The 72089-nt window shown below is 40.5% G+C and overlaps 2 protein-coding genes across 4 annotated transcripts in view; one reads left to right on the top strand and one right to left on the bottom strand.

Annotated features, from left to right (window-relative positions):
• zc3h4 (zinc finger CCCH-type containing 4) overlaps positions 1 to 25151 on the top strand; it is a 45061-nt gene extending 19910 nt beyond the window's left edge. For 2 of the 3 annotated variants that reach the window (XM_073029381.1, XM_073029379.1), the window contains exons 6-12: positions 3337 to 3450; positions 7382 to 7495; positions 9188 to 9295; positions 10337 to 10686; positions 12895 to 13241; positions 17436 to 17678; positions 18956 to 25151. In XM_073029381.1, the coding sequence (XP_072885482.1) occupies positions 3337 to 3450; positions 7382 to 7495; positions 9188 to 9295; positions 10337 to 10686; positions 12895 to 13241; positions 17436 to 17678; positions 18956 to 20448 (2769 nt within the window). In that variant the 3' untranslated portion in view covers positions 20449 to 25151. The remainder of the gene's footprint in view (positions 1 to 3336; positions 3451 to 7381; positions 7496 to 9187; positions 9296 to 10336; positions 10687 to 12894; positions 13242 to 17435; positions 17679 to 18955) is intronic. The other variant, XM_073029380.1, reaches the window with a different exon arrangement.
• A 6830-nt stretch (positions 25152 to 31981) lies between these two features.
• Positions 31982 to 67671, bottom strand: LOC140716223 (regulator of microtubule dynamics protein 3-like). The gene is made up of 13 exons (XM_073028843.1): positions 67172 to 67671; positions 64895 to 65017; positions 63606 to 63849; positions 59378 to 59480; positions 57054 to 57114; positions 52897 to 52969; positions 50354 to 50397; positions 47689 to 47773; positions 44427 to 44476; positions 43037 to 43124; positions 39047 to 39096; positions 35757 to 35841; positions 31982 to 32097 (listed from the first exon to the last, which is right to left on the bottom strand). The coding sequence occupies exons 1-13, from the start codon at positions 67645 to 67647 to the stop codon at positions 32068 to 32070; spliced, it is 1512 nt and encodes a 503-aa protein (XP_072884944.1). The 5' UTR covers positions 67648 to 67671; the 3' UTR covers positions 31982 to 32067.
• Positions 67672 to 72089: the final 4418 nt, after the last annotated feature.

Raw genomic sequence — 72089 nt, 5'->3', positions numbered from 1 at the left:
TAGCTCTTAGTAAAATATTTAGCAAGGTCCATCATGCCAAGCTACTGCATAAGATTAAGGCAGAGTGAATACTTAATGTGGAGGATGTGGAGACTTGGTAGATGGGATTCAGTGTTGGCTTGGCCACACAGACAGTGCAGTGACGCAGGGTGTTATTCTGACTGAGGGTCTGTAACCAGTGGTGTTCTGCTGGGATCAATGCTGACAAACTTTTGTTTGTGATTTATATAAATGATTTGAATGGAAATGTAGGTGAACGAACAACTCAACATTTGGCAGAGTTGTGTGTAGTGAGAAAGGTTTGTCAAAGGATCCAGTAGCATATAGATCAGTTGAAAATACAGACAGAGAATCCACAGAGAGAAGTTAATGTGGACAAGTATGAAGTGTTGCATATTGGAAAGTGAAATATAAGATGAAACTGCAATAAATGGCAGGACCCTTTGGAATATGGATGTACAGAGGGACCTCAGGGTGCAAATACTTAGGTTTGTGTAAGTGGCAGTACTAGAGGAAAGGGTGTTAATGAAGGCGTACAACATATTTGCCTTCATCAGTCAGGGCACTGAGTATAAAATTTGGTAGGTCATGTTACAGCTGTACAGTATAAGACTTTGGATAGGTCACATTTGGAGTATTATGTGCCATTATGGTCACTGGATGTGGAGATTATCAGGATATTGCCTGAATTTCAAAGTATTAGTTATAAGAAGAGGATGGACAAACTTGGATTGTTTTCTCTGGCTTGGTAATCTTGTAAGTATATAAAATGGTAAAAGGTGGAGATAGTTAGTTAGAATCTTTCTCCTGCATGGAAATGTGAAATACTATAGGACAAAGATTTAAGGTGAAAGAGAGGAAAGTTTAATGAAGATCAGTGAGTTTTATTTTTCCACGGAGAGCGGTAGGTGCTGGGGAATGTGCTGTCAGGCGAGGTGTCAGAAGCAGAGATGACAGCAACACTTAAAGAGGCATTTAGACAGCCACATGAATAGGGATATAGATGATGTGCAGGCTAATGGGATTAGTTTAAATTGTCATCTTAGTTGACACACAGATACCAGTGATATTAAACCTGACTCAGAGACATCATGGTTCCTGTGGTCCATATTGTACAAAACATTGAACAAGAAAGTAAGTATTGTGCAACTTGATTCATGCCTTTTAAATGTTTTAATGTATTATGTACAGTGACACCAGTACCAGTACATTTTGGTCCAATTAAGCGGCTGCTCCAATTAGCCCAAGTTTCATGGAAATACTTAGAAAAGCACAAAATAGACAAACTGAGTAACAAATTATGTTTTTTAGATAAAAAAGAACAAATTAGAGCACTATCTCTAATTTATACTATAGAACTGTATAATTTCCTAATGGTTATTCTTGGAGGAATTTATCCAGTGTATACTGCCATGTTCTTTTGATTGACTGTAAATGAACAAAATCAGTACAGTATGTAGTGCAGATAATGAATTACCTTCATACAATTCTTTCAACAATAGCATTCCTCAAATCTTCATTTTCATTGTAACACTCAAGACAATTTGTCATTACCTTTCAGATCTTCGTAGTTCCTAACTTGTTGAAATAGTGAAATCATTTCATTTCACTCCTGGCTGTTTCTGGCATCTCCAAGCCTAAGTGGCTTGAAACTGCAGTGAGCAGAACAATTCAGAATTGTCTTACTGATTATTTCTCGTCAACTATCAGTGACAAAAAATCACGGGTTTTTGAGCATAAGCACATGCAGCTGATGCTATTTAAAAACTGTTCACTCTAAGCATAGTGTAGTGTCTAACAGCTACGCAAATGCGTATGACTGAGGTTAGGTAGAAACTGTTCGGCATGTCTCCTGTCCCAGTTAAGCAGCATAATGTCCCAAATAAACAAAGGAAACCCCAGCTATTTTCGTGACTTAAGAGTGGCCCAAATAAGTGGCTTCTCTAAGTGGATTAATGGCCCAATTGGCTGGAATTCACTGACTTTTCCTTTGCATTATCCACGGAAGTATTTCATTCCCTCCCATTGATACCCCTATTTGATCGAGTAGACTGTTTTACTCTGTGTGTCTCTTTACAGTAGCCAGTTTGTGCCAGAAGACAGTTGGTAATGAGATTGTCATCTGTTTTAATTTTGCTCATTAAATATTAGTTAGGACATCATGGAAAACTTCCCTGCTTTTCTTAAAAATTTTCCTATAGAATTTCAGAAAAATGTGGCCAAGACAATTAAAATTTCCTCAGAAATGTGAACACTTAACAGTGCAGAACTTCCATATTATTACAGCGAAGGGACAGCTTGGATTTTTATGTTCAGGCCTGCAGGATAGAATTTGGATTCATTGTTACCATCTGAGCTGAGGCTGACATATGTAATGGTGGATTTATATCTAGGCATTCTTGCCAAACATTTCCTATAGACTGAGCATAAGATATTAACTCGTCTAAAGAACTTGTTTCTCTCTTCCAAACATTCTGTAATTAGAGTCATAGAAAACTACAGCACAGTAACAGGCCCTTTGCCTATCTAGTCCATGCTGAACCATTTACACTGTCTAGTCCTTTTGACCTGCACCTAAACCATCCATTTACTTATCTAAACTTCTCTTAAACATTGAATTCAAAATCACATTCAGCACTTGTGCTGGGAGCTCATTCCACACTCACCACTCTCTGAGTGAAGAAAGTTTCCCTCATGATACCCTTACACATTTCATCTTTCAGCCTTTACCCATGGCCTCTAGTTGTAGTCTCACCCAAACTCTGTTGCAAAAACCTGCTTTAATTTACCCTATCTATACCCCTCATAATATTGTATACCTCTATCAAATCTCCTCTCAGTATTCTACACTCTAGGAACAGAAGTCTAACCTCTTCAGTCTTTTGTTATAACACAGGTCCTCCAGTCTTGGCAACATCCTTGTAAATTTCCTCTTTACTTTTTCAACCTTACTTACATCTTTCCTGTAGGTAGATGACCAGAACTCCACACAATATTCCAGATTCGGCCTCATCAATGTTTTTATACAGCTTCAACATAACATTCCTACTCCTGTACTTAATAGTTAGTTTGATTTATTAAGACCAATGTGCCAAATGCTTTCTTTACAACCCTGCCTACCTGTTATGCTGCTTTCAATAAATGATGGATCAGTATTCTTCATTTCAATTCTTCATCTAATCATAAAAACTGCAGTTTTTAAATTAAGTTTTGTAGTTCATTCAATTTGCATACTGCATGTGCTTGCTTAATTTTGATTTAAACATGCTGTTTTAGGCTATTGAACATGTTTATCTCATTTACTCCATGACAGACAGTTTTTGTTATGTCTTCTAGAACCTTGATGATGGAATGCGTATGAGGAGCATGCATGATCATGGTCATCAGCCATGTGCAGAGAAGAAAGGAAAAGTACTTTGCAAGTTCTTTGTGGAGGGTAGATGTTCAAAGGTGAGAAATGTCTTGCTAAGCTGAGTAACTGGTACTTTTGAATTGCTATGTCAATGTATTGTACAGTCAGCCCTCCTTATCCGCAGATTCAACCAACTGCGAATCGCGAAAACCCGGAAGTGCTCTTCCAGCACTTGTTGTTCGAGCATGTACAGACTTTTTTTCTTGTCATTATTCCCTAAACAATGCAGTATAACAACCATTTTACATAGCATTTACATTGTATTAGGTATTCTAAGTAATCTAGGGATGATTTAAAGTATACGGGAGGATGTGCGTGGGTTATCTTGCATTGGAATCGAAAAACATCGGAAGTTCTTTTATTAAGTAAGTCAGAACAGGTACATCCAGTATTATTTAGTGTCAGTTAGTCAAACGTTTGTCTTAGTATATAGTATATATTTTACCTTTCTATGTATATAAAACACTTAATGTATGTTTCAGCGCCGGGCTTGTGAACAGAAGTTCTCGGGACTCAGGACAGATCACTCCCTAGTGCGCTTTCCACCGTGCCGGGTTGATGTGGAGGATCAAAAACTCAAAACCTAATAATTAAACCACTGCGTTGCTTAGTAATAATTGTAGCTTTCATCGGGGCAGAGCCTTTCTCACTTTATCCTTTAAAATTGTTCCGATCGTTGACCGACCTAGCCTAACGCTTTTCCAATGACCAATTGCGTTTCACCTCTTTCCGATCACTTTATTATTTCCACTTTATTTTCAATTGTGATCGTGATTATTTTTGTGAACAGAAACACTGCGCATTCAGAGCTCTGGCGCTGGGTCTTAATGTCCACCGCTCTGAGACAGGTTAAATAAGGTCTGGGGTTCCGCTGGGTCCTAAGGTCCACCTGATTGAGAAAGGTTGAATAAGGGACTTGAGCATCCGCGAATTTTGGTATCCACGAGGGGTCCCGGAACCAGTTCCCTGCGGATAAGGAGGGCCGACTGTAGTTACTGATATTCAGTTAATTCTGTATTAGAAATTAGACTGAGTAAATGTTTTCTAAGGAAGTAGTTTGACTTATTTTATTAATTTGCATTCATTTTCTTGGAAACAGTTCATTATTTTAACTAATTCACCTGGACAACATATTTTGTTTTTTTTTGCATAAAATATTTTTGTTTTATACTATTTCTCTGTTGGCTAAGGCTACAGGTTATTAAGTTCATGATTCTGTTTTGCCAATATGACTAATTAGGATATGCAATTGACTTGATCTTCAGTATTTCTTCCTTTTATTAAACACTAACATCCATATGTCTTCCTCAAGTAATGAGTATTGAATGCAAATCCAATTCTTAACATTTGACTAATTTTTATTGCAACACCAACAAATTACATTCAATACAACCGGTTGCCGATTACATTTTGACTGTTCAACCCAGCCACCCCCAACCCTCATCCCTACCCCCTCTCCACCCTCTCTCTCACCCCCACCCCTCTCCCCTCCACCAACCAACTAAATAGTACTGCATATACAGACAGAGCATTCCTATTTTAACAGAAGATCTTTTAAGTTAGATATCAAATTTGTCCACATTAAGATTGTGTTTGGTCATGCATCATTTACTCTTGCTGATGATAATCCCAGGTAAGAAATGTCCAAAAAGCTCCAAAGCCAGTGAGTACTTGAAATATCATGTTTCCAACGCTGGACTACAATCTTCTTAGCTGCAGTCAGGCCTGCCAGCCAGATTTTGCATGTTTTTTCCAAAAGGGAAAGGTGGGAGTCATCATTTAGTCATCATGTACAGTGGGGGTCCATTGATAATTGTACCCCCGTTAGTTCTGTAAGAGTACAGATAACCTTCCCCCACAAACCAAAAACCCCTGGACATTCCCATACAACATGTATAAAAGAGCCAACAGTTCCATGGGGGCAAAATGAGCAATAGTCCCATTTGATGTCTAATTCTCGGTGTTAGATATGCATTATGACAAAATTTTAAGTGTATATACCGATGATTTGGGTTTTTCTAAGCACTGGTAACATTATCCCAAATCACATCCCAGTTTAAGTCTTGTCCCAATTCAGATATGTCCCTATCCCAGGCTTTCATTCCTGTTGTGGGCATATATTTCTGGGAGTTTAAATTATCATAGATATATGACACTATTTGTCTTGGAGCACTCTGTATCCAACTTAAAATGGGATGGTCCTTTACATCTGACCGCCAGGGAACCCCATAGGCTTTACAAGCTGATCTTACTCTAAAGTAGAAGAAAAGAGAGTGTTTATCAATGTTATATCGAGATACCAGTTCTTGAAAGCTAAGGATAGTACTTGTGCCCCCAGTGTCACTTTTTGACCATATTTGATAAAACACTGTTTATATTCTTTTTGTCTGGTATGCTTTCTTAGTGATATTCTGTTCCAGTTTCAACCACATCTTTACCAAAGGCACCGGTTCATAAGAAATTAGGAGCAGGATCACTAAGCCTGCCCTGCCATTCAATACAATCATCACTGATATACCCAAATCCTCATCTCCCCTTCTGTGTCAGCTCTTTTGGCTCTTAGTTCCTTGATCTTTGAATGATGCATTGAAGATGCAAGGTGATGATTAATGCCATGGGCAGTGGTGCCAGGATTGATCCCATCAAAGCAATTATTCATATTTTTAAAACTAGGCAACGAGGTTCATGGCAAAGTCACTTCTGTGGTTTTGCACAGAAGTTATGGTTGTACAGTAACTAGAAGGGCAAATATTCTCCAGCAATGCATGTCCAGATTATAGTATTTTTACTTTGTCCATACAAGATGGAGAAGAAATGGAAATATGAATCAACTTTTATTTTGAAACAAGTTGGTAATGCAGTTAAGGTTTTAAAAAAATCTAACTGTGGAGATATTGACAAGAAGATTCAAGCAAAAACATTAGTTGTAATTATATTTGCTCCCAGCTTGAGTTCCATTATAGTCCACTTACAGTTTAATTGGCTGTTTTAATTTCAAACGGTAGCTCTTGTACTCTTTGGATGCTTGTTCAAGTGTATGAAATTTATGTTCAATTAGTTCAATTATAAAGGTTTGGCTTTCACATGTCCTTGAGCATGAATAGCAACTGATGCTGCTCTGTATGTGCATGTAGCTTGTAACACTCAGGAAGTTTTAAATTAGATAAAATGACTGTCTCAGTTTCCTCTGAATTATTCAACAACCATTCCAAAATCTAAAATTCTCAATTCACATCTTGAGTGCAAGACCACTATGGTTTCAACTTTTAATTTTAGCCACAATAGAACCCAAAAAACTTACTTAGATGTTCCAAATTTTATATTTGCCCGACAAATATAACATTAGCCTTGCATATGCTTCAAAAATATGTTTTTCCAGACTATGAGAATATGATGGACAGAGTGTTGGACCAATGACAGTTGATTGTGAATACAGATTAGAACTCGGTTTAGAAATAAAACATGAAATTGTGAAATACAGGTGGCTTCAGATGACTCCGAATGTACATTGTTACTCTGTTATCATGTAAACTAAGTCGATTAATTAGCCTAAAGTGTTTTGTAATAGCAGAAACATAGCTTGTATTGCCAAATAATGATGATAAATGGGAAGAAAAACTTTTCCAAACTGGAACAAAAAAAAATTAATTCAAACTATTGATACTGGATACAAACTTGTTCTAAAATTTCAAGTATAATTTCAAGTAGTTTTGCCCGTCTTTGTTGTGCAGTGAAGATTGAAATGCATCTGTCTAAATCTTAATTTTTTACTGCAAATTCTGTAATTTCACAGTTTACTTTATCTTTTGAGTTTCTTAAAAAATATGTTCAATTCCGTCTTTACTTGCACTCAGTTGACATACTTCTTCATTGTAAACATTTGCCACATTGAGAATTTTTCGAATGTTTAGGTACATTTGAAAGTGGCAATATATTCAGTGTATTCAATGTATTCCCCTCTTTCTACAGGGGGATCAGTGCAATTTCAGTCATGATTTGGGACCACCAAGAAAGCGAGAGCTCTGCAGATTTTACTACAATGGATTTTGCGCTAAAGCAGAAAATTGTTTGTACATGCACAATATCCTTTACTGGTGCTGAACTGACAGTATGATTCTTTCCTGTTTTTATTCAGGCTGCTGAGGAAGGCAAAACTGATTTTATGAACTTGACGGCATAAACACTAGGGTGCAGTGCACGTCAAAGTTAAATCAAACTTAAAACCAAGAGAAACTTAAGAAGTACTTTGATAGTAATTCTTGCACATCAGATAAATTGATGTGATAATGATTGATGAAGCAATCAAAGGATTCAAAATTTACCTTCCATTGACAGAGTAATGCACTTTTTAATGTCAAAAATCCTACATTTTGCCTCTATTTTCTTGAAGTTGTGACAGGAAAACTTATCCTTCAAGTGTTCATTGTACGGAAATGTCATTAAAAATGAAGCAATCATTAAAATGAAGCTCATTACTTCATTAAAATGAAGCTTATTACTGAATTTAAACCCTCAATGGTATGCTAAACATCACAAAAGTATAGTGGGAGGCTACATACTATACTCTAAATCCAAAGCTTTGGTTTTTCAGTAATCTTAATCATCTTTTGGCCTGTACAATTTTATCCTTGATCAGGTTAATGATATTATTTACAGTCATGCCAATATTTGGCTTTATACTATTTTAATCAAAGCAGAACTTATTGGAATTTTGTTTACTACTTGCAAGTGAATCATTTGATTCTGAATACTGGCTTTATTAATCATGGCCCTGAGTGCAGATGTTATGTTGCAGTTATACAGAATGTGTGAGTCCATATTCAATATTGTGTTCAGTTTTGATCATGCTGCTATAGGAAAGATATCATTAAGCTGCAAAGAGTACAAAGAAGATTTATGAGGATGCTGCCAGGTCACAAAGGACTGAGTTTTGGAGAGAGGTTGGGCAGGTTGGGACTGTTTTCATTGGCGTGTAGGAGAACAGAAATATATCACATCATGAGGAATGCAAGTTGGGCCAGTATTTACTGTCTTGGGAATCATGAACTAGAGGGCGTAGGCTTAAGGTGAGAGGCGAAAGATTTCACAGGAACCTGAGGAGCAATTTTGGTTTTAAGTCACTTTAAGGAATGAGCTGCCAAGGGAATTGGCTTAGGCAGATATTGCACATTAACAAAATGTAAAAGTACTTGGACGGGTACATGATTAAAAAGGTTTAGACCAGGGGTTCCCAACCTGGGGTCCACAAACCCCTTCCTTAATGGGGCATGGTATAAAAACAGTTGGAACCCCTGGTTTAGACAGACATGTGCCAACCAATGGCAACTGGGACTAGCTTAGAAGGGCAACTTGGTTGGCAGGGGCCCATTTCTATGGTATATGATTCTTTGACTCTGGAATTATTTTTGTCTCAATTTTCAGTCCAGCATCTCAACATACGCTAATTAAGCCACGTTTACTCTTTTTTGTGTAACCTCACTCTTACAGGCGTATTTACACTCCCGTGATTCTCCACCAGCCAGCTACACAATCGGTAAATTACAGTTGCTAATTAATCTAATGACCAACATGCCCTTGGGATTTGAGAGGAAACCCACTCAGTCACGAGAACTTGTAGCCTCCACATAGATAGCACCAGAGGTCAGAATGTAATCCCAGTTGCTGTGGCTGTGAAGCAGCCCTGTGGAGTATTTGGTAGCATTTTGGTTAAACTACTTGTGGTGGAAAATGTTATTGTCTTTTCATTATTATTATTATCTTTAACATTTTTTACATGAATTTCCTTGCAAGTTCTTTCATACGACAGGTAATTGTTACCAGGGAGATGATTGCAAGTTTTCCCATAGGCCTCTAACCGATGAAACCAGGGAGCTACTGGATAAGGTAATGGAAACTCAAGATTTTGTATCCCAGTTTTCTCTTGTCATCTGGGATACTGTGATGGAGAGCACTCAGTAAATGCACTCCTTACACACAAACATTGCCTTGTCATTCTGCTGTCCGTTGCACTGAGCGTATGTACTTCAGTGTCATCCCTGGTATATTCTCATAACGGTCCCAAACCGAGCTGCTGAGTTCAGGTTGGCTCGGCAGAAAATTCCATTTTGTTAGTAATGGGGATGTGTAAGTATGGGTATATATGTTTTGAATACTGTATTTAAGTTAGATACTTCTGCTTATTTTATAATAGGATTGTAACTACACTGTGTGGTGCATAATAGTCTAATTCATGTGTAGTCTTAAGTTAATGTTGTTTGCTAATTAAAGATTGTATGTCCTAGTGCCAAATAAAATGGAGCTCTTCGCCCTCAGTAAGGAAGAGAGATAGGGGCTGCCAGGAGAGCACACTGGACAAAAATAGTACGGAGCTAGTATAGTTTTCTTTTTGTAAATATTGGCAGTTTTCTTTTCACTATTTTCACTAATTTTGTAAGTTTGATTTTTGAAGCAAATAATAAACACCCTTGCACTAAAGTGCTCAGCAACTCCAGCCATTTTTCCTTTGGTCATAATCCATGTACCTAACAGATATAGGATGGCAGCCTCTAGTATCTTGCTTGAGTGATCATTTGCTGGTTAACCTTGTCAGCAGATTATTTTGTTGGATGATGGATGGTGAGGCCAGGGTGTGGAAACACTTCTAAGCTTTGTTTTATCTGTCTCCAAGGTCCACCTAGAAGCACATTAACCAGGTGATCACTGAATAAAGCAATTTATTCAGTTGTAGTTCAAAAGCAAGAAAGCATTGGCTGAAATGGTAGATTCATATGAGCTTGCAAAAGTGAATTAAATAATTACATGGAGTTAAAAGTTAAAAGGCTAGGGAAGGGAGCTGTTTAGATAGGTTCTTTAAAACTTCTGTGCTCTTTCATCCATAATTCTTTGAATTGGTGATTATACTGTGGGCTTCACCTTTCCAAACAGATGTTAGCCAGTGAGGCAGAAGCTGGTGCAGAAGATGAAAAGGAAGTAGAAGAATTAAAGAAGCAAGGAATCACGCCTTTACCGAAACCCCCACCTGGAGTTGGGTTGTTACCCACGCCGCCTCGACCTCCAATGGGACCTCCTTCAAATATGCCCAATGCTCCACGGCCACCGATGATGGGACCACTGCCTCCAGGCCCTCCACCGCCTGGTCCTCCACCACCAGGTCCTCCACCTCCAGGACCCCCACCACCTGGACCTCCATGTTTACCAGGTCAAAAGAAGATCCCCTCTCTCTTTGAGATTGTTGTTCAGCCTACTCCACACCTTGCCCATAAAATGGGAATGAAGTAAGAGCACTGATGAAGTTTTGTTTTTAATTGTTTTTATAGTTAAACAGTTTTTATGAGAAAGTAATTTTTATAAAAAACAATTTATGTGATAATATTAATAATTGTTCATACGTAAAAAGTAAAAGTATTTATTAATAATTGTGTGAATTATACATTATGTTTCTATTTATGTAATTAAGTGGCTGGGAAAATCCTGGAGTTGTTATTTTAGTCAGAGCATGAAGGGATACGGGGAGAAGGCAAGAGATTGGGTCTGAGAGGAAAACTGGATCAGCCTGATGAAATGGCAGAGCAGACTCGATGGACCAAATGGTCTTATGAAGGATGTGATACAAGGACACTTAAAGAAATACACCAATGGGAATAAACATGAAAAGACCACAAGACAGAGGAGCAGTATTTGGCTTTTCGGTCCGTTGTGTCTGCTCCGTTATTTCATCATGGCTAATCTACTTCCCTCTTAGCCCCATTCTCCCCATAACCGTTCAAGCCCTGATTAATGAAGAGCCTATCAACCTCCACCTTAAATGCACCCAGTAACCTGGCCTCCACAGCCGCCTGTGGAAACAAATTCCACAGCTCACCAACCTCTGGCTAAAGAAATTCCTCCTCATCTCTGTTCTAAATGGACGTCCTTCTATTCTGAGACTGTTCCCTCTGCTCCTAGACTCCCCCACAAAAGGATATATCTTCTTCACATCCACTCTATCTTGACAAATTGTGCTTGACAAATTTACTGGGTATTTTGAGAATGTGATTGGCAGAATAGCAAAGAGGAATAAGGGATGCAGTTATAATTGGATTTTCAAAAGATCTTTGATAAAGTCTGACATGAGAGGTTAGTGTACGAGTTTACAGCACATGATATATCTCATAAGATTAACAGGCTGCAGGCTTGTTGGATACCTCATTGCCTTTCACCTGTATTTTTATGGATGGTGCAATTTATAAGTTGTTTGTAGACAGCATTTTGTGAAGTAGTATAAATTTTAAAGAATATGACATTTATGTCAAATGTTATCATTTAAACTTAACAAAAAACTGATGTAGCTCTGTCAGAATTGCATTCTACTTCAGTAAATGTTAAAAGTTTGGGATTTATGAAAAATATTTTTAGCAAACCATTTTTTGAAATAGATTTTCCCAATGCAGTAGATTCTGGTTAATAGGGACAGCACTTATTTGGCCAACTCTTAAAGAACATAAATGAAACAAGAAAATAGCCAGGGTTCCCTTTGTTTATTTGGGACACTATGCTGCTTAATTGGGGCACGAGACTGTTGCCAAGCGGTTTCTAACCTGTGTGAGGTGCATGCACTTGTGAGGCTGTTAAACACTACACTGTGCTTAAACCAAATTGTTTCTAAGTAGCTTTAGTTAAGTGTGCTTGTGTTCAAGTAGCAGTGATTTTTGTCACTGATAGTTGGTGAGAAATAAGCAGTAAGACAATTCAGAACTGTTTTGCTCATTGTGGTTTCAAACATTCAGGCTTAGAGATACCAGAAATGGCTGAGAGTTAAAATTAAACAATTTCACCACTTCAATAAGTTAGGGACTACGAAAAATATGAAGGTACCTTGGTCATCTTAAATGTTAACATGAAAGTGAAGATTTGGAGGATCCAATTGCCGATAGCATTGTATGAAGGCAGTCATTTATCTAGGTGTCTGCTGATTTTGTTCATTTACAGTCAATCAAAAGAACACGACAACATACTCTAGATGAATTCCTCTGTTAATAACGATTAGGAACGAATGCACAGTATTATAGTACTGTAGTAGTATTAATAGTTTTCTAATTTATATTTCATTTAAATACATAATTATTACTCAGTTTGTCTTTTTTACACCTTTTTAGCTATTTCTATGAAACCTCAGCTGATTGGAGCAAGTACTTAATTGGGCCAAAATGTACTGGTCCTGATGTATCCCAATTAACCAGAATGCACTGTATCACAAGAATGAGAATATGGAAGCTTTTGTTTTATTGAATTATGGCTTCCCTCTCTTCATGGAGTTTGCTCCACTCTGGTATCAATGTAATAAAATCAATACAAGTCCAATTGAGGTGAATTTGCTGAATCTTGTGTAATTATGATTTGCTTTGAATCACTTCTGATTTTATCCCAAAAGGATAACACTTTGTGAGAATACTTTGAAAACTCAACATGTTTTTGAGAATAAAATCAATTGTTCTTTTTCCAAGTAGGCCACGGTTTCCACCACCCCCACCTCCTAGGTTCCCAGGACCTCCGGGACCTCCTGGGCCACCGGGGCCTCCCATTGGTCCAGGACCTGGGCCTGGCATGGGACCAGGACCAGGTCCCATGTCAGGGCCAATGTCTGGACCCATGCCAGGCCCTGGCCCAGAAGAGATCCCAGGAGGGCCTGGAATGAATCCAGGAGCACAAGTAGGACCAGGCCCTCCAGTACCACCATTCATGCAAGGTGATCCTGGGATGATGCCACCTGTTCCTTCTGCACCAAATTTCTATGACAACTACTATCAACAGCAGGGAATGCCGATGGATGCTGGTCCAGATGGGGAACAAGGTAAACACAAGCAATATTTTTACCTTGCTCATTAACCAGTATACACTGCAGTGAATTTTAGCAACTGTCCTTTCCATAAAAAGTAAAAATAGAAGTTTTCAAATAGAATTTTTTCTAAAATTAAATAATAATTGTAAAATTAAAAAAATCAACCAGCATAGAGAAATCATTCTGATTTCAGCAGAAATAATATCTGTCCATTCAAGAAGCTAACATGCAGTGCCTTGAAAAGTATTCAGTTCCCCCCATCAACCTTTTGATCACATTACAATCAGGGATATTTTGACCAATTTAACTGAGAAATTTTATTTATGAATCACAAGTTCCTTTTTTCACAGTACAGCCCCCAAAAACAGGAAAAATTGTAAAGCATGAAAAACTAAAAATTCAAAAACTAAAATGTCATGCACTGTAGATTTTTAAAAAATATTTTATTTATAATTTTCTTCAAACTACAATGAAGAAAAGAAAATCATTAATATATATAGAAAGATCATTGCCATATAGACAAAAATAACAGTAATACATGTCTTAACAAATGAGCAAGTCACCCATAGTAAAAAAGGGAAAAAAAAGAGGAAAAGAAAGAAAAGCACCCAATCCATCACCTATCCAACTCCAAGCCAACCATTATATGAGATACACTTTTATTACCCCAGAACTACATATTGTAATAAAAAAAAGGGGCAGCCTGCTACCTGATCAGAAAAAAACAAAAGTAAAAAAAAAAGCTGGAAATGTAGGGTCTGATTATCAAGGGAAAAAAGAACAAACACCTGTCAATCTAGGTGAGAGTTATGAAAATATTTGAGAAAAGATCCCCACACCCTATGGAAGTTTATGTCCAAATTAGAAAGTGAGTAGTGAATCTTTTTGAGATCTAAACAAGACATAATATCCCTAAGCCATTGAGCATGGGTAGGGAGAACTACATCTCCCCATTTAAGGAGTACTGCTCATCTGGCTAGAAGAGAGGCAAAATGTTCGTTGTTTAGCCGGGGTCAAATGCTTGTCAGGGTCTCGAAGAATACCAAAAAGAGCGATCAAAAGATCAGGTTCCAAATGACAATTTAATATAGAAGATAAAGTTAAAAAAACATCTTTCCAAAATTTTTCCAAAGTAGGACAGGCCCAATACAAATGGAAAAGGGAGACCTCACCTCCTTTGCAATTGTCACACCAGGGACTAATATCAGGATAGAACTTCACCAATTTTGTTTTGGACATATGAGCCCTGTGGACAACTTTAAACTGCAGGAGACAATGACGAGCACATAAAGAGATTGAATTGACGGATTTAAGAATTGAATCCCAAACCTTGTTGGACAAAGAAAAACCTAAGTCATGCTCCCAAACAGTTTTAATTTTATCACAAGGGGCTCGTCTGAGAATCATATATTTAACACGAATAGTAGAAATTACGCCTTTACCCAAGGGGTTCATTTGAAGAAACAAGTCTACAACATTTTTATCAGGTTGTTCAGGAAAATGTGGTATTAAAGGGCTAATAAAATGTCTAATTTGAAGGTATCTAAAAAAATGAGTATTCGGTAAATTAAACTTTATAGACAACTGTTCAAAAGACGCAAACCGATTGTCTATAAAAAGATCTTCAAAACGCCTGATACCTCTCCTACACCAGTCTTGGAATGTGGAATCCTGCATAGACGGTTGAAATAAATGATTGTATAGAATAGGACTAGAGAGGGAAAAACTATAAAGACCATATTTTCTAAATTGAGCCCATATTCTCAGAGTATGCCTGATTACAGGATTAATAATAGATTTTGGCAATTGGCAAGGAAGAACAAATCCAAGTAAAGCTGGAATAGATAATTTCTTATAAGCGTTTAATTCCATTGCCACCCATGTTGGACAAATAGACTGATTATAAAAGTAGGACCAAAAGATAATATTACAAATATTGGCTACCCAATAATATGAACGAAAATTAGGCAATGCCAAGCCACCTTCTCTTTTAAACTTTTGGAGATGAGCTTTATTGAGTCTGGGCTGTTTACCCTTCCATAGGTATGACGAGATAATAGAATCTAAAGAATCAAAAAAAACTTTAGGAATAAATATAGGTAAAGATTGAAATAAGTATAAAAATTTGGGGAGAATATACATTTTAATTACATTAATTCGCCCAATTAAAGACATGGACAAAGGTGACCACTGTGCTAATCTCTGTTTTGTAAAATTTAAAAGATTATTGAAATTCTCATCAAACAGTCGATTATAGTTCCTTGTTATGATAATACCAAGATAAGTAAAACAATTGTTTACTACTTTAAAAGGGAGATTATGAAATTCTAATTTTTGTGCTTCCTTATTTATTGGAAAAAGTTCACTCTTATGTAGATTAAGTTTGTATCCGGATAGCTGACTAAATTTTTTGAGAAATTTGTAGATTTAAATCTGTAGATTTAACAAAATAAAATGAATGTGATGAAAACTCCTTCAAATATGTTCAAAGTTCAAAGTAAATTTTATTATCAAAGTACATATATGTCACCACATCCAATCCTGAGATTCATTTTCTTGTGGGCATACTGAACAAATCTACAGAATAGTATCTATTACAGGAACAATGAAAAATCAACAACGGTGCAGAAGATAACTAACTGAGCAAATGTTAGTTTGCTCTATTTATTGTTATAAATAGATAACGATAAATAACAAGAATATGAGATAATGGGATAAAGAGTCCTTAAAGTGAGATCATAGGTTGTGGGAACATTTCAATGATGGTGCGTTGTCCTCTTTTGTTCAAGAGCCTGATGGTTGAGGGGTAGTAACTGGTGGTGCAAGTCCTGAGGCTCTTGTACCTTCTATCTGATCTAACTGAGGTTACTAAGTAAATTTCACATAGCCTTTAAGAAGGTAGAATTGATTGGTATGTTGAAGAGGGCGAGGACTCCTACTTGTTGATATTAGCATTCAAATATGGGCTTACCACAGCATAATTGTTAGCCATTCTCAGCTGAAAACTTGTTGTACTTAAGCTTTTAGAGAAGCTTCTTCCATCCTTCATGGGTCAGTAATGTCTTCTATTGTACAATGAGCTCGTCTTATATCATCCTTGAATGAGATAATTTGCCAGTTTGTATAAAATCAGTATTAGAATCCTGATCCATTCCACCAGCTTCAGGAACAGTTATTACCCCTCAACCATCGGGTTCCTGAACCAGAGGGGATAACTTCTCTTGCCTCATCACTGAACTGTTTTCACAACCTATTTTCTCATCACCTGATATTCTCCATTTTTATTGTTTATTTATCGATTATTTTTTAAATTTCTTCTTGTATTTGCACAGTTTGTTGTTTTTTGCACACTGGTTGTTTTTCTGTCCTGTTGTGTGCAGTCTTTTATTGATTCTATTGTATTTCTTTCTATTTAATGTGAATACCTGCAAGAAAATTAATCTCAGGGTTATATATGGTCCCATATTTGTACTTTGATAATAAATTGGCATCTCTGGAATATGGTGATAGTTTCTTTAAAACAATGTTTATTAAACAGTGTTTAATAGTTATAATGTATTTACCTTTATTTTTGGGTAAATACCTGCAATAAAAAGGAATCTTAGAATTTTAAATGGTGGCATATATGTACTTTAATAATAAATTTACTTTGAACTGTGAACATAGATGGATATTCCCATAAACACGGACATATATCCCATTTGCTTTCTGACTATCACACCTGATATATTGAACACAACATTAAATGGGGAATTGTAGTTCATGTTTGAGCCTGTAGAATAGGGGAAAAAATGTGCTAAATTCCTTAAGGCAGTTTTTCAGGTAAAAAGAATGATTTTTAGAAAGTACTTCCAAGGCAGTGGCCTCAGGATTCCTTTCAGTTCCTTTTGATACTAAAAATAGAAACAGAAAGAGAGCTACATAATACATTGCTGAGGATGTGGTGCGTTAGAGAGGATTTGGGACTTTTAGAGTTTTGGTTCCTGTTATGTGAAACAGGATAACCAATCCAACTGTGATTTTAGAGAAAGATATTGTCTGTGCTTCCTTATACTCTCATACATCTCAACAAATTCATCCGAAAGGTTTCTTCAAAATAAAACAAATTTTTTAGTCTTGCAGAAAATTATTTGTTAATTTTGGTGAATGTGTGAGAACAATCATAGGAGTAAACTTCTTGCTTCACTGCCTTTTCTTGCCTGCCAGGGAATAACGAGGCGATGGAGGAAGGAGGTGACCAGCAGGTTCTGCTGCAACAAATGGATGAACTGGAGGCTGAGGAGAATGAAGGTGCCTCTTCTGGTCAGAAGCCAACTGCAAACATCCCTGACTTCCTTCCGGCAGCCCAACGGGCTCTATTTCTACGCATTCAACAAAAGCAACAGGAGGAGGAGGAAAAGGCAAAGAGGAGAGCAGACAGCAGTCAGCGAGAAAAGGAAAATGAAGAGGGCAAGTATTTTTATTGTGAGGTTTTGTGAAATAAGTATCTTTATTCAATATGCCATTGTAAGAAAGGAAGCAAATTTTAACTCATTCGTTCTTTAATTTGGTGCAGATAGATGTCTGCAATATTTGAAAGTTTATTCTAAATACCCCGATTATGCTTTGCAAATTGGATCTACTACTTTCAAGTGCATGTTCATTTATTTATGTAGTGATACAGCATGGAACAGGCCCTTCTGGTCCTTTGAGTTTGTTGCCAGCAATCCTACCATACCATTTCCTAATCACTGGACAGTTTACAGTGACCAGTTAACCTACTAACCGGTACATCTCTGGACTGTGGGAGGAAACCAGATCACCTGGAGGAAACCTACATGGTCACAGGAAGGACATACAGTGACTCCTTACAGAGGATGCCCGAGTTGAACTCTGAACTCTGATGCCCTGAGCTGTAATTGTGATGCACTAACTGCTACATTTTGTTAGTCATATGATTCTAATTAATTAATTGAAAGATTTATAGCCAGCCTAAAGTCAGCAGACAGTGAGAGTTCTGATTACTTATGCTGGACTAGAAGACATAAGCACAAGGAAATCTGCAAATGCTGGAAATCCAGAACAACACACACACAAAATGTGCTGGAGGAACTCAGCAGGTCAGGCAGCATCTATGAAAAAGAGTAAACAGTCAATGCTTTGGGCTGAGACCCTTCATCAAGACCTTTTTCATAGATGCTGCCTGACCTGCTGAGTTCCTCCGGCATTTTATTTTGTGTGTGTTGCTGTAGTACATAGACTGGTTACAGTATGTATTGCACTACTTTGCCCAGTTCATGGTACCAGTGCCACTATTAAGTTCATGTTTTCCAAGGTATTAATGGAAAAAATAATTGCTTCATTAAACTTTATTTCTCTTCCTTCTCTTGTAAATAAACCATTGTTTGATTAAAAGTCAGACCTCTGCGGTCGGTACCGTATGAATAAAGATCTTATTGTTGTTAGTCTCCAGCTTTAACATCTGACCTCTTGAAATAATTTACTCTGAGTTACCCTGAGTACGTCTACTTTTTCTTTAACATCTGTTTGCTCATATACTTCTCACAAAACACTCTTGTTCACTTTCTAGCTGTTTCACACTGCATGATAGTTATGCTGGGAGCAGAAGTGTAGGGAAAATGGATGTTAGGAATGTGTAAAGAACAGTAAATGAGTAGTCTGCATATAGTTAACACATCTGAAACAGAATAAAGCTTGCAATGTAATGGCTGCTGTCTGTTTTGTAGGTGATGGTGATAATTGGTACTCGAGCGATGAAGAGGATGGTGGAAGCAGTATGAGCTGCATATTAAAGACGCTCCGTCAGCAGTCTACTAGGAAGCCTCAAGCACAAGGCTCATGGGCATCACATAACAAGAATGGTAGTAGCCAGAATGTTGCTGATCCACGCCTGCAAAAGGAGAGGCTGTCAAATGCAAATCGACCCGTAGACCCACGAATTTCAAGGGACCCCAGGCTTTCTCGAAGTGCAGAGATCACACTGGGGAACTCTGGGTCTGATACTGCAGCTGCAGAAAGCAGGACAGTACCTGCACCTAAAACGGACCCTGCTCTTTCAACTCCTCCCAGCAGCACAAAATCTCAGGTGGTTGTTAGTGAAGAGGAAGGAGAGAGGGTTCTAAGGGAAAAGACAGTGGTCATTCCTCTTGACCCGTTGCCAGGTTCCTCGCTCCGAGATCCTAGGTCTCAACTTAAACAGTTCAGCCACATTAAAGTGGACACCTCTCTCGGAAAGCCTCATTTTGCTAAAAGTATCTTGTGGAGCCCAGAAGATTTGATCCCACTGCCCATCCCAAAGCCGGATCCGGTTGCCATCTCTGTGCCCTTCCCAGCACTTGACCCCCGGTTGAACCGTTCTCCACAAGCCGGGCCTTCGGATCCTCGGCAGCGCAATACTGACCAGGCGTCAGTGGAGCCCTCACAGCCGGCACCAACTCCTGCCCTTCCAGATTTGGGTTTGCTCTCTAGAATACTGAAGAGTGTTGATGTTTCAGCAACTAAGGTGACTCCACAGAACGAGAAGCCTTCCGACCCCAGGATGCGAAAGGTCCCTGCTGATCCTCGGCTGCAGAGGTCCAGTGGTGGACTCCAGCCCTCCAACACCCAATCAGGAAAGCTTACGGAGCATACTGAATCCCCAGCTGGATCTTCTTCGAAGGACTCGGGTGGTGCTCTTGCTCCATATGATCCCAGGTTAGTTACTGCTGGTGGGCAGAACCGAGGAGGAGGTAGTGGCCAGAGTGCCATGCTGAGTGGCATCAGTTTATATGATCCAAGAACTCCCAGCAACCAGAGTGGGAATGTTAAAAATACAGAGTCCTCCAGTGAGCTTAAAGGGTCGGATGTCCCGAAAGGTGTAACCAGACAGAAAGAACCATTGTTTGTCAGAAAATCTGCATTGGATCAACTGGAAAACGAGAAATCAACTTCAGAAACTCCCACAGATCGATATAACAGTTACAACAGACCCAGGCCAAAGCCAGCCACTTCTGCTGCCCCCACACCAGAGACGGGTCAAACAGGAGTACACAGCCTCCCGGTGTCATCTCTGTTTGGACTTATTCACCCACAGTTCTCTGAGGTGAAACAGGCCAGTAAATCTGGCTCAGGCAGCCCTTTTGGTGGCAATAGTCCCCTTGAGGAGAGTGGGCAAGATACAACCTCACTGAAGGATGTTTTTAAAGGGTTTGATCCCACTGCTTCACCCTTTTGTCAGTAACAGACATTGACTGCTGCATTAACCTTGTACATTTAATCTCACAGCAAGGGCTGGACGCAGTGCTGGGCAATGTTTTATCATACTCTTTAACTTTGTAATTTAATACATTAATAAATGTGAATATGCTTAGAAACCAGGTGATCAAAATCGCCAAACTGAACTGTAGTCAGCTTAGACCATTATCGAACCGAATGTGATTCCAAAACTTGTTGGCTCTTATGCATTCTTTCTAAACAACAAAGGTGTTTTGTTTAATGAACTTGGCACGAACAGAGAGCTTGTCTGTGACAAGATACCGAATTTCTTCTGACCCTGGAAAAATTCAAAAGGAAAGCTTTTTTTTGTCAGGAAGAAGCCTTTAGGAAATGTGCATATTAGTTACATGTAGAAATGTGTTATTGATCTTGAAAGTGGGTGTAATATGATCTAAATTGAATGGTATGTTTGTGTAGTGACCCTATAATATACATTAGCTATGTGTCTTGTTTTGTGGATTCCTGAATTTACTCTTTCCCATGCCATATTCATATGGAGAAGGCTGAGGCTGAATTAGGGCCATCTGTAACCTCTACCAGACACCCCTTATATGATGCAAAAGCCCATTAAACATGTCACGTGCAAGGCTCTAAAACTTCCTAGATTTAACCTGAAAAACACGCTACAAATGTTGAATATTGTGAACATGTCTTAAAAATGCACACTTTGTACATATGTCATACTCCTGACAGGTTGAGGGACCGAGAATCTATTGTTAATTTAAAAAGTTTTTTTTAAAAGCATCTCCTGGTACTTGCTCCCTGGAAATTACTACGAGTAAGCCATTGTTTCCTTTTGCATTCCTAACATGTCCAATGTGGACATGAATGTGTCTTCCAATTTACCATCTTTTTCTTAGCTCAAGAATTCTGCTATCCATGGTGTAGTCCCAAATGCCTTTATGTTGAAACATTTCTTCTGTAGAGAAATTGTACACAAATTATTGTCTTTTTTTAATGTCCCTTTGTGTACAAAAAACAAAGAAAAAGTCAAGCTTTTATAGTTTTAGGTCTGTTTGTACCTGCAGCTTGGGCACGAAAGAATCAGAGACTGATGGATTAGAATAATCTCCTTGATGGAAATAAAGTGATTTTCTTTTCTGTTGCAAGGCTGTCACATTTCCTGAAAGTCAGGTTGGATGTACAGTGACAAGTTCATCTTTTTTATAGTCTTTGTATATTTGTAGGGATTGCTGCTTCAGTTAAAATGCTAACATGATTTCTCCACTAACTCAGAACTAACTTCAGTGAAAGAGATCAAATATTTTTGTACTTATTATCTTTAAGGTGCTTATATGCATGGGTAGAAAGGGTGCTGATGGGTGGTGCAGTTAAATAATGTGATTATTGGTTATACGCTTGTAAACTTCAAAAAGGCACCAGTCAAATCTAAGTGTAAACAGGGCTATCCAGGTAAATCCTCAAATTCCACATTGTTAAAAGTAGTTCAGTATTAAATTGTTACCAGCAAATGCTGCTAAGTTGTCGACAGCTCAGAAATGTAATGATGGCAAAGTCAGAGATCTTGTAAATGACCTGCAGTTGTCATAAAAGAAGTAAAGTATTTCTGTTTTCATGTAGATACAACAGAGAAGCCAATGTGTTTTGTGCTGGCATTAGGTGTTGATTATGTGACAGTGAGGCACTGTAGTAGTATTATGTGTGGCGGAGACCAGTGTGTAGTGGCAAAGGGATCAAACACTGTTAGTCTACAGTCAGTGTAGGGAGCGAATGGTGGTTTTGTGTGGAATGCTGATACCATGATCTCAAACAGCATAAAACAGTGAGTTTCTGAAGATTATTTAACAATAATGTTGTTTAGAAAAGACGGAGCCCTACATTTTATAGGGTACCAAAGATCCTGCATAGTTCAGGCAAGTATATACAGTAATTCATATACAGCAAATTACCCTGGGCTGTCCTCCTTTTGTGGAATTAATATTTATTAAACTAAGTTTTAATGCTAATTAAAACACAAAATGCTAAAAATACTCAGCAGAATCTGGCAGCATCTGTGAAGAAAATTTGAATCCTCTCTGACCTTGGGATTTAACTCAACACTGACTGTGAAAGATTATCAGCAATTTGCTTCTGTTACATAATGACACAGTGTATTCAATATTAACTGTGCACAATACTTATAATAAACAAGACTTTGAATGTTTATAAATCTCATCATGAGGTTCAGAAAATATTATGAAATGATGGTGCACCATTACTTACCTTTAGAATCTGTTGATCAGCTTCTATAATCTTTGATCTACTTCCAAGGTATTTGTTGTATGTCAACATTTCATAGATTGTGTCCTTTTTAATGAGGTGTATTTATATCTTCATGTGCAAATTGCTTACAAACTGTAAAGAACATTTCCTTTCCTCCATTTCATAAAGTTTTGAGATCAACGGTTGCCTTAACACCAGAGCATTGAAACCAGCAGGTTGTTATGTACAGGTAACACTCCTAGGCTGAAGTTTGTTCGCTTTCTTTCCAGGTTAGGTAGGCCGACTTCCTGTTGATTTGTTGCATGTACTAGTCATAGTTATAAAACTTGATGTTATTATTTTATTAATTTTAAAGTTTTCTCTTTTAAAGATTCTCTTTCTCTTTCATATAAGCATTATCTAAGCAAATGTGGTTGATAAGATCTGAAGTTTTTGAATCATTCTTTACAGGTCTGTGAAATGTACAGTCACCATGCCATCTTGTCTACACCAATTATTGAAATGGGAAACAAGGTGAAACCCCCTTTTTGTCACAAGATAATGTTTCTATCTTCTGACCATATCAGCAGGCATTTTTAGATTTTGAGGTGGATACTCCTTTATATATTAACTACAAACCCAGAAGAAGGCAATGGCAAAAAAATGTGTTTTCTGCAGAAAAATTTGCCAAGAACCATCATGGTCATGGAAAGATCATGATTGCCCACATCTTATGACACAGCACTTATCACCTGATGAACTAATTAACTACATGAATTTCACAAGAATGAATGTTGAAATGGATGTTGTGTATGGATGAATTAAAAATTTCCATTATTCTTTACTCATTGACCTTAAGACCTTATCTTAGATCCTGATTTAAATTGATTAGATCTTGAGCTTGCTAGGTCTCAACCATTTGACTAAATGATGTATAACATTAATCAAGTTGAGGCAGAAAGATCTTTGCAATGAGTGAAGTGTAATGGAAATTTAAAATCCATCCATAATCTCTTCACAAACTTGCCCAGAAGTCTGATTAGGGTCAATTTGAGTCAAATGAAATAAGGCATGGAAAATTGAGTAACAGTTCAGTTTCTGGGTTGGCTATGGCCAAAGTGACTTGTGAAAACTCTGGGAGTAGCTTGCTCCATGTAATAGTTAACAAGACAAACTTTGTGTTATTCACACTATTGTGTTGAAGTGAGGATAATTGGAGCTTGATTTTGCATTTCACTAAGTGGAGATGCACGCATACATGTATTAAAGCCAGATAATATGATAGATTGTGCATTTTTTAATTTAACCCAGGGTTCTGCACTGTTAATTTTGTATTGACTGTCGAAGGCAGAAAAGAAGAGGGAGGTTAGATTCCAATATGCGCACCTTAAAAGTTTGAGGTAATGAAAGTTACTCTTTGCACTTCAAATGAATTTGGAATAAACAATTTGGATTAATTTTAGTGGCCAGACATGTAACCTGTTTCATGTGTGTGGCTTTGGTGGAGGGAGGGAAATAGATGGTAAAACTGCCGATGCATTTTAAACCATTTGTTCTTTGGTTAGGATTATTCACTAGCTGTGAAACTGGGAAGAACTGAATGTGGTGGCATGGTCCTGTTTTGTTTAAAATTACATAATACTTCAGCTGAGTAGTTAACCTCTTCAATAAATGTAAGTGAAGTAATGTTTTGAAATATTATCATGGAATATCTTACATGATTATAAAACTTGAAGCGCACTTTGTAATTATGTCGTTATTCATTAAACAGTGGAGTGCTTGCCAGTTTGTACCTATATCAAATTGAACTTGTAATGGATTTAAACAGCGGAGTGTGCAGTACTTGGGTGTATTAAAGTATTATGGCATGCCATTTCCGAATCAAATGAGAAATATTTGCATAGATCCCAGTTCTTTCTCTGATGTGGAATGCAGTGGTCCTGATTTGAATTGATTAGCTCTCGTTTTTTTTATTGTGGATCATTTGTTAAATGGATTCAAATGATGCATGTTGGACCTTGATCTTTTGACTAAGTTATTGTATAGAATGAATCAGGCACATTTTTTTTGGCCAAATACACAATACCTGCACTAACTCCAAGACCTGGTTATTGGAATGCAAAGTGACACATGGTAATGACAGCTCAGACTCCACAGACAAGACATATACACAGTTTAGTGTTGCCTCATTCTGAGCCCAGCTTCTTCACACAGCTACCACAATCCTATTTCTTTCCCTTGTACGTGTAAAGAGAAAAAAGTCTTTGTATTGAAATGATTGTATGGATTATTTAAACCTTTTTTAAGAAAAAATATTTGGAGGGAGGAGCATGCAGAAGAACATGGTGTAAGTTGTGTTACTGTGCACTCTTAAGCATCAAAATCACGTATTTTGTGATAGGTAGATTGTAATGTCCTGTATTCTTTCCATCAGCATTTAATTAACAGCTAATAAAAAGTAAAGTATTGCTATTTTATTGCTGGTGATGGGTACGTGCTCTTGGTCTCTTTGAGGTCAGAGAAGGTAGGTTAAGTTCAAGTTTATTGTCATTCAGCTCTACAGATGTATACCGCCAAATGAGACAATGTTCCTCCAGACCGTGCACCACACAGTACATATAACTCACACATACACACAATAAAGTAATATTACCACAAATAAATTGACAAATAATAAGGTGCACTTACCATGCAAGTTAAAAAGTAAACAGTATAACATTACTGGGGTTTCATTTGTGCTGAAACATGGGTGGTAGCAGGAAGTTAAGTAGTCTCACAGCCTGGGGGAAAGAAGTTGTTCCCCATTCTAATAGTTTTTGTCCAAATGTTACGGTACCTCCTGCCTAATGGTAGGTGGGGTCAAAGAGATTGTTGGATGGATGGGAGGGATCGCTGACAATGTTAAGGGTCCTGTAAATTCAGTGTTTCTGATAAAGATCTGTAATATTTATTTCATTAGTGATATAAATGTTATTTTATTTCTGGTGGTGGGTCCATGCCTTTGGTCTCTTTGAGGCCAAGATTATAAATACATCTCTCTTCATCATTTTTTTTCTTGGTTGCCCAATTTTAAAATCTCTTTTGTTTTCTAAACTGGTTAAAAATTAGCCCAGTCCTGTCTTCAAGCATTTAAGTTCTGCCTTGTAAGCCGAGTTAATGAGCGTGGGTACGTCTGAAGTACCATTAATCGGCTTTTCACATAATTTCTGTTCTATGCTTGGGTGGGGTGGGGGATATATCTTTCACTCCAGCCAAACAACGTAACCAAGCACAGTTCTATCTTCGCACTGATGTGGTGGTCAGGGCGGTGGCTCCTCCCGAATCCCAAAAGCACTGACGCAAAACGGCCTGTGGGACGTGAGGAGTTTTGAGAAGCGCGTATACTGAAGATGCAGCAGAACAAGGTCACAATTATACGTCGTTTAGAATATTTGTGACGGCAAAAAGGGTCTCTCAGGAAGTATTTAAGTATAAAATCTGGGGGAAACTGGAAATATTAAAGTTAGCACATTAGGTCACTGGTCTTCCAACAGGCTTCAAGGAAAATGTTTCAGAATCAGGTTTAATATCAACACACCAGCATCAGCAGATCTTTTCTGGTTTGTGATCAGGTTTAATATCACTAGCATTTGTTGTGATTTGTTTAGTCTCTGCAGTAGCAGTACAATGCAATGCATAATTTAAAACTTATAACAATATATATAATTAACAAGTGCAAAAAAAGGGGGGAACGGAGGTAGTGTACGGTGCGGGAGAGTTTTTAAAGTGAAAAAGCCGTTGCACGGGGGCAGTTCCACTCTCACTACCTCAGAAGTCTGGGTCCAGAGGTACGAACAAGCGTCACAAACTGGGGTTTTCCTTAGTTGCATTGGATGACCATGGTGTCTTCTGTGCCTTGTCACGCCTTTCGCTCTCCACGGAGCGTTACAGAACCACCTTACTGTCCGCCGGAGCTGACTTCACAGGCTGGAACAGGCATGTCACTATCTCACAGATCCGCCTAACGAAGTGGAGCACCGGGGTGTGGCCACTGTCGCATGCAAACAGCTACTTGGAGCCACAGGTGAGAGCCGAGTGTCCGGTGGGGACCAAAAGTGAGTGAGCTGCCCCGGAATGGATACAAGCACCCTCACTAGAGGTGCTGCCCCATCCTGGACACCCCATGTGCTCCAGTGAGGTAGCGTACATGGGTTCATTGCCCATTCAGAAGTCTTATGGCGGTGGGACTGAAGCTGTTCCTGAAATATTGAGTGTATGTCTTCAGGCTCCTGTACCTCCTCCTTCAGCAAATACAGTACAGAGAAAAAAAGGAGGAACTATAGCAATAGAAGTTTGTGTGTGTGTGGGGGGGGGGGGAGAGAAGCAAAGGGTAATAGTAATATCTTAAAATAAGAAATAAGCTTAGACAAAGTTCGAAATCAATAGTAGTTTCACCTGTAACAACTGATGGTTGTGTGTGGGGGGGGGGGGGGGGAGACGAACGGGTCTTGCTTTGCTGTTATTTTTGTTGCTGTTGTGTTCTGTGTTAATTGGCCAAGCACTGTGGGCATGCTATGCTGCTGTCTGAATGTGTGGCAACATTTGTGGCTGCCCACTTGACCATCTCTCGGTGTGTAGGCTGTTAGCGCACTTTACTGTATGTACAGGTGATAAGTAAATCTGGACCGGATGCCTGAAAAAGCTGGAAGCAAGGAGTAATCTAAAAGTGTTCCAGTTAACGTTAAATCCAGAAAGATATGGCAAATGAATAGGGTACTTGGAGCTTCTGGGCATCTGCATTTAGAATAAGCCTTCAATCCCCTTTTAGATTCAGAGTCAAACATCTAGGTTTAAAAGTTCTAAGTAAAATTATTATTAAAGCAGTATAGGTCACCATTTTGCACTGTGCAAATACAAATGAGAAAAACAAAAGTAATAAGTCAATAGGCAATAAATATTGAGAACATGAGATGGAGAGGCCTTGAAAGTGAGCCCATTGGTTGTGGGAACATTTCAATGATGGGACAAGTGAAGTTATACCCTCTGGTTCAAGAGCCTGATGGTTAAGGGGTAGTAATGTTCTTGAACCTGATGGTGTGGGTCCTCAGGCTCCTATACTTTCTTCCCAATGACAGCAGTGAGAAGAGTGCATGACCTGGGTGGGGGTGGGTGGTCTTTGATGATAGATGCTACTTTTCCTTTCAAACATCCCAAAATTGCTTTGATCTTTGAATATTATTGAATTGAAGCTACATTTGTAGCTTACAGAATGTAGCCAACTCCCTGAAACAACAACGATCTGACAAATCTTTCATAATGTTGAAAGAAGCATAAATATTGCCCTGGATACTAGAAAAAAACTGTTCTGATCTCTACTACCTTGCATCTATACCCACTCATGGGAGAGGCTTGAGGAGTAAACCCCGAGGAAGAATCTGGAGCTGGAATCCCTAAGGCAGTCCTACATTGAGTTCAGCGTTGACTGGCAACTCAAGCGATGCAATATCCAAAAGGTACATTCTCTGACAATTATGCAGAGACACATCAGTGTAGATTATTATGGTCAATCTCTGGAGTAGGACTTTAACCCACAATCTTTAAACTCTCCTGTGTTGGAGGTGAAGATGTGGGCTATCGCAGGGAGAATAATGTAAGCGATGAGTTGGGAAGAGGTTCGGTGATGCCATCCTGTACTGTATCTGCACCCCGTCACCCAAAATGTACATCATACACAGTTTTTTATAATAAAGCACTATGAGAACAGATTTGTGCAGAATGGTCATAGAGTTGCTAAACTGTAGTGATTGGGGTTTTGCTGGTTAGTTCTGGAACTGTATGGTTGTATGGTTGAACTTGGTGGTGTGGTTCCTCGTGTTTGATGGTAGCTGTGAGAAGATGGCATGGCCCAGATGGTGGGATCTTTGATAGTTTTTTTTTGCTTTGTTTTTAGCAGTGCCTCCTGTAGATGTTAAACTGAGGGCCATCTCCTTTCATTAGGAGAGTCTTTGGCTTTGTCATTTTACACTGTGAGTTTATGGAAGTATGGAACTGATGTTGAAGTTTCCCAAGGTTATGATTCCTTGCTGATCAATTAGTGGGAAGGGGCATGTCCGTTGTTTGACAGTATCTGAGACATTGGGAGAAAGGTTTGATTTTCAGTACAAGTGTAAGGCTCTACTTGAATTCTCTTGGGGCAGTTCTCCCATTTTTCACACCATCCCCAGGTGCTTATGAAGGGCACTTTAAAAGTTCAAAGTAAAGGGTCACCACATACAACTCTGAGATTCATTTTCTTGTGGGTATACTCAATAAATCTATAGAATAATAACCACAGAACCAATGAAAGACCACACTGCAGGGTTGACTGAAAGGTTCATGTTCAAATCATTGCCAAGTTTATTGTAGCCTGACCTGCTTGATTTTATTTAAAGTAGTTTGGTACTGAGGGGCTCATTTAAAGACTGTTCAGAATTACTGAGGAGAGTAGATTTCCTCTCCTAACCAGCTTTAATGAGACAGGTGAGTTTTATCATGGTTTCTATGATATCCTAGTTGCTTACTTACTTACTGCCTGTTACGCCACTGGCATTTAGGGCAGCAATGAAGGTCTCCGTCTGTCTGACCATGACCCATCACACACAGATATAGAAGGATCCTTCATTGCTGTTTCCATAACCATTTCTTGTGATCAGAAGGGTTGTTAGCCCTGAGCTGAACCTCTGAATCTGGTGGACCACTCTTAGTCTGTCCTCTACCCTTTGACCTGTTTGGCATGGGTGACCCTACCAAGAGCCAAAGCATAAAGCCCTGACTCCAGCCAGCACAGCTCTCTGGGTCATTGAGCCTCCAAACCCTACGGCAAGGTTGTGGTCCACTTGGAGGTCCAAGTCAATATTCCTGATTTTTGCTATTTTTCTAATTTTTTCCAATATATTTCTATTCCTCAGGCCATTGCTCAATCAGCAGCTACCAAGGACAGATTTTGACTCATTTCTCTGTCAGTGTCTCACAAGCCTAGCAAATAACCACTTGTCAGCAACATTCTCAGTGAAAAAAATTTACTAAAAAAGACTCGAATCAGTTGTCGCGTTATGTATATGTTACTCTGTCCAGCATCTGCAGAATCTCTTGTAAATAAATAGAAAGTGTGGTTTCAAGCATCACTCCAAAGAATGTAGTCATAGAGATTAGAGTTCTCAAGCCAAACTAACACTCCAGTTACAGAGACGAGGTGTTCCTGTATAAGCAGAGATTCTGACCTTAAAGAAAGGTACTGCCTGACCCGCAGGTGAACACAGAGACTTCACTGTCACAATCAAGCCAGAATTCTCTCCAATGCCCTTGACAAAATTTATACCATAAACAGCATCGCTATCATGCCGCTGTTTGTTGGATCTTACTAAATGCAAGTTAGTGTCTCTCTCAGCATTTCTTACATTTCACTAGCGACCAAAAAACTAAAAAAAACTCCTGATGAAAGGTCGCCGGCACAAAATGTTGATGGTATCTCTTTCTACAATTGTTGCATGAATTGAGTTTTTCTAGCATTGTTTCCTTTTTCAGATTTTGATTGGTCTCTCTCTCTCTCTCCCTCTTGCTCGATGCTGCTGGAGGAAGATGCCCACATTTAATCATTCTCTCTCTGATGCTGTCAGAGGATGGTGCCCGATTCCTGGGTCTTGGGCAAGGTTTAATCGATGTGCTTTGTGGATTGGACTCTGTCGTTCACGCTACGATGTATTTCTGGTCTCTGGTCGCTCCTTTTATGCAGTTTTGATTGGGGTGGACTCTCTCTGCAGCCTGCTGTAAATGAACAATGGATTGAGCTGAACTGAATGTTCCTGTACTGTTCTGATGACTTGTGATTTGATGCTTTATATTCTGTGTTATTCACTGGGTTTTGTTTTTGCTATTTGCATGATTTGTTCTTTGGGTGTTGGGATTTGATGTTTTTCTTTGAACAGGTTCCAGTGTTTTTTTTTGTTGTGTGGCTGTCTGTGGGAAGACAAATGTCAGGGTTGTATACTGCTCCATACACCAGAAAAAGCCACCCATTTCAATTCCTCTTCCCATTCCCATATACTGCGATGAGGCCACACTCAGGCCGGAGGAGCAACACCTTATATTCTATCTGGGTAGTGTCCAACCTGATCGCATGAACATCAATTTCCCAAACTTCCGGTATCTCTGTCTACAACCCTCCACCTCCAGTCCAGTCCAACCCTTCCTATTGGTTCCGTTTCCAATTGTTTGACCTCCTAGGTGTCTGCTTCCTATCCCTTAGGAGCCTTCACTCAGTCCCCATCATCTACTCGGATTTTGCCTCTGCATCTCTCCACCCCAGACCACACAGCCGTCCCTCTCCATCAGAGCCAGATGTCAGTTGCCACCACTTCCCTTCAAGAGAAAAGTGCCCATTGGTACCCACTGCTTTACATTAAAAAAATCTCTTAAAAACTTAATGGACTAATCTTTGAGATACCACATTCCCTGTGGCAAAATCTAAATTTATCATCTTTTGTCAGCCTATGCCCAGGTTTCCCATGCTGGTTGTACAGATTCCCAGAGGCTTAACACATGACATCCCACCTCTAACTGCCTCCCCCTCTTCTCCTGTCTCCAATATTACATGACAAGTACAATTTTATTGAATTCTGCAGCATTTAAAAGAAGGTAGGTCTTTAATCTTGCTAATTCCAATGCATTTCAGGTAAGTTATTCACTCCCAGATACATGCCCTTTTAGCCTGTTGAATATTGTCACTGAGGGGAGGTCCTGAATATCCATAAAACTGCGTTAACTCCGGTCTACAATATAAAATAACACAGTCTGTGCAGTGGTCATTATTGTCTGTGTCTGGGCTTGTATAGTTGATGTTTGGCTAATTGAGATTTAGGATTAAAAGCATTCAATCTCAGAAGTGCCAATAACCATCAGTTTCATATGCAAATTTTGGAACTAAAATCTGCTTTAATTTCATGTAATGTGTGTCAAGATTTTTCAACATGAGACCCATGGTTAATGGAAAAAGATCTGAGAGCAAAAAAACAAGAGCTGAAACCCAGGGTTGAAGTGCCTGAGCCTACTCCAAGGATGAAGACATCTCTTATTCCTCTGTGCTCAGACATTTTGATCTAGAACAGATCTAGTATTTGACAAGGGTAGGTAAAAATAACCCTTTACTGAAGTTAAAACAACATAGCATACAGAGGTTTTCTTCTCTCCTGAGTTGGTGTTTTAAGAAATTGCTCAATCTTTATAAAATATTTCACAAACATTTGATTTTATTTTAATTCAAATTATTGACCATTGCCATAGGAAGGTTTAGGGTGCCGGCAGCTCCTGGCCCCTCAAGCAGTCGGTCGCTGGTTGTATTGGCACACTGGACACTGACAGTTCAATACTACACATCTCTGACCTCATCAGCTTCATCCTGGAGGCAAATAAAATAAATAAATGTCTTTTCTCTCTTACTGTGGTGAATGTAACGTAGCTTTCCATTCCATCTGTTGCCCATTTTATTACAACACAGAAAGAGACCCTTTGGCCCACCTAGTGTATGTTGAACCATTAAGATGCCCACTCCCATCGACCTGCATTTGCATTGGAACCATTGCCATCCATACCCCTTCCATCCATGTACCTATCCAAATTTCTCTTAAACGTTGAAATCAAACTTGTATGCACCACTTGGGCTGACAGCTCATTCCATGGTCTCACAACCCTCTGAATGCAAATGTTTCCCCTCATACTTTTCACCTTTCACCCTTAACCCATGACCTCTGGTTGTAGTCCCACCAAACCTTAGTGGAAAAAAGTCTGCTTGCATTTACCCTGTCTGTACCCCACATAATTTTGTATACCTCTATCAACCCTCCCCTCAACCTTCTACATTACATGGAATAAAGACCTAACCTATCCAACCCTTCCCTATAACTCAGGTCCTCCAGTCCCGGCAACATCCTTGTAAATTTTCTCTGTTCTCTTTCAATCTTGTTCAATCTTTTCTGTAGGTAGGTGACCAAAACTGCACACAATACTCCAAATTAGGCTAACCACCATCTTCAACATAACACCCCACCTCCTGTCATCATCATCATCAGGTGCTGTGCCCAGTTTGAGCTTTGACTGCCATGGCCCACACACTCCTGTTTCGGGTCAAGTGGGTCAATTCATTGGTATTCATTTCCAGTTCTCTGGCTGCTGTCTCCATCATCATTTGTCTTTGCCTTCCTCTCACTTTCTTCCCTTCAATCTTTCCCATAATTACTGTGCATTCCAACTCCTCTTTCCTAATCACATGTCCAATGAAGTCACGTTGCCTTTTCATGACCTCATTCATTATTTCTCTTTTTGTGCTTGCTCTGTTCATGACATCCTCGTTAGATATTCATTTCGTCCATGTTATTCCTTGCATCCTCCTCAAAAACCACATCTCTGCTGCTTCAATTCATTTCCTCATGTTACTAGATATTGTCCAACATTCTGAACCATATAACATAACTGGATAAATGTAACATCTCCTGTACTCAATTCTCTGATTTATGAAGGTCGATGTGCCAAAAGTTTTCTTTATGATCCTATTTATCAGTGCCACCAGTTTCAATGAATTATGGATCTGTATTCCCAGATCCCTATTTTCCACGGCACACCTTAGTGCACTACTGTTCACTGTGTAAGAATTACCCTGCTTGGTCCTACCAAAGTACAGCACCTCCCACTTGTCTGCAATCCTTTTGCTCTTAACATATCTGGTGAATCCCTTAGAATTCTCCTTCACCTTGTTTGCTAGAGCAACCTCTTGCACTCCTGATTTCATTCTAAAGTGTTCTCTTTTATTTATTATTCTCCATAAGTACCTCATTTCTTCCTACCTGCCTACACCTGCTATGCACTACCTTTTATTTGACAATAGACAATAGGTGCAGAAGTAGACCATTCGGCCCTTCGAGCCTGCACCGCCATTTTGAGATCATGGCTGATCAACTACTATTTGTGAACCAAGGCCTCAATATCTCATGAAAACTAATGTTTCCTAAACATGTTATCTTTACCCTTTGTTCTGACAGGCACATACAAGCTTTGTACTCTCAAAATTTCACTTCTGAAGGCTTTCTGCTTTACCAAATACAACTTTGCCAGAAAAGAGCCAGTCCCAATCCACACTTGCCAACTTCTTTCTGATACCATCAAAATTGGCCTTTCTCCAACTGAGAAGCTAACCCACAGATCAGACCTATCTTTTTCATATTTCTTTGAAACTAATAGCATTATGATCACTAGATGCAAAGTGTTCTCCTACTCACACTTCTGTCACCTAACCTGTCTCATTCCTTAATAGCAGATCAAGTATTGCACACCCTCTCACTAGGACTTCTATGCACTGATTAAGGAGCCCAATGATCCAAAAATCTGATGCCTTCCCTCATATACCAACTCCTTAGCCATGTATAAAACTGTATAATCTTCCTAGTACCAGGCTCACTAGCACATGGCATGAGTAACAATTCTGAGATTACAACTCTGGAGATCCTGTCCTTTAACTTAGCAGCTAATTCCCTTTGCAGAACCTCGTCACTCTATCTACCCCTGTTATTGCTACCTCTTGTTGCTCACCCTCACACTTAAAAATGCTGAGGATTTGATTCAAGATGTCCTGGACCCTAGCAACTGGCAGGTAACAAAGTATCTGGGAATCTCAACTGGCTTCCCTCTTACCCCTTCTCTTTATCTCACCTGCCCATTTCTTGCCTCTAGTGTCCTCCTCCTTCCCTTTTTACAATGGTCCACTGCCCTCTCCTATCAGATTCCTCTTTCTTTAGCCCTTTACCTCTTCTACCTGTCACTTTCCAGCTTCTCACTTTACACCCCCTCATCCTCCCCCACCCATCTACTTTACCCTCACCTGGCTTCACCTATCACCTTCTAGCTTGTAGGCCTTCCCCACTTTCTTATTCTGGCTTCTTCACCCTTCCTTTCCAGTCCTGATGAAAGGTTTCTGCTGGAAAATTCAACTAGTAATTCCTTTCATAGATGCTACCATTTCCCCTGAGTTCCTTCAGCAATTTGTGTGTGTTGCATTGAACCCAATTGCCAGGAGAATAACCTTCTGGACCAGCCTCCATGGACACTAAACTCCATAGCATTGAGGACACCTTTAAAGGCAATGCCTCAAGAAGGTGGCACCATCACTAAGGGCCCCCATCACCCAGGACGTGCCCTCTTCTCATTGCTACCATCAAGGAGGAATTAGAGGAGCCTGAAGCATTACCTTCTGTAATGCTGGCTGAACAATAAATATTGCCCAGGGAAAAATAGTGCGGATGATCTTGAGAGATCAGACATGAGCTGAATTTGGTATTGCTGGTGCATGATATAAATCCACAAAATTGAGCCAGATGTTGAGGTGTTATCAAGGGTGCTACAGGTGATGGGCACTGAGCCAATTTGGAGAGGTCAAGAACAGCTTCTTGGGGAGTGAAATCTAGGCCCAGGGTAATTCGCTGCAACAGATTTAGGCAATTTAAATGCCAGTCCATATAGGCTGGAGATCTCCTCTCTCCGTGATGCTAAGGCTGTGAGACTGTCCTCGGCTGCTGTGCTTTGTGTCTGTGAACTTTGTGGCGATTTCCCCCACTTTCATCAGTTCATTTCTTGTCCCTTGTATCCTATTACATATCCCCTTCATTCCCTTGCCTCTACTTTCTTAAATACATTATGTTTTTAACAGATTCTCCTACTCAGCTGAAACTAACTTGTTTCTTACTGAGATCTGCAGTTGGTTTCGATGGGAGATACTGCATTAAAAATATCAATGAGATTAGTTCAATCAGGTCTTTGAAGTGTAAGCATGAAACAGTAGCTGCAAGCAGTGACAAATGCAGAAATTACATTTTTTATGCTATCTGGTAAATAGCCTCTTAAGGTTATTCTATGAAAATACTGTTTCAATTTGTCAGTCCTTTAAAGACACCAAATAACTTGCTATTAAATGAGTAACGTGTCACTGACTTCATCAATTGATTGACTTAGAAAGAACATTATCCTTGCTTCACAACTCTCACACCAGGGAGTCAAGCACACTCTGATCACCTGATCATTATCACTGTCCATGGCTAGTGTCTTCACACTGTCAGGGGCATCAAGGAGGCACTCATTTCTGAACATGATGTGGTAACTGTGGAAATATGGAAGATGTAATTAAGCATTTGAGAATCCAAATACAATAATTAACTTCTTAGACCATTACTAAAAACTTGTAAGTGAAAACCGTCACTCCTACTGGTCAGCTTTGCACCGAGCCCTGATCCTCCTGTATGCCCATCTTTTGTGAATGGTGCCAAACTAGATTCCTTCCACAACCCTCCTGAAGACAATGACACCATGGGCTCTGCCTTCTTGTACTGAAGCTACCATCTGACACTGGGCACAGTTCTGTGGGTAAGAGGGTTTTACTACTAACTGGTTTCTTGAGAATGTTATAGCTGGGGCAAGTAGTGAGGATAAGCTTCCACTATCTATTAAAGGCTCTCAAAGAGCTTCTGATAACTAAGGCCAGCTCCTGGCCTTCACGTGTGGCTTAGCTACTAAGCTTGGTGGAAATGTTTCTACTGACAGGAGAAGGGGCAAGGACAGGTTCACGAGCCTTAAAACCAGTTGCTTTGGGCAGATGGGGCTCATCAGATATGGTTGGCAGCTCATCTCGGAGAAGGAAAACTCTGATCTCAAACCTCCACTGCCTTACGACTATACCCACTCATGGGAAAGCTTTAGAGTAAACCCTGAGGGAAAAATCTGGAGCAAGACTCCCTAAGGCAGTTCCATGTTGAGTTCAATGCTGACTGGCATCTCCTGCGATGCCGCTGGTGCCAAACTGTATCGGTCTCTGCCGTTCCTTTGGATTCATCAGCTGCGTGGAGTGTGTGAACTTACCACATGGGTAACAGTTTGCTCTCCATATTGTACTGCCTGATTTACATATCTAGACAGCTGGGACACAACATCCATTCAAACTTGACTCGCTACCCAACCAAATAAGGCTTCTTCTTTCATGAAATGAAGTAAGCAGCTCTGAATTACTCTGACATTAAAGAAATATTTCATAAAAGTGACAGCTTTTTTAAGTTGTGAAGAATGGAATGGGTCAGGACCAAGTTAAGGCATGTGACTGAAGATAATGAACTGGCATGGATTTAATCTGGTTAACAGCCAGGAAACAGAGCGGTAATGAATGGGTTAGGTTCATGTTGGGAGGCTGTGATCACTGAGATGCTGTAACTGTTCACAATCTATAACCAACGATCTAGATGAGGAGTCCAAGGGTAATATATCCCAATTTGCTTGATGGTACAGTATTGGATGTAGCATGGGCTGTGAGGAAGATGTGGAGAAGTTTTAACTGTAAAGGGACAAGCTAAGTAAATGGATGAGGTTATGGCAGGTGGAAGATAATGTGGAAAAATGTGAAGGAATCCATCTTAGTAGAAAATAGAAAAGCAGTGTAGTTTTTAGAGACTGGAAGATCTACCTGTTAACTGAGCAACTAAACAGTAGGTTGTCTTTTGCTGCAGGAGAATTTGAGTGTGAATTTAAAAATGTCTTTGTAAAATCATGTACGGTCCTAGTGCGAATCATCATCAGTGTTATGTACCGTGTTGCATGATGTGGGTGATCCTGGTTTTCTGCACCAGAGCATTGCCTGTGGGGAAGGCCTCTTCACACTGATTTCTTATTCTTTTCACTGTCTGTGACCATGATTGTTCTTGGCAAATTTTTCTCCAGAAGTGATTTGCCATTGCCTTCTTCTAAGCAGTGTCTTTACGAAGATGGGTGATCCCAGCCATTATCAATACTCTTCAGAGATTGTCTGCCTGGTGTCAGTGGTCGTATAACCAGGACTTGTGATCTGCACCGGCTGCTCATACGACCATCCACCACCTGCTCCCATGGCTTCACGTCACCCTGATCGGGGGCTAAGCAGCTGCTACACCTTGCCCAAGGGTGACCTGCAGCCTGCAGGCTAGTGGAGGGAAGAAACACCGTACACTTCCTTTGGTAGAGACATAACTTCACCCCCCCACCCGTTGGTGAGAATATTGTGTACAAATCTAGTTTTCCTATCTAAGGAAGAAGTATTATGAAGGTTAACCAGATTGATTTCTTTGGAGAAAGGGATTAACTCTGGGGAGCTTAGGGGAATAAGAATTGGTAAACATACAAAATTCTTACAGTGCTTATTAGTATAGCTACATCTCCACGTCTCCAGTGGGAAGGTTGACAGAAACATGGAAGAATGTTGGATAATTTTACCAACAGGTAAGCTTTGTTACAAATATATTAGTGAGGCTACACCTGGAGTGATGTACAGTTTTGATCTCCTTCCCTGTGAATGGATTTAGAAGCATTGGAGGATGTCCACTGGAATGAGAGGATTGTTCAGTCAAGAAAGGCTAAGCAGGTTGAATCTGTGTGCTTTCAGTTTAGAAGAATGAGGAGTGATCATACAAGAACCTGAGGGGAGCTTGGAAGGGAAGATTTTCAGATGTTTTCATGAATGGAAGAGTCTTGAATGAAGGTCAGGGTTTCAAGATAAGAGTCAGTCATTTAAAACTGAGGAAGGTAGAAATATTCCCTGACAGTGGATTGTGAATTTCTGAAATTCTCTCTTCAGGAGAGTTTTGCAGTTGTGGAAATGTACTTGTAGTAACAAAGTGCCATTTTTGTCTGTAACAAAATGGAACCTGTACTGTATCAGAGTGCTTTGCTAATACTGTTTCTGCAACATTATGCAGATGGATGAGTATATGACAAATAGATGCAGTTACTGTGAGAATACCAAGGACACTGATTAAACAGACATATAGAATGTTCTTGAACTGAAGCTAATATTTGGGTATAAAGGAGTGATTATGCTGTCTTTCTTTCCTGTAGCTATTACCACTTCTTGTGCAGTGATGGTCTTCCGTTGCAGCAAGTAAAATAAACACACTCTGAGTTAATGATTGTCTGTTATATGACGAACTGAAAAGGTACTTGACAGAGTCTAGTTCATTAAAAGTATCTAACATAAGAAAGATTAAGGTGTTGAAAACTATAGATATCTGGTATAGAATAACAGTTGAGGGTTGAGTTAAATTGTATTGAATGACAGGCAGGCTCTAAAGGCCACGTAGGCTATGCATTTTCCTCTGTCTTTGAGTTCATTTGCCAGTTTCAAACCTCTTGCAACTTGTCCCAAACCCCAAACCCATCCTCTCAAATAAATACAACTATACAGAAGTAAGCCAGAATCAACCAGGAATCAATACAGGCATCTGCCTGGATCACTGAAGATGATCATTGGACATAAGCTAATGGCTTCAGCAGGTTTATGACAAACTCACCCATCAATGAATTCGACCATCATATTAGCTTCATCTAGTGCCTTCTTGTCCTGTAGTAAGAGATGTAAATCACATTCAGCATTCTATGGTGTAAATATTTGGCAACACAGTGGTTTGAGTGACATTCTTCTACTCTGGAAACATAAGGGGCTGCAGATGCTGGAATCTGGAGCAAAAAATAACTCAATGGGTCAGATAGCACCTGTGGAGGGAATGGACAGTTAATGTTTTGGGCCGAGTTCTTCCTTCTGTGTTATTTTAGATGTGGTATGTGAAACAGTTAATTATCATCATCATTATGTGCCGTGTCGTATGATGTGGGTGATCTTGGGCTACATGACCATCATTGTTCTTGGCAAATTTCTCTACAGAAACTATTTGCCATTGCTGCCTTCTGGGCAGTGTCTTTACAAGATGGGTGACCCCAACCATTATCAATACTCTTCAGAGATTGTCTGCCTGGTGTCAGTGGTCACATAACCAGGACTTGTGATCTGCACTGGCTGCTCGTACGACCATCCACCACCTGCTCCCATGGTTCCACATGACCCTGATTGGGGGTGGGGGGGGTTAATCAGGTGCTACATCTTGCCTACTGGTGACCATCATCCTTCACCCTTCTTATTTATTTAGAGATACAGTGTGGAATAGGCCTTTTCAGCCCTTCGAATCACACCACCCAGCAACTCTCGATTTAACCCTAATCAAGACAATTAACCAATTAGTATTGGTATGTGTTTGGAAATTACGGAACTGGAGAAAAGCCACACATTTCACAGGGAGGATGTACAGACTCCTTACGGATGACATCAGAATTGAACTTTGATGCTCTAAGGTGTAACGTGATCAAGCTACACTATGCTATCACGGCACCTAACAGCTACCGGCCCCATCTCATTAGTCCACCTCTCCTTTTCATACTGATCAATTCCCTTTCATTCCATGCCTGATGCACCATCTCAACCCAAAATATTGACAGTTCTTCACACGTCAAACCACTGAGTTCCTTCAGCAGATCGCTTTCTGCTCCTGTAATTACAGATTTTGTTGGAATCATGTGAAGCCAAAGGAGAAAAGAATCAAGGTGATTACAAGTTCACCCAGCAAAGGACAGTGGTGGAGAGGAACTTGTTTGACCTCTTTACAAGGAAGAAATGAAGGGGCCTCAGACAATCATTGTGGATGCTGGAAGAGAAGACGTCCTGCAAAAATATGGTGAAATAAGACATCTGGGACCAGGAAACCAGAAATGGTTTAACTGGTAGAGTGTAACAGAAGTTTAATAGAAAGGAGTGGTCAAGAGAAGGGAAGGATAAGAAAAAAGTTACACGGAACATGGACATTCTGAAATATTCCTGCTTGTGGATTGTAGGGAGAATGAAGAAACAGATTTTGTGTGCTTCAGGGTTGTGGAGGGAGAAATCTACAGTAAAATGGTGGTTGAGACTGTCTAGGAATATTGGGTAGTTATTTAATGTTGGGGGTCATGTTCCAAAGGGGCTGATATGTGGAATCAAATCAGTTGTTGCCCTGCCAACAAGATAGAAGTGGTTTACCAAGTCAATGTTGGGGTCAGGTTAGAGCAGGGATTCACAGTCACCTTGCTTAATGGTATTGGTCCATGGCAGAAAAAAAGGTTGGGAACCATTGGGTTAGAGTGAATGAAGCTCTGACAGGAAGCGCAAGTGGAGAGGGAGCACAAGATTGATAGTCAAGTCTTTGATAGACAGCACCTTGCATCACAGGGCTGTTTCATGAATCTGAGCAGGTTATCCTACTCTTCTTTCTAAAGGTGCTGTCAGACCTGCTGAATGTATTCGGCAGTTTCTCTATGTTATATTTTAGAATATTCTGTTTCTATTCCAGGTTTCCAGTATCTTCAATGTTCCTTGACTTTTAACCATATTTTGCTGATCTGTCAATGTAATTACGTCAGTGCATGGCAGTGTTATAGTGGGTGACTGGAACCGTGGTGTACAGTGGACTATAATGGAGTAGCTAGTATATGTCTCTTCTGATTAAGCAGGAAAATTCAGAATCAGCAGAAATTTTGTTCAAGTTTAAAATTAATTCCCAATTATTTCTAAAGAGCAGAAGTGGAGAAGAAGGCAATTAAAGAGCATGGCATAAGTTTCATGTGGAGATGAGATGAAGAACTAAAGTTTCATGGAAGAGAGACTAATAAAACCTTAACACAAGAGATTCTGCAGATGCTGGAATTCCAGAACAACACACAGAAAATGCTGGAGGAACTCAGCAAGTCAGGCAGCATTCATGGAAATGAATAAACAGTCAAGATTTTGGGTCAAGACCCTCCTTCAGGACTTGAATAATCCTTTTATTTGATATGTATGCAATGTGAACATACATGTAAATCATGCAAATATTTAAGATCCAAGTTTCAGTGGAATTTTCAATGGGTTGTTTGTAATAAATGATTTATGCCCTTGATTTTCAACCACTGCTATGGGTGGAAGTTCCCACTTGCTTCAAAAAGGCAACAATTATACCAGTGCCTAAGAAGAATAACGTGAGCTGCCTTAATGATTACAGCCTGGCAGCACTCACATCTACAGTGATGAAATTCTTTGAGATGTTCGTCATGACTAGTCTGAACTCCTGTCTCAGCAATGACGTGGACCCATTACAATTTGCTTATTGGCACAATCTCAATGGCTCTCTACACAGCTTTAGATCACTTGGACAACACAAACATCTATGTCAGGATGCTGTTCATCGAATATAGCTCAGCATTTAATACCATTATTCCCATGATCCTGATTGAGAAGATGCAGAACCTGGGCCTCTGTAACTCCTTCTGCAATTGGATTCTCAAATTCCTAACCGGAAGACCACAATCTGTGCGGATTGGTGATAACATATCCTCCTCACTGACGATCAACACTGGTGCACCTCAGTGGTGTGTGCTTAGCCCACTGCTCTACTCTCTATATACACATGACTGTGTGGCTAGGCACAGCTCAAATACCATCTATAAATTTGCTGACGATATAACCGTTGTTGGTAGGATCTCAGGTGGAGATAAGAGGGCGTACAGGAGTGAGATATGCCAACTAGTGAAGTGGTGCCACAGCAACAACCGGGCACTCAACATCAATGAGATGAAAGAGCTGATTGTGGACTTCAGGAAGGGTAAGGTGAAGGAACCTCATAGAGGGATCAGAAGTGGTGAGAGTGAGCAGTTTCAAGTTCCTGGGTGTCAAAATCTCTGAGGATCTAACCTCGCCCCAACATATCGATGTAGTTATAAAGAAGGTAAGACAGCAGCTATACTTCATTAGGAGTTTGAAGAGATTTGGCATGTTAACAAATACACTCAAAAACTTCTTTATATGTACCATGGAGAGCATTCTGACAGGCTGCATCACTGTCTGGTGGGGGTGGGGTGGGGGCTACTACACAGGACCGAAAGAAGCTGCAGAGGATTGTAAATCTAGTCAGCTCCATCTTGGGTACTAGCCTACAAAGTACCCAGACATCTTCAGGGAGCGGTGTCTCCGAGAGGTAGCGTCCACTATTAAGGACCCCCATCACCCAGGGCATGCCCTTTTCTCACTGTTACCATCAGGGAGGAGGTACAGAAGCCTGAAGGCACACACTCAGCGATTCAGGAACAGCTTCTTCCCCTCTGCCATCCGATTCCCAAATGGACATTGAGCCCTTGGACACTACCTCACTTTTTAAAAAATATACATTATTTCTGTTTTTTGCATGATTTTTAATCTATTCAATAACCATATACTGCAACTGATTTACTTATTTACTATTATTATGATTTTTATTTTTTTCTTCTAGATTATGTATCGCATTGAACTGCTGCTGCTAAGTTAACAAATTTCACGTCACATGGGTGATAAAAAAACCTGATTCTAATGGAATTTTGACCAGAACACGGACAAATAAATAATTCACTAAGCCACCATATTCTGTGTAATTACAGTCAGAAGAGTTGATTTACTTGAATTTTACCTGATCTTTGTTTCTGTCTTCTATCTCTGTTAACTCAGTCGAACCAGTGACAGAGCTGGTGCCAAGCTGAGAGTAAACAGTGTCAAAACTGTGGAAATATGGAAACATTCAGTGATTCTGATTCATACAAGGTATTAGTCTTTCCTTCTTTCTCACATTGACACTGCCAATTATGTGAGTATCACTTGAGCTCAGTCCACTGACCGTTCATAAGGTGATGCATGTCTTTGGGGTTTTGGACTTGAGGGAGGGCCATCTGAGAGCAGTGACTCAACAGGACTCATCAGTTTATAACTCTGCCTTTTCCTTTGTTTTGCAGAAGGGCACTTCCTGAACCGGCTCTAAAAATCTGTGGTTGCTTGTAAAGATTCTAAACATTTAGAACAAAGTTTTGAAAAATGTAGAAAATTAGTGTGATGATACAAGTGAGCCTCTTGGGCATTCAAATTAGTGGAACTTCTCATCGTCCAGGTGCATGACAAGTGCATATGAACTGAGACAAATGTGGGATCATATACTTGAGCAACAAAAATAGAAATGTTGCTTGTAACTTATCCAGCATTCTCCACCAGGTGAGGTGCCACTGGTGGTGGCGGCGTGGTATCCATGCTGCCCTCTAGTGTTTGCTTGGATTGCATTCACCTGCAGACCGCTCTGGGCTTGTTCTTGTTGACAACATCCATGGACTCAGGGACTTGAGCTATATTATAATTTTTTTGAGTACAGTATGTTTCCTGCTATCTTACTTGTGCTATATATGCCTTGTGTTGTGTTTGACCGTCTGTACTGTGTTTTACATCGTGTCTTGGAGGAATGATGTTTTGTTTGGCTGTATTCATGTATGGTTTCATGACAATTTAACTTGATCTTGGAGTAGAAATAGGCATGAACAAATCATTTAAAGTAGCACCATAGATCAGCAAAGCAAAACAAAAGGACGATGACATGGGGTATAGAACTGAATAAAAGTGTGATCCTGTTTAGTCCACACAAGAGAATATTGGTCTCTATGTTATATTTTTTTGAGAAATACCAAAGAAATTGTGAGAGTTCCAAGAATGGTACCAGAACGGTATTTACTCCTTCCAGAGAAGATTGTCACAATTTTGAAAGAAAATCCTTGAAGATTTCTTAAAGATGTCTTTAAAGTCATGAATGTATTGAATAAAATAGGTGTGGAAAGAATCCAAAATCATGGGAAGTAATTGTGTTTTTTTAATATAATCAGTGGACGCATGCAAACTTCACAAGATAAGCTAACCCATCCCTAGTTGCAACAATACCACCGCACTTTAATGAACTTGAGTCAAGGTGCTCAGAAGAAAGTACGCCCAACAGTTATAATGAATTGCATCAAATTTACTGAGATGTGATTCCATGGTAAGCTTACCTGTTAAACACTTCAAACAAAACATTACTTCCACGTTGTGACTGCGTGTCCTATAAGAAACAGAATTTACAGTTAACTAAGAATTGAAAAGAGGGTAATATTATTTCCTGGGTTTTGATCTGAGGGCTGTGGCACATGGATTTCAATATAACCCACTGTTCTGGTTTCCATATTATAGAAAGAGTACCAAGACATCGGAAGAGGTACAAGCAGATTCACCATGATAGAGGGTAATGTTTCCACAAATACGCTCAAAAAATTTTTTTGTGACACATATTTAATTGCCAAGGCTGGTATTTGATGCCCGTCCTTGGTAATTCTCCAGAAGTAGTCGATGAACTGTGCAGGCTATATGGTCAAACATTTCCTGCAGTATCATAAAATTTTGACTAAGAGTCATACAGCACAGAAATGTACTTATTTATTTAGAGATACAGGACATAACATGCCCTTTGAGCTGTGCTGCCCAGAAATCCATTGATTTAACCCAAGCATAATTGCCATGACCAATTAACCGACTAACCAGCACATCTTTGGGCAGTGGGAGGACACACATGTGGGAACAATATACACATTTTGTTATAGAGGTCACTGGAAATAAACCCACAAAGTCTACATTGACCATGAAGCGCTCATCGATACTAATCCTATTAATCAGCACTTCACTTCACCCTTGGTCTTGCATACCTTGGCAATTCATCTAGATACTTCCTAATTGTTGTGAGGGTCTCTGCCTTCACCAGCCCTTTGGACACTGTATTCCAGATCCCAACCACCTTCTTGATTAACAGGTTCTTCTTCAGATATCCTCCCTTACCCTCAGCCTATGCCCTCTAATTTTAGAAAGTTTATAATTTTGTATATGTTAATTAAGTTCCTTCCTCTGCTTCAAGGCAAACAAATTCACCTCTCTTCATTACTAACAAGTTCTACCCTCAGATAACATCATAGAGAATCTCCCCTGCAGCCTCTTGAATGCATTCGTCCTTCCAATAGTGTAGTGACACTATACTGTAGAGAGGCATGCCACTCTAGCATAAACAATGTTTTAATACGGTTATACCATAACAATGGGTGTCCTGGGAGGGTAGCACCTCTGGTGAAGGGGCTTGTCATATCCATTCTGGGGCAGCTCACTCACCTTTGGTCCCCATCAGACACTCACCTCTCACCTGTGGCTCCAAGTGGTTGTTTGCATGCGATGGCTGCCACACCCTCAGTCACCGCTTCGACAGATGGGCTAAACCACGGGAGGAGAGCTGGCGGGCCTCATACCCCATTGAGATAGGGACATGCCTGTCCTAGCTCTGGCAGACTGGGCGGATGAGATCTACAGTGAGATCCAGTGGCTAAGAAGGTCTACTGCAATGCTCCATGGGTAGCGAAGGACTTGATAAGGCACAGAAGATGTCATGGTCAACTACTGTAACCAAGGAAGACCCCAGTTTGTGATGCTTGTTTATACTACTGGACCTAGACCTCTGAGATCAAGAGAGTGAAACCGCCCCAGTGCAGCAGCTTGTCCACTTTAAAAACTCTCCTGCACAGGTTTGCCATTATTGTCGGACACGATGGACAACCACCAAAACTATAACAAACTTCTTGCATTCTGTTTATCTGCTAACGAAGGCAATTATCTCACGTCACTTCTTCCTCGCCTGTTGACTTGTGCTGCCACCTACAGGGATCCTTGTATTTGTACACAAAATCCCTCTGTCCCTCAGTGTTCCCTAAGGCCCTATCTTTCACTGCATGTGTCCTACACTTCAAAGTTCAAGGTAACTTTATCATCAAAGTCACTATACTACCTTGAGATTCATTTTCTTGTGGTTATTTACAATAAACACAAAGAATCACACAAGAATGAATGAAAAACTACACACAAAGACGGTCCGATGTGTAAATGGCAACGTTTTGGCCTGAAACGTCGACTACGTATCTAGTCATTTCCGTGGATGCTGCTGGCCTGCTGAGTTCCTCCAGCATTTTGTGTGAGTTGGTTTGGATTTCCCATATTTGCAGACTTTCTCGTGTTTACAACATGAAAAACAAATCGTGCAGATCCAGAAAGATAAACAAAATAATAATAATAGATAAGTAAGTAAGAAATAATATTGAGAGCATGAGTTGTACAGTCATTGAAAGTGAGTCCAGAGGTTAGGGAGTCAGCTCAGTGGTGAGGTGAGCAAAGTTATCCACTCTTGTTCAGGAGCCTGATGGTTGATGAATCTGGTGGTGAGGGTCTTCAGGCTACTGTACCTTCTTCCTGATGGCTGCATTGAGAAGAGAGCATGGCTGGGTGGGGATCCCTGATGGTGGGTGCTGCTTTCCGCGATAGTGCTCAAAGGTGGGGAGGGCTTTACCCTTGATGGATTATTCATCCTACCTAAGATGAGGATGAACACCTCACATTTATCAGTGTTAAACTCCATCTACCATGGCTCTGTCCATCTTGCTTATTGATCAATTTGATTTTAAGGCTACAACTATCCTCCTCACTATTCAAAATCACCAAGAACATTTCTGTCACCTGCAAACTATGAATCATCCCTTTTAATCTATTTCACTTCCAAATCATTTATTTTATTTATTGTTTATTTATTGATGTACAGTGCAGACTGGGCCCTTTGAGCTGCAAAACCCAGCAATCTTTCGATTTAACCCTAGCCTAATTATGGGAAAATTTGGAAAGATCAATTTACCAGTACATCTTTAGAGTGTGGGAGGAAACCCAGGTATTCCACAGGGAGGATGTATGTACAGACTCCCTACAGATGATGCCAGAACTAAACGCCAAACTCTGACACCCCAAGCTGTATTAGCATGCGCTAACCACTGTGCTACAATGGCACCCAATCATTACTGTATACAACTAACTGTAAGGTCCCAGCACTGATCCCTGTGGTCCATCACTGGTGACAGGGTAACAATCACAAAAAGAATCTGCCATCATCCTCTTCCTCCTATTACCAAACAAATTTTGGACTCAGTTTTCCATCATTCCATTGCTTTCCCATTCCCAGGCCTTACTGACATCCATGTCGACACAGAGTTATAAAATAATAGTGATGTGTCCATGTTAGGCTAGTGACAGTTTTGACAGAACCCGGAAAGCAATATTGATCCCTGCTCTTTCAATGAGTGTGCCGACACCATTGCTGGAACTGAGTTTCAATCAGCCTATAAAACAAAATCTCATTATTTCACATCTCAATAAATGATACAAATTTTAATTCCACATTTTAAAATTATTTTATGTTACCTGTAACACAGGATGCTGTTTGTCTGTGATTTCAGGCATGTCATCAAGGTGGACAATACCAGGAGCTGACTTCATGATGTCAGAGCTACAGAAAGAATAGTTAAGAATTGCTCATTGACTGCAGGCTGATATGGTACATAGCTCTCTTTTGCTTCTAGACACATAAACCTGACGATATCTACTACCAGGCAGATCAAATGGACATGCATTGCAGCCTAATGTAATCCTGTTAATGGATACCACCCATGAAAGGTGATCAGGACTGGAAACCTGGCTTACCTAGTACAGCTAATCATCCCATTCTCCCCAACTCCACTTTACAATACTGAAGTGCTGATGTCTGTGATAGTTATGATTGGGAGATTATTCAGCACCAACCTGTTATTGGACATCCATACCCAATGCCCTCAGCATCCCAGCTAATATCTGGTAATTCAGCACCAACCTGGTATTGGACATAACATACCCATTCCCCTCAGCATCACAGTTAAGATTGGGTAATTATTCAGCTCCAACTTGGTTTTGGAGATTGGATGTTCAACCTTTTATTGAATTAAGCATTTAATGACTCTTAGCATTTCACATTTTCATAGAATAAAAAAAAAAGAAATCAAGTTTTTTTATACTGGAAGCACGTAATCCATATCAAAGCAAATGCTGGCCCTTGATATGAGTGAATAAAACATTGTGCACCATTTCAACCATAAAATGAGAGAATTTTTAAGGCCAGAGTTCAATTTGATCATTCTACCTGTGGTGATATCACAGCTCATCCACCTTAGCCATATCTATTCAGTTTTGAGGTTTATGCATTACATCGGAATATTGCATTTGTTATGTAATATACTTGTACCTAATACAAATTTGCTTTGTATTTCAATAAGAATTGCTCTGCATTTGCGGCTGCAGTGGTAGTGGGTTAGTGGCTACAGGGCCCCTAACGTCCTACTGTTCGAGTGACTGTTCGAATGACTGAAGATCCAGCCACAATGCTCTGATGGTCTTTACTAAATCACATCGACAGAAGGCCTTTACTGTGTTTCTAAATGCCTCCAGTGTAAACAGACATTGGGAAACAGTTGAAAACTATTTAAATAATTAAAACAATAATGAATTGTTTTAATTTTAAACCATGTCTTAGTTGTATTTAATTCAAAAACTTATGCAACGTCTTGGCAAAGGTTTCACTGTTAATGTAACGGTTTTTCTGTAGCAGCAGTGTTTGGTTTATGACTAGAGGTAACGGGGGCTTTGGAATATGCGCCATCCAATGGAGGGAGTGTTTTTTCTTGTTGTGTGCCTGAGAACGAGGTGATCTGGGTCTTTTGTTTAGCGGAAGATGAAGAGAGAAGATGCCTGAAAGGAGTGGACTTGGAGTGGGGCTGGGAGTCGACGAAGCCGGGTGGGGGGGGGGGGGGGAGTCGATGGAGGACCAGCGGAAGGGAAACCATGAGCTCCAACTTGTGCACGTTAGACTGTTTCATTAAAATGGGCCCTTTTCCTTTTGTTTTCTTTACTACCCTCTAGTCAAATTAAGAATTATAAAGCTAAATCATTTAATTGCATATGGTGTACTGTCTGTTATTTCAAGGTACTGATTTGTAACACAGGACGCTTTGCACCTCAGATTTCACACGCTTGGTGGGGCCAGAGACTGTCTTCCCTAGACTAACGCCGCTGCCCGAACCTGAGGGTTACACTTACAATAAATTTTTTTAAAACTATCTTTCATTGATATGCCAGCTACAGCTGGTGTAAAGCTGAAGGGCCAGATATAGTGCATCTGACATTACAAAACTTCACTAAACTTAGTGAAGGAGTTATATACAAATACACACACACACCACCAGTGAAATCCAGCCCACATATTCAGAAGGGATGCAGCAATTAATTGTGCCATTACTTACCCATCATGCTGTTCAAAATGTACAACTGATTCCATGGCAGTAAAACTCCTGGGGTCTAAACTGTGGAGATTAGGATAAATTCTTTATCATAAAACTTTACTCTGTCAGTTCTGACAACGAGTACTAGCAGCAATTGATTATGGAGGGACAATTCAGTCTTTGGTTGGCAGGGTGAAGATGTGTCTCTACCAAAGGAGGTGTAAGTCGCTCCTTCCCTCAGCTAGCCTGCAGGTCACCCTTGGGCAAGGAGTAGCACCTGCTTAGCCCTCTGATCAGGGTCACGTGAAGCCATGGGAGCAGGTGGTGGAGGGTCATATGAGTAGCTGTTGTATATCACAAGTCTAGTTATGCCACCACTGATGCCAGGCAGAAAATCTCTGAAGACTATTGATAATGGCTGAGGTCACCTGTCTTGTAAAGACACTGCCCAGAAGAAGGCAATGGCAACCAGTTTGGTAGAAAAATTTGCCAAGAACAATCATGGTCATGGATAAGACCATGTCGCCCACGTCATACTACGTAGCACATAATGATGATGATGTCTGGCTCTATGAGGTCAATGTATCCGACCAATATGTTCCAAACTTAAGCTTGAGGAACTTGAGGAGTCAATAATTGTCATCCTCCAAATGCTAAGAGCAGGAAGATTGGAGTGGATTAGGAATTGATCTTGGGACTTTCTACTGTTTATAGCTCAGTAATGCCATTCACTTACTGTGATATGACCTTCCTATGATCTGAATTTATTGTATGCTTGCCTGTTAGAAGGTTCATCAAGCACGCCAACCTCATCTTCTATCTCCTGCAAAGATGAAATTCACACATAGGAATCAATATTTGGCTGTAGTTTGCTTTGTTTATTTTATAATCTCGTTCTGGTCCTGAAGGAGCAGCACAGTCGAAACTGAGGTTTTCATAGTACTCCCTGGGTCCACACATCTCAGCAAAATTGGTGTTAGCTGGGCAACTAGTCTGCTATCTTCCTCAATTGGAATCAGCTTGAGTATAGGACCTCTCAATTCTTGTGTTAGGTCAGATCTGATGGTGAGTTGAAGCCTCCACTAAGTTCACATGGGATTTTTGTCCTGCACTTGGGAGGAAATGGAGTAGATGTTTACTCTCTAATAATTATGCTTTAGTTTAATGGTTTAGTTATTCCTAAATGCCCCTGAATTTGATTAATTTTATTTTTTAACTTTAAACATTTAACTATGTGATGCACCATCAATAACTCACTCTGAGACGTAGGAAGCGAGGTATTGGCTTTTATTGACTGGAAGAATGAAAAACACTACATCCTGGGGAATGAGGCTGGGCAACAGGCCTCAGTCGCCTTTATACAGAGGTCTGTGGGAGGAGCCACAGGAGCAGTCCAGACAGGTATATGTAGTTCACCACACTATGTTGTTTTTTTTTTCCTTAAACATCTCTGACAAAGCTCCAACTAGAGATCAGCCCTCTGTTCAGGGTGCCTTGAAATTGGGCCTGTTCACAGGCACCAGGATTTACCCTCTGCCTCCAGCCCAGGTCAGTGTAACTGTTGGCTGGCTCCCACAAAATCCACTTCCCTACATATCTCTCGTAGCAGTCACTGAATCACAGAAACAGACCCTTAATCCATGCTGAACTGTTATTCTGTCTAGTTCCATCGACATGCACCTGGAGTATAGCCCTCCATACTCCTCCCATCCATGTACTTCTACAAATTTCTCATAAATGTTGCAATCAAACCCACATCCACTGCTCCTGCTGGCAGCTCATTCCACAATTACACCACTCTCTGAGTAAAGAAGTTACCACCCAGTATTTCACCTTTCATTCTTAACCTCTGACCTCTAGTTGTAGTCTCACCCCACCTCAGCGGAAAAAGCCTGTTGGCATTTACCACATCTATACCTCATAATCTTCCCTCATTGTCCTTATGGTGCTATGCTCCTGTGGTGAACTACATATACCTGTCTGGACACGCCCCCCCCCTGCCCGCTGACTGCTCCTGTGGCTCCTCCCACAGACCCCTGTATAAAGACGATTGGAGGCACTGCTCCTCCCTCAGTCTCCAGGATGTTGTGTGATGGTCTCTTGCTGCTGACAGTGCTTTCTTCCAGCTAATAAAAGCCTATTTCTCGCCTCACGTCTCCGAGTTATTGATGGTGCATCAGCTCCAGAGATTAAATTCCTAACCTATTCAATCTTTCCCTATAACTTAGGTCCTCAAGTCCTGGCAACATCCTTGTCAATTTTATTAATTTTTTTCAATCTTATTAATATATTTCCTGTAGATAGCTGACCAGAACTGCACACAATACTCCAAATTTGTCCTCACCAATATCTTGTACAACTTCAACATAACATCCCGACCCCTTTACCAATGTTTCTCTTGGCTTTGTTGTCTCTTTCAGAAGATGATATAGATACTGATGAGCAAGGTCACAGGGACATCATAATTGTATGTTAAGTGGCCAATGGAGCAACTGGGTTATAATTCCTTTCTAATACACAGTTAAGTATGAAGTTTCTTGGCTTACAGTTTATAAATGAATTCTGGACCTTTAAATGGCTAGTTTTCTAAACAGGAGCTGGCAAAGACCTGCTCATGCACAGACTTAACTTGCAAGAAAATAAGTAACATCACGATCATAAAATGATGGCAGCACAGCAGTGCAGTGGTTGGCACAACACTTTACAGTACAGGTGACCTAGGTTCAATTACTGCTGCTGCCTGAAAAGAGTTGGCATGTTCTCCCATGATCGTGTGGGTTTCCTGTGGGTGCTCCAGTTTCCTCCTACAGTCCAAAGTCGTACCTCTCATTACACTGGTCAGACAGCATCTCTGGAAATGAATAAACAGTTGATGTTTCAGCCCAGACCTTTCTTCGGGACTGGAAATGAAGGGGGAAGGTGCCAGAATTAAAAGATGGGAGGAGGAGAAGGAGGACAAGCTAGAAGGTGACAGGTGAAGCCAGGTGGGTGGGAAAGGTAAGAGGCTGGAGAAGAAGGAAACTGATAGGAGAAGAGAGTGGACCACAGAAGAAAGGGAAGTGTCAGTGTAAGATCATTTGGAAGGTTAAGTCAAAGAGCATGCATAGTAGTAGAGAGAAGTAAGAAATTTACACTTTTCAATGCCATCAATATTATCATATATTTAAGTGTGAAGTCACCTGACTTGTTAATAGTTCTCAATGATAGTCATTTTGCACAAGGAAATATTTAATAAAAATAGGCCCCATAATAAAGCATCATATCTTTGGTATGTCAGACTAGGCTATACACTCAAGATACTTTAAACTAATGAATTTCTAACCTTGAGCTCTTCATTTCCTTCAGACCTGTCATCCGCTTCCTGGTCCTCCACATACCCACTCACAATTGCAAGCCTTCATCACAGGAAAAGAAACCAACATTATTAAACTGAGCTCTGGAGATGACCATTAGTAATCTGGAAGAAGCAGTAAGGACGAGCAGAAAAAAACTTTGCTGTGATTATCCCCAACATTGCTACCCCTCAGCCCCCTAGTCAAATTCCATCTGCACTTACGACTGCGTGTTCAGATTCTATTCTAAATCCACTACTAAATTGGCTCATGATACCACTGATCTGAGCCGTTTCTCAAATAACAATGATTCGGAGTACAGGAAGGAGACGGAGAGCCTAGTGACATGGTGCCATGATAAGAATCTTTCCCTTGATGGCAGCACACCAAAAGAACTGGTCATTGACTTTGGGAAGGGAGCAGTGCACATGCTCTTGTTTATGTCAACGGTGCGGAAATTGAAAACGCTGAGAGTTTCAAGGTCTTAGAAACAGGCAGTACCAATAGCCTGTCCTGGTCCAATCACATTGGCAGCAGAGCCAGAAACCTCACCAGCACCTCAGCTTCTTCAAAAGGCTAAATAAGTTAACTCTATCCCCTTAGACCTAGGGCCCATGGGCCCCTCGGTTAATGGTAGGGGTCAATGGCGTAAAAAGGGTTGAGAACCCCTGCCTTAGACCCTCACCAACTTTTATCAATATACCCTACCCTGATGCATCAAAGCTTGGTATGGCAACTGCTCTGCTTGTGACTGCAAGAAACTGCAGATAGTTGTGGATACAACTCAGAACATCACAGAAAGCAATCTTCCCTCCATGGACTCTATCTGAACTCCTCGCTTCCTCAGTAAAGCAGCCAGCAGCCCCACCCACCCCAGACTCTTCCCTCTGCTATTCCACTAGAAGCCTGAAAACAGGTACCACCAGGCTCAAGGACTGCTTCCATCCTGCTGAACAGTACACTAAATGACAATCTCATAATCTACTTCATTATTATTTTACACTTTATTGTCTACCTGCAGTGCACTTTCTCTGTAATTGTAACATTTTTCTGCAGTTTTTGTTTAAACTTGAACTACCTCAATGTACTGTTATATAAAGAATTGATCTCTATAAATGATATTGAAAGATAAGTTTTTCACTGTACTTCAGTGCATTTGACAATAATAAGCCTCAGGACCCACACCACTGGGTTCAAGAAAAGTTATTACCCCTCAACCATCAGGCTCTTGAACCAAATGGGATAACTTCACTCAACTTAACTGAACTTTGCCCACAACCTATGGACTCACTTTCAAGGATTCTTCATCTTATGTTCACAATATTTATTGCTTATTTATTTATTATTGTTATTTCTTTTTCTATTTCTATAGTTTGTTGTCTTCTGCACAAAGGTTGTCTGTCCTGTTGGGTGCGGTTTTTTATTGTGTTTCTTGTACTTACTGTAAAAATTAATCTCAGGGTTGTATACGGTGGCAAATTTTTTGATAATAAATTTTGTTTGAACATTGAGTTAACAAGGATATCATTGCAAGCATGCAGGAAGACCTCATTCATTTTTAGGAAATGGTATCATCGGCAAGCTTGGCATTTTATTGCAAAACCCTCACTGTATTAGAAAAGCCGGTAATAAATCCTTCATGAAGAGCTGTAGTTCTTCTGGTGAAGTTACTTTTACAGTTCTAGTGGGCAGGGAGTTCCAAGATTTAGACACAGCAATTAAGGAACAGCAATATATTTCCAATTCAGGACAGTTTGTCTTGGAAGGAATCTGTAAGTGGTGGGATCTCAAGTTCTTGTTGCCCTTGGCTTATTGATAGTGCAGATTGTGAGGTTGAGACTACTTCCGGAGCCTTTTCTGGACTCTCTACGTTCTTCTTATAAGGAAGCCAGCAATGAACACAATACTCCCATGAGGTTGCATCTCTATATATGGCATGGCTTTATTAATGAGCATAAAGGTAGTGTTCAATGGTGTACCTTTATTGATGAAGCACCGAAGTGCACACCTAACAACTCGGGGTGCCCTGGTAGCGTTGCGGTAGCTTTGGGCATCACTGTTTGGAGTTCAGTTCTGTAAGGAAGTTTGTACATCTTCCCATATTCACGTGGGTTTCCTCTGGGTGCTCCAGTTTGCTCTCGGTTAGTAGGTTAATTGGTCATTGTAATTGTCCTGTGATTAGGCTAGTGTTAAATAGGTGGGGTGCTGGATGACATGGCAGGGTAGGCCAGAAGGCCTGGGATTACCTGGAGAGACAGAAGTCAGTGAGACAGCTAAAGCGTGTAGAAGAACTGTGGCAAGTTCTCAAAGACGTTTGGAACAACCAGCTAGCTTTGTATAAAATTGCATGACAATGTACCCAAGATAACTGATACAGTTTTAAAGGCAAAGGGAGGTCACACCAAATATTGCTTTGATTTAGTATTTTTTTTTACTGTTTACTGCTTGTTATAGTAATTTTTAATATTCCAAAATTTTTTAAAACCCCTCTCTTTACAGAATTTTTTCTATATGTGTCTAAGAATTTTGCAGAGTACTGTATATAAAAAAACTAACGGTTACTGGGAAAAGCAATGCAAAGAAAGCATGACAGCGCATCTGCTTCCTCAGGAGTCTGTGAAGATTCGGCATGTCATCAAAAACCTTGGTAAACTTCTACAGATGATGGTGGAAAGTGTGCTGACTGTCTTCATTATGGACTGGTATGGGAACACCGATGCCTTTGAGTGGAAAATCCTACTCAAGGAATTTGCCCAGTACGTCGTGGGTAAAACCCTCCTAATTTGTGCACATCTACATGAAAGGTTTCCATAGCAAAACAGCATCCATCATCAAAGATCCTCACCCAGGAAATGCTCCTTTCTCACTGCTGCCATCAGGTAGAAGGTACAGGAGCCTCAGGATTCACACCAGCACGTTCAAGAACAGTTACTATCCCTCAACCATCTGGCTCTTGAACAAAAGGGGATAGCTACACTCATTTAAGGACTCTTTTATTTTGTTATTCCATGCTCATTATTTATCGCTATTTATTTATATCTGCATTTGCACAGTTTGTTGTCCATTTATGTTGTTTACAGTCACTGTTCTACAGATTTGTTAAGTATGCCAGCAGAAAAAAAATCTCAGGGTTGGATGTAGTGACATGTATGTACTCTGATAATAAATTTTACTTTGAACTTTGGATTTTAATTGCCTTCCCTCCACCTGAGCAACAGCTGTTTGCCAGTACCCTCTGTTGACTTTTACTCAGCTAACTTTTTATTGTTGCTAAAAATGCCACGTTCATCAACTTTGTGGATAAGCCTGTTACACAGCAGCTTATGAAAAGCCTTCTGGAAGCCTATATATTTTACTATTAAATAGGTACTAATGCTGCTAGGAAGCTGCCCTAACTTTATGTGTTGACCTTTATTGGCAGTGGAGTAACTTCTTCAAACTCATATACTTCAAGTGGAAAGGAGCTGGTAGAGCGGTGCCAGAAGCTGTTGTGAGCCTACAGAGGTAGGGTGCAGATGTTTTGCTGGTTTCTGGCTCTGCAGAACCTACTCTCTCTTTGGCATTACAGGGGATGCAAAGAAAAGAGCCATCAGAACCGTCACAGAGACTGCTGAGTGAGCCTCCAGATGGTTATGGATCAAGAGGTGTGACCCGTAGACCAAAACTGCTGAGACACAAGCCAAGGCCTGATCAACCCTGGCTGGGTCGCCAGAGCAAGAGTGTCTGATGCTGAAAGGCTGGACACACCTGACGGCCCCAGGTGATGGCGTGTCCCATCATATACGAGGATATATCTCAACATCCCTTGTCTGACATTGGTAGATCATTTGTAGATTGAGGCTAGCACCATTATTTTTCAGCAAAATCGAGGCGAATGTTTTTCTCATTTGCTATAACTAGCATGCAGAGGAACTTATCCTACCCTCTAACCCAGGGGTTCCCAACCTTTTCTTATGCCACGGACCAATACCAGAAAGCAAAGGGTCCCTGGACCTCAGGATGGGAACCCCTGCTGTAAACCAACCTTATTGTATAGTTCTGTCATTCCACATATCAGAGTGAATTCCTGGATGATTTCTCTTTTTAACAGTTTTATTGAGTTCCTCAATGAATAGCATTCAAGTGGAAAAGAGGGATAATTCCGTACCAGATTTGGCATTCTATACTGTCCTCATGCTCCTTCAGGCTGGCCATTCCTTCATCTCTTCCTGTGGAGAATAAAGAACACAGACTTCAAAACTTGCAGATAAAACAAAATGAAGCAAAATGACTGTCTTCTTTATGTTCATCATCACCATCTTAAAAACTTTAAAGAGTGCTGATAGATTTTGTTGCCAATTTGCATTTTTATGTTTTAATATTCAGCTGACAAATTATAGTAGTATGCTTGATTCTGTATGGTAAAACTTCTGTGAATATACAAACTCACTCTAGCAAACACATTCACGAGAAAATCTGCAGATGCTGGAAATCCGAGCAACGCACTCATAATACTGGGGCAGCATCCATAGAAAAATGTACAGTCGACATTTCGGGCCAAAACCCTTCGGCAGGACTGGAGAGAGAAAAGCCTGAGGAGTAGATTGAAAAGTTGGGGGGAGGGGAGGGAGAAACACAAGGTGATAGGTGAAACCTGAAGGGGGAGGGATGAAGTAAATAGCTGAGAAGTTGATTAGTGAAAGAGACAGAAGGTCATGGAAGAAAGAAAAGTGGGGATGAGCACCAGAGGGAGGCGATAGGTGAGCAAAGAGATAAGGTGAAAGAGGGAAAAGGGTTTAGGAAATGGTGAAAGAGCGGCGGGGTGGGGGGGGGGGGGGGGCATTACCGGAAGTTCGAGAAATCAATGTACATGCCATCAGGTTGGATATAAGATGTTGTTCCTCCAAGTGTGGCCTCATTGCAATAGTGGAGGAGGCCATAGATAACAGACAGACAGACATACTTTACTGATCCCAAGGAAAATTGGGTTTCGTTACAGTTGCGCCAACCAAGAATAGAGTAGAAATATAGCAAAATAAAACCAGAAATAATTAAATAATAATAAGCAAATTATGCCAAGTGGAAATAAGTCCAGGACCAGCCTATTGGCTCAGAGTGTCTGACACTCCGAGGGAGGAGTTGTAAAGTTTGATGGCCGCAGGCAGGAATGACTTCATATGACGCTCAATGTTGCATCTCGGTGGAATGAGTCTCTGGCTGAATGTACTCCTGTGCCTAACTAGTACATTATGGAGACATTGTCCAAGATGGCATGCAACTTGGACAGCATCCTCTTTTCAGACACCACCGTCAGAGAGCCCAGTTCCACCCCAACAACATCACTGGCCTTACGAATGAGTTTGTTGATTCTGTTGGTGTCTGCTACCCTCAGCCTGCTGCCCCAGCACACAACAGCAAACATGATAGCACATATTGAAATGGGAATGGGAAGTGGAATTAAAATGGGTGGCCACTGGGACATCCTACTTTTACCGGCGGACGGAGCGTAGGTGCTCAGCAAAACGGTCTCCCAATCTTCGTTGGGTCTCACTGATATTTAGGAGTATATAACCCCAACAGGTTCACAGGAGAAGTATCGCCTCACCTGGAAGGACGGTTTGGGGTCCTGAGAAGGTGTAGGGGCAGGTGTAGCACTTGTTCCGTTTGCAAGGAGGGAGATCAGTGGGGAGGGACAAATGAGCAAGGGAGTCTCGTAGAGTTTCTCTCTCCCCTCCCTCCACCTTTTAAATCTACTCCTCAGCTTTTTCTTGCCAGTCCTGTCAAAGGGTTTCGGCCCAAAACTTCGACTGTACATTTTTCTATAGATGCTGCCAGGCCTGCTAAGTTCCTCCAGCATTTTGTGTGTGTTGATTGCAAACACATTAACTACTTTCTGAATCTAACTATTGTTTTCTTAGGTTGTATTTAGCATAGACAGAGATAGAGTTCACTTTGACATTGAACAAACCTTAGGTTGTATTCAGCAGTCTAAAGATATAGCTCATTTTGGCACTGAACAAACCTTACACTTTATTTATCACAGTCGATACACAATATATACTGTAGCTCACTTTGCCATCGAATAAACCTTTACAAGTTCATCATAATTCAGGGTTTGGGTATCACTGACAAGGGCAGCACTTCTTGACCATCCCTGACTACAAGAAGATGATGATGATGAGCTGCCATCTTGAACTCTTGCAATCCTCCTGGTATTCCTTAGCATGTCAGTTTGGTGTTCTCAGCAGCAAAATATACAATTTAGATCTTTAAATTGCAGCTTTCATGGTAGAAAAAGAATGAGATGGAAGGTAATGAATGGATCTACATTTCTACACAGTCAATGAGTATTTTCTCCACATCACCTGTATCGATTAGTGAACTCATGTTGATTAGAAAGTGGATTAAACCAAAGTACTCTTTATACAGTAATCATACTTGGCAAAAAGGAGACACTGTTAGATCTTAATTTTTCAATAATAAGATTCCTACCTGCCAAAGCATAGCAGTTCTGAGTTTCCTTATCGTCTGTCAGCTGGAACATGTCACTATAGGCACGAATCATCCGCCAGCAGAACTCTTTTCTCTTGCCGTACTGTAAGTTATGAGAGAGCTAATTCAAACACCACGGTAATACTACAAAGACTCAATAACATTTATTTCATTCAGTAGTTCCCTGATAAGACCATAAGACAAGGGATTAGAATTACGCCATTCCATCATGGCTGATTTATTTTATCTCTCAACCCCATTCTCCTGAATTTTCCATGTAAACTTTGATATCTTGACTAACCAAGATTCTAGTGAAGTAAGAAAAAACATTTGCATTTACATTGATCAGGACTTTTCACCTTTTACAACCATGGGACGTCTTTCAAACCGATGAATATTTCTTGATGTAGGCTCATGGTTGAAATGGAGGAAATATGAAAAGTTTTATATATCTATATATATATATCTATATATATATATATATATATATAGATATATAGATATATATATATTAAATACATCAAGCACCAATGATCTGTAATGTAATAATGGCTGCATAATCCTTTTTTTGGCAATACTGATCATGGTCTAAATACTGTTCAGAATCATTCTTGAGACACCAGAGAGAAATCGTTGAGTACATCCTGAAGTCAATATTAGTATGAGTATAAAGTCCTGGTCCTTCTCTAGTTCAGAGAAAACATACAAGATAGCTGCTTGCCTTTAATACTGTAACATCCGATGTAAGACAATTGATACATGACAGCTGTAAGTACTGTATATCAGCTGAAGGCACAGTGGTTAGTGCAACACTATTACAGCTCCAGACGTCAGAGTTTGGAGCTCAATTCTGACGTCATTTGTACGGAGTCTGTATGTCCTCTCTGTGGAATGCATGGATTTTCTCCAGCTGCCCCAGTTTTCTCCCATCGTTAAAAGATGTACCTGGTAGGTTAATTGGTCATTGTAAATTGGCCTGTAATATAGAGTATTGTGTGTAGTTCCGACCGCTTATCTACAGGAAAGATATCAATATGATTGAAAGCATGCAGAGAAAATTTACAAGGATGTTGCTGGGACTTGAGGACCTGAGTTATAGGGAAAGGTTGACTAGGTTAGGACTTTATTCCCTAGAGTGTAGGAGAATGAGGGAAGATTTGATAGAGCTATACAAAATTATGATGGGTATAGATAGGGTAAGTTCAAGCTGGCTTTTTCCACTGTTTTGGGTGAGACTACAACTAGAGGCCTTGAAAGGTGAAATGTTTAAATGGAACATGAGGGGAAACTTCTTCATTTAAAGGGTGGTGTGCAATGTTCCCTCTAACTTGTAATGATGAGTATGCGCAAAAATCTTGTGCTGTGCAATTTTTTCCCTAGTGACAACCACATATGCGCACTGAATAATTTCTTCAATAAAAACAGTAAAAATAAGCCAGTCCTAAAATCTGCAGAGAGATAATCGCGAACTCCATGTTGTCAATACTATTCGCATCAGAAAATGGAAAAGGGGATATGATTGTGTATGACCATGGAACATACTTAACATATATTTCAACGAGGTCAAAGCTGACAACCTTTTGTGTGCTGTTTAAATTCCTCTGTGCACTAGTAGCAAAAGATGTGTGTGCACACACACCTGAGAGGAAACATTGGTGGTGTGAGCGTGGAATGAGCTACCAGCACAAATGGGTGTCGATTTCAACATTTAAAGGAATTTAGATAGGTACATGGATGGGAGGGGTATGGAGGTTATGGTCTAGGGGGCAGTTGAAGGAACTAGGTAGAATAATAACTCAGCATGAACTAGATGGGCCTAATGGCCTGCTTTTGTGCTATGACTCTATTTGTAGATCATCTGCATGGCACACTCCTGCACTCCCCCGAAAATTACAAAAATACTCAGTAGTTGTAGGAGTACCCTATTGTTAACTGGAAAAGTATTGTTCAGATGCTAGACGGAATGCCAACAGCAGCAACTGTTTGTCATAGATTAATGGTGCAGCACATCACAGGAAATGGTATAGTGAAACATTATACAGGGAACCACTCTGTCAACCAGCCATTTGAGGATTGTGATCCTCGTAGGGATCTGCAGTGCACTGTCATAGGAAAGCAGCATCCATCAACAAGGACCCCCACTACCTAGGACATGCTCTCTTCTCACTGCTGCCATCGGGAAAGAAGGTACAGGAGCCTCAGGACCCACAGCACCGGATTCAGTAAGTTATTGCCCCTCAACCATTAGGCTCTTGAACCAGAGAGGATAACGTCACTCAACTTCACTTGCCTCATCATTGAACTGTTCCCACAACCTATGGACTTACTTTCAAGGACTCTTCATCTCATATTCTCGATATGTATTATTTACTAATTTTTTAATCATTAATATTATTTATTTTATTTCTTTTTGTATTTGCAGCTTGCTGTCCTTTGCACACTGATTGTCTGTCCATTCAGTTGGGTGCAGTCTTTCATTGATTCTATTGTGTTTCTTGTATTTGATGTGAACGCTGACAAGAACACGAACCTCAGGGTTGTATATGCTGGCATAAATGTAGTTTGATAATAAATCTACTTTACTTTTAAATGGGTTCACTATAATGTCACTTTGCTAGTCTCACCAAGGCCTATTGGCTAAGAGAAAAAAAGCATTATTGATACAGAACTTCTATTATTGCAGATTTCTAAACAGCAACTGAACATGAACAAAGTTTTTGGAAACTGCTGCAATCTATTTATCATTGCATCAGATTTGTAACATTTTGCTAATCTCTAGATTTAAAATAGAAAATGCTGGGACAGGCAGCGCTAATGGAAAGGAAAATATAATTAACATTTCAGATCAATAACCCTTCATCTGCGTTATAACTTGCTGTTTCCCTACATAATCAAGTGAAATTAAATGAATTGGTTTATCAATAGGAGTAATACCTAACTTTTCAGTTAAATAGCAGTTTCGAAGGATTCAAAGCACATTTATTATCAAAGTAAGCATGCAGCATACAACCCTGAAATTCGACTCCCCACAGACAACCATGAAACGAAGAAAGCCATGGAACCTGTTCAAGGAAAAATATCAATCCGCCCCCATGCCCAAAAGCAAATCCTGTAAATGGCAACAAAAAGTAACGAGCGAAAACACAGAATATAAAACACAAAAACTAAAAGTGTCCATATTCAGTTCATCTCAGTGTTCATCACCTGCAGAGCATCTCGATTCAAAGTCACCCAACAATAGCAACAGAAAAAGGAGTGACCAGGAACCAGAAAACACATCAACTTCTCTAGAGATTCAAGGAATCAATTTTGAAGCTACACTTTTATTTATTTATTTATTTATTGAGATACAGCGCAGAATAGGCCCTTCCGGCCCTTAGAATTGTGCCGCCCAGCAATCCCGTGATTTAAACCTGGCCTAATCATAGGACAATTTACAATGACCAATTAAGCTGGTACGTCTGTGGACTGTGAGAGGAAACCAGAGCAACTGGAGGAAACCTACACATTCCATGGGGAGAATGTACAGATTCCTTACAAAGGACATTGGAAATGAATGCCGAACTTCGATGTCCCAAGCTGTAATAGTGGCACGCTAACTATTAGACTACCATGGTGCCCAGAGAGGACGTTGATTTTCATTTGCGATTTATTTCCTCTTTCTGCTGTGTGTGCTTCAAGTCAAAATCCAAATTAATGTGGAAATGATGTAAAAAACAGCTTAAGAACAGAAAGTAACATTTGTACAAAACAAAATGCATACCAAACAACCAGCACCTCTCGAGGCCAGAACAGCCAATCATCTCGAATGTTATAATTAAAATAAAGATTTGGAGGATGCAGTCATTGAAAGCATTGTATGAAGGCAGCCTATTATCTATACTACGTACCTGCACTAATTTTGTTCCTTTATAGTCAATCACAAGAATGTGGCAGCCTTCACTGGATGAATTCCTGTCAATAACTAATAGGTGCTAATACACAGTTTTATAGTACCATAGTAACATTGGTAGTGTTCTATTTTGTTCTGCAGTTCATTTAAATACGTAATTTGATACTCAGTTTGTTTTTTTTATACCTTTTTAATGATTTTCATGAAACTTTGACTAATTGGGGTAGCTGCTTAGTTGGGACAAAATGTACTGATCCCAATGGCTGAAATCTACCTGTGGGTAATACAATAATTGTAAAGAAGTGAATCAAACAAACTATTTTGATTTGTTTCTACCTTGTTTTTATAGTCCAAAAGGACCTTGAATCCTTGCTCTTGCTCCTCCTTGGTTCCATCATGCAACCTGTCGATTTCATGCAGCAGGAAGGTGATTTCATTTTTATCACCTTCAGGTGGCTGCAGGCACTGTACAGAGTTGGCCTCATGCTCCAGTGGAGGGGAGAAATTCAGAACCTGTACCAAGTCATTGACCTCTTCTTCATCCTTTTCCATTTCTGCTTCATTCGTTGCCATTGCATGACTGGAATAAACAAATTTCAGAGTTCATAAGCTTATTAACATTTTTTAAAATTTCAATAGAGTTGAGAAACTTTGTAAGCTTGGCCCACAGAAACTCCTGATGTGGACAATGGAAAACTGGAATTGCTACTGCAAGTACACATTGAACAGAAGAACATTCCACAATTGTGGATGGTGAAATAAGCAGCAGAGAGTTGTGAACTCAGCCAGCTCCATCACAGGCACTAGCCTCCCCAACATCCAGGACATCATCATGGAGCGAGGCCTCAAAATAGGTTGTATCCATCATTAAGGATCCCCATCACAGGTCATGCCCTCTTCTCATTGCTACCATCAGGAAGGAGGTTCAGGAGGCTGAAGGCACACATTCAATGATTCAGAAACAGCTTCTTCCCTTCTGCCTTCAGATTTCTGAATGGACAATGAATCCATGAACACTACCCTTCACTACTTACTTTTTTTATTTTTTGGCCTATTTATTTAACACACACACACACACACACACACACACACACACACACACACACACACACACACACACACACACACACACACACACACACACACACACACACACACTTAAACTTCTTACCATAATTTAGTTTTTATTATGCATTGCACTGTACTGATGCTGCAAAACAACAAATTTCATGACATATGCCAGTGATATTAAACCTCATTCTGATTCTGAACAAAAAAAGAGGTTGTTGAATCAAAATGGAATGCAAACTATGGGATGATATTCTGAAATGGTGTGGCATCCTCAAGTTTTTAAAATTGTTTACTAATTGGGGACTTTCAGTTGGTGATTCTCACTACTATAAAGAGTTCTACAATAAAAAATATAATTGGGAGGATATTTTTATTTCTTGAGCAAGAGAAAATCTGAAGATGCTGGGAATTCAAGCAACAAACACAAAATGCTGGAGGAACTCAGCAGGCCAGGCAGCATCTATGCTAAAGAGTGCAGTTGATGTTTTGGGTTATTTCTACTATTTTTGTACATATCCTACAAAAAGGTGTTAAAATAACAATAAACACATTACCCAATGCCCTCTTGAAGCTGAAGAGAAGATGGGCCAGCCTCCAGGGCAACTCTGTCCTCTGTGAGGGCTGCAGTTGCAAATGCGAGCATAGAACAGTCTGATCCTGCAGGGATTTCTGTTTGACTGTTGATTACAAAGGAAGTATAAGTTCTTATTTTCAAACCTATAAAACGATTTGCAAATCTGTTATTTTCCCTTTAAGTATTCTGTTAATCCAGTTATTTTGTATTAGAGTGATACAACTATCATAGCAAATCTCAAAGTCAAACATTAAGGTCTACGTGCTGTAACAATCCAATTAAAAGTTTTATATTTGAAGTGTCTACCTGGTTTGATTCTGAAAGAAAAAACACAGCCTCTCTTTAACAGTATACAACCATATACTTGTAGAAGTACCATCAATTGATGAGAAGATCTCCATAATAGAGTGTTAAGGTAAAGGAAAGGTCCAAACCATCATATTATCTAAAATACATGCAGGGTAACCGGAAGATCACAATCTGTGCAGATTGGAAATACCATCTCCTTCTCACTGATGATCAACACTGGTGCCTCAGGGATGTGTCCCACTGCCTCTAATCTCTCTACACCCAAGACTGTGTGGCTCAAATGTCATCTATAAATTTGCTGATGATTGTTGGCAGAATCTCAGATGAAGACAAAAGAGAGTACAGGAGTGAGATATACCAGCTGGTTGAGTGGTGTCGCAGCAACAACCTTGCACTCAACGTCAGTAAGACCAAAAAACTGATTGTGGAATTCAGGAAGGGTAAGATGCACCAATCCTCATAGAGGGATCAGAAGTGGATAGAGTGAGCAGTTTCAAATTCCTGGGTGTCATTATCTCTGAGGATCTAACCTGGATCGACGTAGCTATAAAGAAGGCAAGACAGTGGCTATATTTCATTAGGAGATTGAGGAGATTTGGTTTGTCACCTAAAACACTCAAAAACTTCTACAGATGTACTGTGGAGAGCATTCTGGCAGGCTGCATCACTGTCTGGTATGGGGGGGGGGGGGATTTAAAGAAGCTACAGAAAGTTGTAAAATTAGTCAGCTCCATCATGAGTTCTAGCCTCTGTAGTATCCATCACATTTTCAAGGAGCAGTGCCTCAGAAAGGTAATGTTCATTATTAAGGACCTCCATCACCCAGGGCATGCCCTCTTCTCACTGTTACCATCAGGAAGGAGGTACAGAAGCCTGAAGGCACACACTCAATGATTCAGGAACAGCTTCTTCCCCTCTGCCATCTGATTCCTAAATGAACACTGAACCATTGACACTACCTCACATTTTTTAAATTATTTTTGTTTTTGGACTATTTTGAATTTAACTATTTCATACACGCACACACATATATAAATATATATTTATTTAATTATTTATTTTTCTATATTTATTGTGTATTGCAATGTACTGCTGCCGCAAAGACAATAAATTTCATGATATATGTAGGTGATATTAAACCTGATCCTGGGAGAATTGGAGAATTGGCCAAGAAGGTGTTTTTTCAAGCTGAAAAGACTGGAACATGTGTAGACTGTATTTTGGAAAGGATTTGTTCATTTAGAACTGAGATCATGAGAAATTCCTTTCATTAAGGATTGTAAATCTGGAATATTATACTTCAGAGACCTTCAATCAATCACTGAATTAAAATATGAAATCAAGAGATACTGAGACATTGAGGGAACTGTAGGATATGGGAACTGGGTGGGAAAGCAAACTTGAGCAACAGCATCAGTCATTCGAATGGAGCTGACTCAGAGAAACAAAAGGTCTACTTAGTATTGTGCAGGAAAGACAGAATGCCTGGAAGTTCTTGCACCAAAGGTTCTTTCCCCAGGATTGGGGAAATTAAGAACTAGAGGGCATAGCTTAAAGGTGAGAGGGTGACAGTTTAAAAGGAGGCCTGAGGTGCAACCTCTTCACATAGGTACAACCATCAACCTGGCCTGCACATCCCTCTGTTCCCACAGATTCTCCATCCTTCACATGAAGAAATATGCCCTGTGGAATTCGTTACCACTGGTGGCTATGGAGGCCGAATCATTGGGGAAAATTTAAGGCAGAGGTTGATACATTCTTGATTTGTCAGGGCGTGAAGGGATGCGGAGAGAAGGCAGAAGATGGAAGAATGGATCAGCCATAATGAAAAAGCCTAATTCTGCTCCTATGCCTTACAGTCTTAAAGGGACAGCCCTTTATGCGCTCGGATTCTACACTTTCCTGCTTCTGGACACCTTCTGTCCATGCCCATTACTGTATGACTAACCCTGCTTCAGTCTCACTGTCTGAGGATTTCTCAGCATTTGCTGTGAAGTAGACGGACAGAGAGTCTGCTGAATCATCGCTGTCTCTCTTGGCTTCGTATCTCCTCTTCTTCCTCCTGGCACTCTTGTACTTCTTCACGCTGACCTGCTTCCCTACAAAGCCTTGGATGCACTGCTTCAGGGAGGTCACCTCTTCCTTCAGGCCGTCCAGGCAGGTTTGGATGGAATCGAGATGCCACCGGATTTCGGCCTGCTCCTCTGAGACCACACTGGGGGGCTCCTGGGCACCTGCCAAGGTGGGGGCCTGCTTCTGCTGCTCCGGCTGGGCCACAGCCCCCACGCCTTCCACCTCCTCCAGGGCTTCCAAGAGGATGGAGCCCCTCTGTTGCCTCCACAAATAGTAAATCCCCAGGGCTCCCGAGGCCACCCCAACGCCTGCCAGCAAGCCCAGGGGCCTAAAGCTCTGTTTGCTGAACATTGACCTTACACGCCCGGTCGCGCCATTCCGCCCATTGTGGTCGGGCAGGCGACGCCGCGCCCCCCGTTGCTAGGGACGCGCGAGCCGCTGACAACGGGTCAAATCCCGGGCGGCTCCGACAAACTCTCGCGAGACTCGCCTCCCCCGGGGGGGGGGGGGAGGGCAGCGGGGTCTTGCGTTGTCACAGCAACGTGGGAGCTTGACGGTCACCAACCTCATAGTCCCCGCATCCCCCGTTTCTACCTCCTCCCCAGGACCCACTAACCCGCTTGTCCGGGTAGACCCAATGTCTCTGCGCCCCTGAACTCATCTATCTGCATACTGTACCTCGACCCTGTATTACCCCCCCCCCCCCCCAGTTCAGCCCCTTCCTACCCTCATCCGTGACACCTCACACTCTCTGGATCTTTTAATGATTTCCAGTTCCCTGGCCCCAAGCGTTTCATTTTCACCATGGACGTCCAGTCCCCTATACACCTCCATCCCCCACTGGGAAGGCCTCAAAGCTCTCCATTTCTTCCCAGTTCCCCTCCACCTGGCAAAACTTGTCCTCACTCTCAGTAATTTCTCCTTCTGCTCCTCCCACTTCCTTCAAGCAAAAGGTGTAGCACTGGCTATCCCTGCTGGTTTGTTGGCTATGTTCCAGGCTGGTGACCGTCCTGCACTATTCCTACGCTACATCAACGACTGCATTGGTGTTGCTTCCTGCACCCGTGCTGAACTCGTCAATTTCATCCATTTTGACTCCAACTTCCACCCTGCCCTCAAGAATACCTGGTTCATTTCTGACACCTCCCTCCCCTTTCTTGATCTCACCGTCTCTATCTCTGGAGACAGCTTATCTACTGATGTCTGTTATAAACCCCTGGACTCTCACAGCTACCTGGACTACACCTCTTCCCACCCCGTTATTTGTAAAAATGCCATCCCCTTCTCTCAATTCCTCTGTCTCTGCCACATCTGCTCTCAGGATGAGGCTTTTCATTCCAGAAGAAAGGAGATGTCCTCCTTCTTCAAACAGAGGGGCTTCCCTTCCTCCATCGCCAATGCTGTCCTCGGCCGCATCTCTTCCATTTCAAGCTCGTTCCATATCCTCACCACCTGAAAAGGTTGCATCCTATTAAATCTTTCCCCTCTCACCCTAAATCTAAACCCCCTTGCTTTGGTCTCCTACACTTAGCATCCACCTCACAATTTTAAATGTCTGTATAAGGTCAGCTCTTCCAGGGAATAAACACCCAGCCTGGCCAATTTCTTCCTGTAATTCAGGCCCTCAATCCTGGAAACATTCTAATAATTCTTCTCTGCACTCTTTCCACTTTAACCACGTCCTGCCTTGATTTCAGAGGGCAGGCTTCGATCATTTTGATTAGCTCCACATAATGTCAAATAACAGTTGAGAGGATTGGTTAAAGTCCTGTTCTGTCAGTAGTACTGATTGCTCTATAAGTCACAGTACCAACATCTACCTAACAAAGTGCAAAAAAGTTGGAGTAATCCATTCTGGTTTATTACTACCCGATATCTTCACACAGTCAGCAAGGTGAAGGAAAGTTATACCAATGACATTATCAAGTGACTCTTACCCTCCAATAATCCACTCACTGATGCTCGGCTCAGGCCACTGTGCTCCAGCCATACCCAATTTCCCTCGGGATCAATAAAGTATGTCTGTCTGTCTGTGAATTGTTCTGGACCCAGCATATGCACTGTAAGTGCAATTATGAAGAAAACACAGCAGCGCCTCTGCTTCCTCAGGAGTTTGTGAGATTCGGCACGGCATCTAAAACTTTTTCTATAGATGTGTGGTGGAGAGTATATTGACTGGCTGCATCACAGCCTGGCGTGGAAACTTCAATGCCCCTGATTGGAAAATCCTACAGAAGTAGTGGATTTGGCCTAGTCCATCACAGGTAAAACTCTCCCCACCATTGAGCACATCTAGATCATGTGCTGGTGCAGGAAAAAAGCATTCATCAGGGACCCCCACCACCCAGGACATGCTCTCTTCTCACTGCTGCCATCAGAAAGAAGATACAGGAGCCTCAGGAGTCACACCACCAGGTTCAGGAACAGTTATTACCTCTCAACCATCAGGCTCTTGAACCAAACTTCACTCACTCCATCACTGAACTGTTCCCACAACATATTGACTCACTTTCGAGGACTCTTCATCTCATGTTCTAGATATTTATTGCTTATTTATTTATCATTATTATTTCTTTTTGTATATGCACTTGTTGTTATCTCTTGCACTCTGGTTGAATGCCCAAGTTGGTGCAGTCTTTCATTGATTGTTGTGGTTATTATTCTATTGATTTATTAAGTAAATAACCATAACCATATAACCATATAACAATCACAGCACGGAAACAGGCCATTCAGGCCCTCCCAGTCCGTGCCGAACTCTTAATCTCACCTAGTCCCACCTACCTGCACTCAGCCCATAACCCTCCACTCCTTTCCTGTCCATATACCTATCCAATTTTACCTTAAATGACACAACTGAACTGGCCTCTACTACTTCTACAGGAAGCTCATTCCACACAGCTATCACTCTCTGAGTAAAGAAATACCCCCTCGTGTTTCCCTTAAACTTTTGCCCCCTAACTCTCAAATCATGTCCTCTCGTTTGAATCTCCCCTACTCTCAATGGAAACAGCCTATTCACATCAACTCTATCTATCCCTCTCAACATTTTAAATACCTCGATCAAATCCCCCCTCAACCTTCTACGCTCCAATGAATAGAGACCTAACTTGTTCAACCTCTCTCTGTAACTTAAGTGCTGAAACCCAGGTAACATCCTAGTAAATCGTCTCTGCACTCTCTCTAATTTATTGATACCTTTCCTATAATTCGGTGACCAGAACTGTACACAATATTCCAAATTTGGCCTTACCAATGCCTTGTACAATTTTAACATTACATCCCAACTTCTGTACTCAATGCTCTGATTTATAAAGGCCAGCGTTCCAAAAGCCTTCTTCACCACCCTATCTACATGAGACTCCACCTTCAGGGAACTATGCACTGTTATTCCTAGATCTCTCTGTTCCACTGCATTCCTCAATGCCCTACCATTTACCCTGTATGTTCTATTTGGATTATTCCTGCCAAAATGTAGAACCTCACACTTCTCAGCATTAAACTCCATCTGCCAACGTTCAGCCCATTCTTCTAACCGGCATAAATCTCCCTGCAAGCTTTGAAAACCCACCTCATTATCCACAGCACCTCCTACCTTAGTATCATCAGCATACTTACTAATCCAATTTACCACCCCATCATCCAGATCATTTATGTATATTACAAACAACATTGGGCCCAAAACAGATCCCTGAGGCACCCCGCTAGTCACCGGCCTCCATTCCGATAAACAATTATCCACCACTACTCTCTGGCATCTCCCATCTAGCCACTGTTGAATCCATTTTATTACTCCAGCATTAATACCTAACGACTGAACCTTCTTAACTAACCTTCCATGTGGAACTTTGTCAAAGGCCTTGCTGAAGTCCATATAGACTACATCCACTGCCTTACCCTCGTCAACATTCCTCGTAACTACTTCAAAATGTACTTTGATAATAAATTTACTTTGAACTTTGAATTCAAGTTCAGTTTTATTGTCATTAAACAGACATGAATACAAATGAAACAATGTTCCTTTGGGTCAAGGTGTAAAGCACAGTATCCAGCACATAGAATCACAAAGTAATATTAGCGAGGGTCCCTGAGTGACATGGCCTGAAGATTGACAGGTTGCCGTAAAGAGCGAGGTGCATGTCTGTGTAAGGCAGTATAATGTCACTGACACTAGCATAATAAAACAGGTGCAACACAGCAATAAAAGGTGAAAAGTGACGAGTGAGTATTTGGAGTGAGCAGGCCATTCAGATAGGATATACTGTACGTACGTGCGAGGTGAACAGGTCTAACAGCCTGGGGGAAAGAAGCTGTCACCCAGCCTGACAGAACTGGATCTTATGCTATGCTATCTTCTGTCTGGTGACGGGAGGTCAGGGAGATTGTGAGAAGGATGAGAGGGGGCTTTGACAATGCTGGAGGCATGGCGTATGCAATGCTTCTGATATATGTTCTAAGTGGAGGGAGATGCTGATGCTTTCAGCAGTCCTCACTGTGTTTTGGAGTGTCTCGTGGTGTTACCTACTTACTTAGTAACAAAAAATTCCTGAGGACAGTCCAACGCCCAACCAACACTAGTTACCCTACAGCTACATTCTGAAAAATCAATTGAATAATAATCAATGATTTTGCTATCTCCACGTTATAATTTTGGGTGGCAGGGTGGAAATGCGTCTCTACCAAAGGAGGTGTAAAGTGCTCCTTCCCTCCGCTAACCTGCAGGTCACCCTTGGGCAAGGGGTAATACCTGCTTAGCCCCCCCCCCACCCCCCGACCAAGGTCACACAAAACCA

This window comes from Hemitrygon akajei, chromosome 25 (genome assembly GCF_048418815.1).
Source record: "Hemitrygon akajei chromosome 25, sHemAka1.3, whole genome shotgun sequence".
In the NCBI taxonomy this organism is placed as follows: domain Eukaryota; kingdom Metazoa; phylum Chordata; class Chondrichthyes; order Myliobatiformes; family Dasyatidae; genus Hemitrygon; species Hemitrygon akajei.
The sequence above is the reverse complement of the archived record's forward strand: the minus strand, read 5'-3'. Positions and strand labels throughout refer to the sequence as shown.

Bases quoted from the DNA above. Each gene is read 5' to 3' on its own strand.
- LOC140716223 (XM_073028843.1), bottom strand. From the start codon at position 67,647: ATGTTCAGCAAACAGAGCTTTAGGCCCCTGGGCTTGCTGGCAGGCGTT. The intron at 47,774-50,353 runs GCAAGCATACAA...TTCTTTCTGTAG, and splicing joins CTTGATGAACCTTCTAACAG to CTCTGACATCATGAAGTCAG. The intron at 39,097-43,036 runs GTAAAATTCAAG...CTCTTACTACAG, and splicing joins AAGACAGAAACAAAGATCAG to GACAAGAAGGCACTAGATGA.